At 49.4% G+C, this 69,436-nt stretch overlaps 4 protein-coding genes across 12 annotated transcripts; 3 read left to right on the forward strand and 1 right to left on the reverse strand.

Annotated features, from left to right (window-relative positions):
* The first annotated feature begins 5,190 nt into the window (after positions 1-5,190).
* Positions 5,191-16,743, forward strand: GATA1 (GATA binding protein 1). Of its 2 annotated transcripts, none has more exons than XM_032258623.1 (6): positions 5,191-5,644; positions 13,526-13,764; positions 14,281-14,658; positions 14,760-14,905; positions 15,629-15,754; positions 16,224-16,743. In XM_032258623.1, the coding sequence occupies exons 2-6, from the start codon at positions 13,545-13,547 to the stop codon at positions 16,593-16,595; spliced, it is 1,242 nt and encodes a 413-aa protein (XP_032114514.1). In that variant the 5' UTR covers positions 5,191-5,644; positions 13,526-13,544; the 3' UTR covers positions 16,596-16,743. The 2 variants fall into 2 exon arrangements, with proteins under 2 accessions (XP_032114514.1, XP_032114513.1); XM_032258622.1 differs by lacking the exon at positions 5,191-5,644 and adding an exon at positions 8,928-9,049.
* Positions 16,744-24,001: 7,258 nt separating this feature from the next.
* Positions 24,002-48,168, forward strand: HDAC6 (histone deacetylase 6). Of its 8 annotated transcripts, none has more exons than XM_032258624.1 (29): positions 24,002-24,469; positions 25,173-25,295; positions 25,381-25,509; positions 25,645-25,733; positions 28,185-28,269; positions 28,379-28,419; positions 29,118-29,214; positions 29,360-29,457; positions 30,462-30,566; positions 30,687-30,755; positions 38,182-38,308; positions 38,418-38,483; positions 38,577-38,636; positions 38,705-38,794; positions 39,133-39,239; positions 39,329-39,396; positions 39,634-39,802; positions 39,890-40,018; positions 40,216-40,384; positions 40,794-40,927; positions 41,810-41,878; positions 41,990-42,182; positions 43,603-43,752; positions 45,827-46,001; positions 46,118-46,788; positions 46,868-46,981; positions 47,118-47,264; positions 47,358-47,486; positions 47,734-48,168. In XM_032258624.1, exons 1-29 carry the CDS (start codon positions 24,374-24,376, stop codon positions 47,800-47,802), a joined length of 3,768 nt encoding a protein of 1,255 aa, XP_032114515.1. In that variant the 5' UTR covers positions 24,002-24,373; the 3' UTR covers positions 47,803-48,168. The 8 variants fall into 8 exon arrangements, with proteins under 8 accessions (XP_032114515.1, XP_032114521.1, XP_032114519.1 ...); XM_032258628.1 differs by lacking the exon at positions 24,002-24,469 and adding an exon at positions 24,482-24,571 and having other exon boundaries at positions 47,734-48,161; XM_032258626.1 differs by lacking the exon at positions 24,002-24,469 and adding an exon at positions 24,533-24,680 and having other exon boundaries at positions 47,734-48,161.
* A 3,507-nt stretch (positions 48,169-51,675) lies between these two features.
* On the forward strand, positions 51,676-53,432 carry ERAS (ES cell expressed Ras). The gene has a single exon (XM_032258633.1). It carries the CDS (start codon positions 52,514-52,516, stop codon positions 53,213-53,215), a length of 702 nt encoding a protein of 233 aa, XP_032114524.1. The 5' UTR covers positions 51,676-52,513; the 3' UTR covers positions 53,216-53,432.
* A 1,033-nt stretch (positions 53,433-54,465) lies between these two features.
* On the reverse strand, positions 54,466-58,835 carry PCSK1N (proprotein convertase subtilisin/kexin type 1 inhibitor). Its single transcript, XM_032258634.1, has 3 exons — positions 58,621-58,835; positions 55,056-55,528; positions 54,466-54,827 (listed from the first exon to the last, which is right to left on the reverse strand). The coding sequence occupies exons 1-3, from the start codon at positions 58,732-58,734 to the stop codon at positions 54,632-54,634; spliced, it is 783 nt and encodes a 260-aa protein (XP_032114525.1). The 5' UTR covers positions 58,735-58,835; the 3' UTR covers positions 54,466-54,631.
* Between the last annotated feature and the right edge of the window lie 10,601 nt (positions 58,836-69,436).

Raw genomic sequence — 69,436 nt, forward strand, 5'->3', positions numbered from 1 at the left:
AAGTAAGATTTATCCCAAGAATGCGAGGTTTGGTCAACTAATGAAAATCAATTGATATAATGCATCATATTAATATAATAAAAGACAAACACCACATGATCTTTTCCGGAGATGCTGAAAAAACATTTGACAACATTTAACACTTCATGATAAAAACACTCTACAAACTAGGAACAGAAGAGACAGGGACTTGCTCTGTTGCCCAGGCACAAACACAGCCCACTGTAGCCTCAAACTCCTGGGCTAAGCAATCCTCCCACCTCAGCTTCCCAAGTAGCTGGGACTACAGGCATGCACCACCATGCTCAGCTAATTTTTTTTTTTTTTTTTTTTTTTTTGAGACAGAGTCTTGTTCTGTCACCCAGCCGGCAGTGCAATGGCTTGATTTCGGCTCACTGTAACCTCTGCCTCCTGAGTTCTAGCAATTCTCCTGCCTCAGTAGCTGGGATTACAGGCATGCACCTGAGTAGCTGGGATTACAGGTATGTACCACCATGCCCAGCTAATTTTTGTATTTTTAGTAGAGACACGGTTTCACCATGTTGGCAATGCTGGTCTCGAACTCCTGACCTCAGGTGATCTGCCCACCTCGGCCTCCCAAAGTGCTGTGATTACAAGCATAAGTCACCATGCCTGGCCAATGCTCAGCTTATTTTTAAAAAATCTTTTTGTAAAGACAGGGTTGCACAAGCTGAACTTCTAGGTTCAAGTGATCTTCCCATTTTGGCCTCCCAAATTATGGGATTTTAAGTGAGCCACCATGTCCAGCCAGCAATTGATTTTTGACAAGTGTACCAAGACCATTTAATAGGGAAAGAATGCTTCTTTCAACAAATGGTGCTGACAGCTGAGTAACCACATGAAAAAGAATAAAGTGGGACCCCTTCCATACACCATTTACAAACAAGAACTCCAAACAGATCAAAGACCTAAATGTTAGAGCTAAAACCACAAAACTTTTAGAACAGGGGTCCCATGCAGTCCTCCTTGCAGCTAAAAAAAAAATGGGGGTCCTCAACCCCCAGGCCACAGACCAGTACCCATCTGTGGTCTGTCAGGAACTGGGCCATACAGAAGGAGGTGAGCTGTGGCTTGCTGAGCCCCACCTCCTGTCAAATCAGCTGCAGCAACAGATCCTCTTAGAAGCTCAAACCCTATTGTGAACTACACATGAGAGGGATCTAGGTTGTGCGCTCCTTATGGGACTCTAATGATAAGAGTAATGTGCTTGAATCATCCTGAAAACATCCCCCCTTCTGTGGAAAATATGTCTTTCAAGAAACTGGTCCCTGGTGCCAAAAAGGTTGGGGACTGCTGCTTTAGAAGAAAACAGGCATAAGTCTTTGTCACCTTGGATTAGGCAATGGTTTCTTAGACGTGACATCTAAAGCATAAGCAGCCAAAGAAAAACTAGATACATTGGAGTTCATCAAAACTATAAGCTTTCTGGCCAGACACAGTGGCTCACGCCTGTAATCTCAGCAGTTTACGAGGCTGAGGTGAGTGGATTGCTTGAGCTCAGGAGTTCAAGACCAGCCCTGGCAACATGGTGAAACCCCATCTCTGCAAAAAACACAAAAATTAGCCAAGCATGGTGCCACGTGCACCTGTAGTCCCAGCTACTTCAGAGACTGGGGCAGTTGGATCGCTTGGGCCTGGGAGGTTGAGGCCTCAGTGAGCCACGTTCACGCCACTGCACTCCAGCCTGGGTGACAAAGTAAAACCCTGTCAAAAAAAAAAAAAAAAAAAACCCTGGAAGCTTTCATGCTTCAAAGGACACTCTTAACAAAGTGAAAAGACAATCTACGGAAGACAGTATTTGAAAATCACATATCTGTAAAGAGTCTAGTACCCAGAAAACATAAAGAACTCTTACTACTCAACAATAAAAGGGCAAATAACCCAATTCAAAATGGGCAAAGGATTTAAATAAACATTTCTCCAAAGAAGACAAATGGGACGGGTGTGGTGGCTAACGCCGGTAATCCCTGAAATTTGAGAGGCTGAGGCGAATGGATCACTTGTGGTCAGAAGTTTGAGACCATCCTGGCCAACATGGTGAAACCCCATCTCTCCTAATAATACAAAAATTAGCTAGGCGTGGGGGCGGGCGCCTGTAATCCCTACTACTCAGGAGACTGAAGCAGGATGATTGCTTGAACCTGGGAGGCAGAGGCTGCAGTGAGCCAAGATCATGCCACTGCACTCCAGCCTGGGTGACAGAGTGAGACTGCGTGCCAAAAATAAAAATAAAAATAAAAAGGCCAGGTGCAGTGGCTCACACCTGTAATCCCAGCACTTTGGGAGGCCAAGGTGGGCGGATCACGAGGTCAGGAATTCAAGACCAGCCTGGCCAACATAGTGAAACCCTGTCTCTACTAAAAATACAAAAATTAGCTGGGTATGGTGGCGCGTTCCTATAATCACAGCTACTTGGGAGGCTGAGGCAGGAGAATTGCTTGAACCGGGACCCAGGAGGCAGAGGTTGCAGGGAGCTGAGATAGCGCCACTGCACTCCAGCCTGGGCTACAGAGCGAGACTCAGTCTCAAAAAAAAGAAGAAGAAGAAGATGATAAATGGCCGACAGGTTTATGAAAAGATGCTCAACATCAGTGGTCACACGGAAATGTAAATCAAAACCATAACGAGATACCACTTCACACCCAGTAGGATGGCTAGAATCAAAAAGAGGGACAAAAAAAGTTTTGGAGGCTGGGCATGGTGGCCTGTAATCCCAGCACTTTGCAAGGCCAAGGCAGGCAGATTGCTTGAGCCCAGTAGTTCGAGACTGTAGGCAACATAGTGAAAACCCCATCTCTACAAAAAAATACAAAAATTTAGTTGGGTGTGATGGTATGTGCTTGTAGTCCCAGCTACTCAGGAGGTTGAGGTGAATCACCGGAACCGAGGAGGTTGAGGCTGCAGTGAGCTGAGATCATGCCAGTGCACTGCAGCCTGGGCAACAAAGTGAGACCCTGAAAAAGAGAGACAGAAAGAAAGAGAGAGAGAAAGAAAGAAAGAGAGAGAGAAAGAAAAAGAAAGAAAGAGAAAAAGAAAAAGAAAGACAAGTGTTGGAAAGAATGTGTTTAAATTTGAACCCTCGTACAGCAGCTGTGGAGAACACTTGCAGTTCCTCAGAAAGTTAAACACAGAATTACCATATCACCCTGCAATTCCATTCCTAGTTGTATACCCAAGAAAATGAAAAACATATGTCCACATAAAAGCTTTCACATGAATGTTCATAGCAGCATTTTTCATGATAGCCAAGAGTCCATCAGTGGATAAATGGATAAGCATAATGTGGTATTTCTTTTTTTCCTTTTATGTTTTCAGACAGCGTCTCGCTCTGTTGCTCAGGCTGGAGTGCAGTGGTGCAATCATGGCTCACTGCAGCCTCAACTTCCTGGGCTCAAATGATCCTCCCACCTGAGCCTTCCAAGTAGCTGGGACCACAGGCGTGCACCACCACACCCGGCTAATTTTTCTTTTTTGTAGACATGTATTCTTGTTATGCTTCCCAGGCTGGTCTCAAACTCCTGGGCTCAAGCAATCCACCCACTGCAACCTCACAAAGTGCTGGGATTATAGGCCTGAGCCACTGCATTCAACCTATAATGTGGTAGGTATTTTCATACAATGGAATATTATTCAGTCATGAAAAAGGAATGAAGTACTCATACATGCTACAACATGAATGAACCTTAAAAATTTTATGTGAAGTAAAAGAAGGCAGTTACAAAAGGCCACATATTATATGACTGCATTTATATGAAATGTCCAAACAGACAAATTTATAGAGACAAAGAGATTTGTGATGGCCTGGGGATGGGGGGAGAGGGAAATGGAATGGGAGGGTGAATGTTAATAAGTACAGAGTTCCTTTTGGAGGTGATGAAAATGTTCTGGAATTGGGTAGTGAGTAGTTGCACAACTTTGTGAATATACTAATCACTTTATGGTACATTTTAAGAGTAATTTTTATAGGGCCGGGCGCGGTGGCTCAAGCCTGTAATCCCAGCACTTTGGGAGGCCGAGGCGGGTGGATCACGAGGTCAAGAGATCAAGACCATCCTGGTCAACATGGTGAAACCCCGTCTCTACTAAAAATACAAAAAATTAGCTGGGCATGGTGGCGTGTGCCTGTAATCCCAGCGACTCAGGAGGCTGAGGCAGGAGAATTGCCTGAACCCAGGAGACGGAGGTTGCGGGCAGCCGCGACCGCCCCATACCACCCCAGCCGGGGTAAAAAAAGAAAAACCCCTTACAAAAAAAAAAAAAAAAAAAAAAAAAGAGTAATTTTTATGATACGTGAATTACATCTCAATAAAAAGAAAAAAAAGAATGAACTACTGATACACATGACAACGTGGAATAATGTCACAGACATTATGCTGAGCAAAAGCAGCACATACTGTGTGATGTGCTTCCATTTCCGTGAAGTGCAAAAGCAGGCCAAAAAACCCTGCGTATCATATGGTGTTTATGGGTACCAACATATGGAGCAATGGAGTAAAAATACTCATGAGGAAGATAAACACCAAGCTCAAGGCAGTAGAAGGAGGGAGGGAAATGGAATTGGTACAAGAGTATCTGTAATATCGCATATATTTTAAAAACAATCTGAAGTCAATAAGGCAAAATATTAATGTTTGACAAAAGTAGATGCTTGTAACAGCACCCTTTATACTTTGTTTTTTTTAAAAAAATCAACCAACAGTTTGGTTCTGAGGGCAAATGCTTGACTCCTTAGCCAGGCTTTGGTTGACATTTGTCTTGGTGCTTTTGATACCGCAGTCCATCAGGCTCTGTCCCCACCCTGGTGGACTCCACAGTGCAGAATAGTCACAAACAGTCCAAGTGCCATGGGGCCTAGACCAAGCAGGGGCTTTAGAGCCCCAGAAGATGCCAGGAGGGAGTGAGCTAGTTAGGGAAGGCTTCCGAGAAGAGAGGATATTGAAGATGAGTCTCAAACTTAGGCCTGACCAAGAAGACGCAAGGCCGGGACACCCCACCCCCGCCCCCGCCCTTGTCTCCCCCAAAGCCTGATCTGGCCCCGCTGATTCCCTTATCTGCCCACTCCCAGCTGCCTCCTTGCTGGCTGAACTGTCGCCACAGACTTCTGAGCCTGCGCCCCTTCACAGGGATGGGGGAGGGAATGGGGTGAGGCCTGGTCTCATACTCATAGTCTTGGGGTTTCCAACTCTTGCTGGAAGCAAGGTTCTAGGGCACCCCACTCCTCGCCCTTGGCTTTTCTTCCTGAGCCCCTTGTGCTCTCCAAAAATGAAGAAATGGGGTGAGTCCAGCCGCCAAACCCTTGTCTTAGATCTTAGACATGTCTCCAGCCTTCCCTTCCCTGTGAGGACAGACTTCCCTACATTGCAACCGCTGCTTCTACTAATAATGATGATGACGATGATAATTCCAACCTACAGAGCACACAATTTATGGTGTACCAGCAGGCCCTGTGCTGAGTGGTTCCTATCCATGTGGGGGGCTATGACTGTACCCACTTTCCAGATTAAGAAACTGAGGCTCAGAGGGCATCTGGCCCAGGAATCATGCAGCAAATCAGTGTCAGAGAACCCAGGGCCCTGGAGGAAAATCTTCATTTCCCCACACCTATGTAGATCCAGTCTGGAAGGTTAGAGCGATTACATACACTTGCACCACAAAGAGCCGGTGAGAATGTGATAGAATTATGGATAGAGGGCACTTAGCACAGTGCCTGGGGTCACTCAGCAAATAATGCTGCTGCTATTATTAGTCTATTAACGCTAGTATTAGTATCAGAATTAGACAAGCCTGGGCAATATAGCGAGACCTCATCTCTACCAACAAAAAAAAAATTGCTGGGTGTGGTGGTATGCACCTGAAGTGCCAGCTACTCAGGAGGTTGAGGTGGGAGGATCACTTGAGCCCGAGAAATGGAGGTTGCAGTGAGCCAAGACTGTCACTACACTTCAGCCTGAGTGACATAGTGAGACATTGTCTCAAAAAAAATTCAGTATGTATTATTATCACTATTGTTGTTAGAATTAGAATAATAGTTTTAGAATTAGTATTAGCAATAATAATAATATTAGCGTCAGATTAGTATTAGCATTAGATGAGTATTACTATTACTGTGAAAATTACTATGTCCTCATAGAAGTAGAGAGTAGAATAGTGGTTACCAGCAGATGGGAGGGTAGAAGGTAGGGAGGGATGGGGAGAGGCTGTCAATGGGTACAAAGCTACAGTTGAATAGGAGGCATAAGTTCTGGTGTTCTCATGCATAGTACGATGACTAGAGTCAATGATTAATGTATATTTCAAAATGGCTAGAAGAGATGCTTTCGAATATTCTCATCACAAAGAAAAATGTTTAAAGTGATTAATATGTTAATTACCTTGATTTGATCACAATGCATACATGTATCAAAACATCATGTTTTACCCCACAAATATGTACAACTATTATGTGTCAATCATAAATTTAAAGAAATAAAATTAGTCTTAGTGCCAGTATCAATATTACAATATTGGTATTACTCTTGGTGTCAGCATATTACTAGCATTAGTAATGTAAGTAGTACTAATTACTACTAATATTGATACTCTTGTGGCCTGGTCTCATAGCCTCGGGATTTCCAGCTCTTGCTGGAGGCAGGGCTATGGGGTGCCCCATTTCTCACCCTTGGCTTCTCTTCCTGAGCCCTTTGTGCTCTTCAGAAATGAAGAAATGGGGTGAGTATCAATATTACAATTAATATTGGTATTACTCTTGGTGTCAGCAAATTATTAGCATTAGTAATGTAAGCAATAGTAGGTTTAATTAGAAAGGCTGTGTATTCTCCCTTGTATACAGTAGGTATTCAATAAATAAATAAATAAGGATACTTAATATGTATTAAGATTTCAGATTCAAGTGAGTTAAAATCACATAACATGGGTTAAAACTCATTTAGTCTCAACACAAAAATTAAAATTAAAAAACAGACCAAAAAAAACACCTCATTTAGTCTCCCCAGTCACCACATGGAGTGGCTTACTGGGGTATATTACTACCCCATTTTTATAGGTGAGGAGCTAAATTCCAGAGGGGATGGTAATTCTCCCAAAGTTACCCGATCCGTTAGTGGTTAGGGCAGTCTATGAACAAGGATGAGCTGGCTCTAGAGTCCATGTCCTGAAACCACTGCCACATAAGTCAGAGGTGTCTTTGTAGTCATTCTCCTTATTACTGATGAGGGCTCATCATGGGGTGTGGCATACAGAAGGAGCTAAATAAATAGGAATTCGTGGGCTTGCTCTCTTTCCTCCTCAAAGCTCCCATTTTGCATATGAGGACACTGAGGCTCAGAGGAGTGAGATGAGAATGGTAAGCTGCCTCCAGGTTGGGCCAGTGGGCGAGCCAACCCCACTGACCCAGGCTCCATCCTTGCCCTCTTTGTAGGTCTCAGTCTCCCCATCTGTAGACCACATGGGCAGGAGAGCTCCTTGTCCCATGGAATTCCAGAACCATGACTGGGGAGTCTTACTCTCTGCCGTGTTGGGGACCCAAGTTGTACACCTACTGTGTGCATGTGTGTCAGATGATTTCATATGGAAAAAGTGCTCAGAACAGGTTAGGTACAGGTCTGTGAGACACTGTGGTTGTAGTCATTAATATTTGGAGGAGGTGGAGCAGGGCAGGAGTATGGGGTCTGGGGTGCAGAGGCCCAGCAATATTCTAGTGGTCCCTTGCTGAGGGCTGAAGGCAGAGCCACAGGCTACATCGATCCACACCCCCTCATCCCACCTGCATGGACACCACCTGCCCAGGGTGTAATCCAGTCTGCCACCTGAAGTCTCATGAACTTCCTCTGAGTCTGTCTCTGAATATCTCTCTGTGTCTGTCTCCCTTCTCAGTTCTCCACTTGCGTCTTTGGCTTCTTTCCCTCTCAGGTTTTTTCTGTCACTTCCATACATCTCTCTCTCGTTCTCTCTTTGCCTCTCTCTATCTGTCTTTAATGGTCTCTGGTTCTCCCCGGGTGTCTTGCCCTCTTTGTCTCTCCTTTCCTTCTGTACCCTCTCTCTACTTCCTTCCACCTCTGTCTCCTTCTCTGTTTATCTCTGTCACTCTCTTTCTCCCCACTTCCATCTCTGTCCGCCTATCTCTATTTTTGTCTCTGTCTCTCTGCCTGTCTGTCTCTCCCACTCTATCCCTTTCTTTCCCCACCCTATCCCACTCCTTGAAGAATCATCCCTGGCTTCCACCTCAGTTTCCCGCCTCCAAGGCAGCATGGCGGGCAAGAAGTTGAGGCCACTGTCTCTGGGTGTTCCCACCCCCACACCCCGCACCCTTGCCCCAAGACGGCCTGTTACTGCGGCGCCAACAGCCACGGTCGCCTACATCTGATAAGACTTATCTGCTGCCCCAAGGCAGGCCGGAGCTGGCGTAAGCCCCAGTGGGGCACTGAGAGAGTGTGCCCCTTCCTCCTGCCAGCTCTGGCCTGGCCTGCAGGCTTAGGCTGGGTCAAGATATCCCACAGGCTCTAGTCCAAATCCAGCAGAACCTCTTGCAGCCTCACTCTTCTCACCTGCAAAATGGGTACAGCCACATCCCTTCTCTCCCTGCAGCCAGGAGGACTCACATACATAGGAGCCCAGCCCACACCAGCCCCGCACACAGTAAAGGCTTTATTCACTGAAAAGCCCAGTAAAGTCATGAAACCATATCAGCTATTTTCATTTATCTTGGTTTCAGTGCATTTTGCTTGTCTGAACACTACAGTCCATGAGAGCCTAGGTCGAGCTGGGTCCAAGAATCCCCAGGGTGGGCAGGGAGGGTGGAAGAGGGCCTCCAGTGCCCAAGAAGTGCCCCACAAGCAGGGGACCCACCCCCTCCCCTGGACTGCCCCACCCACTGGGGCACCAGCCACTCCCTGGGGAGGAGGGGGGAGGGAAAGGGGAGGGAGGGAGGAAGGGAGCCTCAAAGGCCAAGGCCAGCCAGGACACCCCCTGGGATCACACTGAGCTTGCCACATCCCCAAGGCGGCTGAACCCTCCGCACCAACCAGCCCAGGTCAGTCTCAGCCCCCAGAGAGCCCCCAGAAAGGCAACCCTGGGCCTGCTGCCCCTATCCTTATGGCTACCCGCCCCCCAGCTTGCTCCAGGCTCCCCAACCCACAGCTGGTCCCCAAAGTGTCAGCCAGCCCTGAATCCCTTCACAGCTCCTTAGACCCACCTGTCTTTCCAACTCCCATTTCTACCCCAAATCTACCCCCTAAATCCCACCTCTTTCTGCCCTCTCATCCATTCCTTCGAAGATATCTATATCCCCTGGATCCCTTCACTTCGCTCTCTATACCCCTAGGTCTGTCTCCCCTAAACATTAACTCTGCTTCCCAAAACATGCATTCATCCCCCCAAATCCTTTCCCTGTCCCATATCTGATTTCCATTCACCCAAACTTGTCTCTGTCTCCCTGACTTCTCCCCCAAACCTCACTTTTCTGCTCCCAAACCCCTTAACCGCTCTATAACACCCTTGTCTCTGTCCCACTCTCTCTGAGCCCCTAAACCTGTCTCTGACCCACCAAATCCTAGCTCCATCCTCTTACCCCTATCTCTGCCTCTCAAACTACTCTTTGTTCCCTGAGACTTCTCTCTGATCTCCCCAAACCATTTATCTCTCCCAACTCCCTGCCTGCTCAGTAAAATATCTTTGTCACTCCAAACACAAAGTTGACTACCCAAAATCTGTTCTGCCGCATGAACCCTCATGTCTGCCTTCCCCAAAACCCTATCTCAGCCCTAAAATATGTCTGTGTCTCCCGGAATCTCTCCAGCTCCAAGCCTTTCTCTACTCCAATTCTATCTTGGCTTCGCAAACTCCCCTTTAATCACTAGCTACATTTCTCTCTGCCCAAATAGATCTTTGACTCCTAAACTCCATCTCTGCTCCAGAAAACCCTTGAACTCCCCAGACTTTTCTATGACCCTCAGAATCTGACTTCCACACTACATCTCTAACTTCTCAACTTCATTTCTGTATCTCAAACTTCACCTCTGATTCCCCAACCTTGTCTGTTTTCACAACGTATTCCTGAGCCCAAAATGTGTCTCTGAACTTCCAAGCTCATCTCTGCTCCACAAAACCCCATATCTGCCTCCCCCAAAACTCAATGGCTACACCCCAAACCTTTCTCTGACTCAACCCTATGTCTGACCCTCAAACTCTACCTCTATCTCCCCGCAAGCCCCATATCTGCCCCCTAGACCCTATATCTGCTCCCTTTAGCCCCATGAGACCCTCCCTTGAGGGCTGGGATTGGGATGTTACCTGGGGTGAGGGGCTGGGGCCGAGGGAGAGTGGAGGGTGCTGGCTGCTGCCTGCTGCTGCCGTTGGGGCAACACTTACTCTAGTGGGGCAGCTGATAAGGAGCTTTCATATCCCCCAGCCTCGAGATAAACTTTATCTCTGTCCGGAGAGTGATAACTGGGGGTAAGGGGGCTGGGCCCCTGCCATAGGAGGAGTGGGCAGTCCTGGACTCACCAAGGTGTGAGGTGCAGGAGTAGGGGGCAGTGGGGCTGGAGGGAAATCATGGTGGGTAGGTGGGGTTGAGGGCATGAGGGAATAGTGGTGAAAGAAAGAGAGCAGGAGACGCATAGTGAGACAGGGAAGGAAGGGAGAAATAGAGGGAGAGATGAGGAGAAAGAGACAGAGAGAAAGAGCAAGAGACAAAAAGCAAGAGACAAAAGAGATATGAAGAGAAGGGAAAAACAGAGAGAAACTCAATGAGTAAGAGACAGAGACAGACAGGCAGCCGGAGAAAAAGAAGAAAAGACCCGGGAGCAGAAAAGGAGACAGAAATGCAATAAGAGAAATACCTGCAGGTAGCACTGTGAAGAGACAGAGACTAACACAGAATTAGAGACAGAGACGAAGGAGATGGAGACCAAGATGGGGAAGCAAGACACTCTCTTCAGAGAGTAACAGCAGGCACCCTGGGGCTGAGAAGGTGTTGGTGGTGGGCACACTTGTGGCCCATCTCTTTCCCACCAGAATCCCCAAGCCTGGGCCTGCCCCTTAGCCTGTCTACACCATGGGTCATGTAAGCAGGGGTGAGGGGCAGTTTACAGAGAGCCTTCTAGTCCAGCCCAGTCACTCCAGCCCACAGACACAGAAACAGGGCAGGCCAGCAGAACAGGGCCAGGGCCAGCATTCCAGGCTCCTTATCCTGATGTAGCTGGGTGTCAGGTGTATGGGACTAGTAAGAGGCACATGGACATAAGGTCAGAGGGCCCAAAGAGAGGGAAACAGAGGGAAGAGACAAACAAGCAGAAAGAGACAGAGTGGGGGAGATGCAGAGATGTTCAGAGAGATAGGAGAGGAGAAGGAGAAAGCAAGAGTAAGAGAAAGAGATAGAGAACCAGAGAGAGAAACATGGAAAGACAGAAAACAAGATGAAAAAGCATCAGACATTTACAAAAGCACAGAAAGAAGCCAGGCACAGTGGCTCACGCCTGTAATCCCAGCACTTTGGAAGGCTGAGGTAGGCAGATCACTTGAGGTCAGGAGTTCAAGACCAGCCTGGCCAACATGGTGAAACTGTGTCTACCAAAAATACAAAAATTAGCTGAGTGTGGTGATACGTGCCTGTAATCCCAGCTACTTGGGGGCTGAGGCATGAGAATCGCTCAAACCTGGTAGGCTGAGGTTGCAGTGAGCTGAGATCACACCACTGCACTCCAGCCTGGGCAACAGAGTGAGACTCTGTCTCAAAAAAAAAAAAAAAAAAAAAAATCACAGAAAGAGAGGACAAGCTATATCATAGAAACAAAGAAAGCTGGGGGGGATGTAGAGTCAGACTTGAGAGGAAACAGAGAGTCAGGGGAAAGAGCCCCAGGGTGACAGACAGGCAGAGAACTAGATGACAGAGACATACACAAGGCAAAACAGAGGCAAAGGGCCATCTCACAGGTCTCAGCTCAGCCCGAGCCCATCATCACCCCCAATACAACAGTTGGGGAAACTGAGGCCTGGGAGCTGAAAGAGCCTGAAAGCAGAACTATGGTGGGCCTCCCCAGGAGAGAGGGTACCAGTAGAAGTACCTCCCACCTGTCACCCTCTTCAGAGGAAGTCAGTGGCCTTGGGGTGATTTCAAAAGTTGGGCGGGGAAGGCAGAGATAAGCAGTGGGGGGTACTGACCCCCCCCCCCAAGAAGTAGGGAGGAACTAAGGGGGCCTTCTGTCTGCAGACCCAACGGAGGTAGAGGGAGGAGGGAGTCAAGCCCGGAAACCATGGGGTTTCTGAGAAAGTTAGAGGGCAAGATACAACAGATAGGGATGAAGTTGAGGAGCAAAAGATGGTGAACCCTAAAGTCCTTGGGAAGTGACCAAGAGGCTCAAGGGACTCTGGTCCTGTACCCCATCCCACCCTCACCCAGTGTCTTCTAGATGGGGAGACGAGAAAGGATGGGGGGACAAGGAGAATAAGAGGAAGTGGAGGAGGGGAGGAGGAGCTGGAGAAAGGGGGGGGAAAGATGAACAGAAAAGGAGGGGAGAGACAAGGAGGAAGAAAATGGAAGGGAGGAGAAAATGAGTAGTAGGAGAAAGAGGAGTGGAGAGTAGATCTAGAAAGGGGAAGAGAGGCTGCGTGCGGTGGCTCACACCTGTAATCCCAGCACTTTGGGAGGCTGAGGTGGGAGGATCACTTGAGGCCAGGAGTTCAAGACCAGTCTGGAACATAGTCACACCCCATCTCTACAAAAAAACAAAAATTGGCCAGGCATGGTGGCACACGCCTGTAGTCCCAGCTACTCAGGAGACTGAGGCAGGAGGATCACTTGCATCCAGGAGGCAGTGGTTGCAGTGAGCCAAGATTGTGCCAGCCTGGCAACAGAGGAGACCCTGCCTCAAAAAAAAAAGTGTGTGTGTTGGGGGAGAGGGAGATAAAAGGTATAAAAGGAGAATGAAGACAAAGAGAGAAGGAGGACAAGGAAGAGGAGAAACGGGAAAGGAAAAGAAGGAGGGCAAGGAGGAAAAGGAAGGAGAGGAGAAAAAGGAAACAGGAGAGGAGAATGAGAAAGGAGTGGAAAGGGAAGGAAGCGGGAAAGAGGAGGACAAAAAAGAGATGAGAAGAAGAGAGATGGGAGAAAGAGAGGAGGAAAAGGGAAGAGGGGAAGAAGACAGAATGGAGGGAAGAAGGTAGAGGTAGAGACAGATGAGAGTAGACGAAGAGAGAAAGGAGGGATGAGAGGAAAGAAATGGGGCAAGATGGGGAAAATGGAGAGGAAGATTAAAGGAGGGGCACTTAGGAAATAAAAGAATGGAGTGGAAAGGAGAGATGCAGGAAGGGGAAGACAGGAGAGGGGGGAAGAGAAGGAGGGGAAGGAGAGGGGAGGCTAAGATGAGGAGGAGGAGGGGAATGGGGAGTTGGGAAGGAGAAATATGGAGACTGAGGCAATGGAGTTGGGGGGGAAGGGGGAAGAGGAGCAGGTGAAAGGAGGTGAGGGGTGGAGGATTTCTCTGTCTGAGAACCCCTTCTGTCCTCGCAGGTTAACCCCCAGAGGCTCCATGGAGTTCCCTGGCCTGGGGTCCCTGGGGACCTCGGAGCCCCTTCCCCAGTTTGTGGATCCTGCCCTGGTGTCCTCGACGCCAGAGTCGGGGGTCTTCTTCCCCTCTGGGCCTGAGGGCTTGGATGCAGCAGCCTCCTCCACTGCCCCGAGCACAGCCACCGCTGCAGCTGCGGCTCTGGCCTACTACAGGGATGCTGAGGCCTACAGACACTCCCCAGGTAACTCCATTGGGTGGCTGTCTTGGCATTGGCTGAGTGCTGTTGGGGCTGCCATGGAGACCCTTGGCTAGGTCAGAATAGCACTGTAAGGATATCTCAGAAATGGCTGGAAGCTTCTCAAATGGACATGCTGACCACTTTCCCTAGTTAAGTGAGGACCTAGAAATTCCAATGCTTCTCAACCTGACACATTGGGGTGGCTACACTGAGAGGCAATATTGGAAGTCTGTGGTGGTTCCCCTAGTTGTCGAGTAATCTGTGGAGCTCCAAATCTCAACAGTCATCCTCAAAAGCCCACTTGGAAATGGTCAGAGGTTATTGCAGATGCCACACTGATCAGTGGGGCTCAGGATCCAGGAAGCATCCAGTGGCCAGCAGCTGTTCTGGTAGCCTATGGAAAAGGTGGGAACTTGGCCACCATGTTGTGGGTGCTGGGCACCACTGCACCCTTATGTGGGCTGACCCTAGACTGATTTTGCCTCTTCTTTCCTCTGTCCCTACCTGCTCCCCCAACAGTCTTTCAGGTGTACCCATTGCTCAACTGTATGGAGGGGATCCCAGGGGGCTCACCATATGCCGGCTGGGCCTACGGCAAGACGGGGCTCTATCCTGCCTCAACTGTGTGTCCCACCCGCGAGGAATCCCCTCCCCAGGCCTCAGAAGATCCAGATGGAAAAGGCAGCACCAGCTTCCTGGAGACGTTGAAGACAGAGCGGCTGAGTCCAGACCTCTTGACCCTGGGGCCTGCACTGCCTTCATCACTCCCTGTCCCCAGCAGTGCTTATGGGAGCCCTGACTTTTCCAGTACCTTCTTTTCTCCCACCGGGAGCCCCCTCAATTCAGCAGCCTATTCCTCTCCCAAGCTTCGTGGAACTCTGCCCCTGCCTCCCTGTGGTGAGGAACTCAAAAAAGGACAGGGAAGTTGAGGTGGGAGGGGTGGCCCAAGGTAAAGCTGAGCTGAGCCTAGCTCCCTCTTCCCCTCTTCACCCCACCAGAGGCCAGGGAGTGTGTAAACTGCGGAGCAACAGCCACTCCACTGTGGCGGAGGGACAGGACAGGCCACTACCTGTGCAACGCCTGTGGCCTCTATCACAAGATGAATGGGCAGAACAGGCCCCTCATCCGGCCCAAGAAGCGCCTGGTAAGACTGCAGACCTGCCTGACCTTATACATAGGAATGCCTGTCCTCACCTTGTATAAGAAGCCACATCTTCCCACTGTAAAGGAATGCTGTTCTCATGCTTACAGGCCACTCTGTGTGGGAACCCTTGTCCTAATACCACATGGAAACCCTTGCCTTCATCCTACACAGGAAAATCTCCTCATTCGATATGGATATGCTTACCCTCACCCTGCATAAGAGCCCCCACCCTCACCCTATACAGGAACCCAGCTCTACAGGAGCTCCTATCCTCGACCTACCCTTATAGGCTTCAAACAGAAACTTTGTCCCCACCCTGCACAGCAGTGTTTTCATCCTTGGCTTCACACTGGAGTCACACTGGAGTCACCCCGGGTCCCTTCCCCCAGATGTGCTGATAGAACTGGACTGGGGCACTGCCTGGGCATCAGCACATTTTAGCTCCCCAAGTAATTCTGGTATGCAGCCAAAGCTGAGAACCACCAGTATAGTCCCCCATAGAATACAGAACAAAAAAACCCTATCCCAGACAGGAACCCCTGTCCTGGCCCCATACAGAATCCTCAGGCATCACCCTGTAAATGCCCCTGCTCTCACCCTATATAGGAAACCCTGCCTTCAACCTGACCCTCACTTCTTGGGTCCTCCTGAGAGCCCCTGTGAGCCCCTTATGCCCACTTCCACATCCCCAGGGCAATGATTTCACATCCTCTCATCCCCTAGATTGTCAGCAAACGGGCAGGTACTCAGTGCACCAACTGCCAGACGACCACCACAACACTGTGGCGGAGAAATGCCAGCGGGGACCCCGTGTGCAATGCTTGCGGCCTCTACTACAAGCTACACCAGGTGACGCCCTGTCCCTTGGAGCCACCCCTCCACTTTCTCTGTCTTTACGCCACACTGCCCCCTACTCTGTTCCTGTTCCACCTTCTCTCTTCCCCTCACAACCTTCTTTGTTCTTTCCTCTTCCTCCCTTCCCCTTCACTCATCTCTTCTACTTTCCTTCTTCTCTGTTATTACCTCCTTCCTTCTCCATTCCCTCCTCCTCCACCCTCCTCTTTCCTCTACTCTCCCCAACCTCCAGGCGTTAGCTAATGTCCACCGCCCCCCCCCGCCCTAGACCTTAGGCACCTCCTATCGGCCTTGGAGGCTTTCCCAAGCTCAGGGCCTCACAACCTCAGGATTCCTTGAGATAATCTCTGCACCCCAAAATTATCTTACCCTAAAAGAAGTGGGGTGGAAAGGGTGGCCCTGGTTGAGACATAGAGAGGTAAAGATCTGGAGCTGGGGACATCTGCAGCCTCCCTTTTGGCAGGTGAACCGGCCACTGACCATGCGGAAGGATGGTATTCAGACTCGAAACCGCAAGGCATCTGGAAAAGGGAAAAAGAAACGGGGCTCCAGTCTGGGAAGCACAGGAGCAGCTGAAGGACCAGCTGGTGGTTTTATGGTGGTGGCTGGGGGCAGCAGTAGCGGGAATTGTGGGGAGGTGGCTTCAGGCCTGACACTCGGCCCCCCCGGTACTGCCCATCTCTACCAAGGCCTGGCCCCCGTGGTGCTGTCAGGGTCTGTTAGCCACCTCATGCCTTTCCCCGGACCCCTGCTGGGCTCACCCACGGGCCCCTTCCCCACAGGCCCAATGCCCACCACCACCAGCACTACTGTGGTGGCTCCACTCAGCTCATGAGGGCACAGAGCGTGGCCTCCAGAGCAGGGGTGGTGTCTTCCTCCTCTTGTAGCCAGCAGTCTGGACAACCCAAGTCTCTGAGCCCCAGGCATCCCCTAGGCCTGAACCTTCAAAGCTTTTGTAAAATAAAACCACCAAAGTCCTGAAACTAGAGGTGTGAGTCTATGTGTGGCTGGACAGCAGAGCCAGGTGGAGTGTGTAGCAATGCTTGTGGCTCTCTGATGACAATGCATGGCTGCAATGTGCGACCATGTGACACTGGCTGAGGCAACACGTGACACTTTGTGACCAAGGGTTATGATGTGTGATTCCAGCAGTCTGTGAAACTTCTTGTGAAGCATCCAGGTGGTTCCATATGTCATGGTGAGAGAACAGAAGGACCTGCCGACGGTGGGGGTGATGCCAGGTGACTGTATGAGCGAACTGGAAGTGTGTGTGCGCTGGAGCAGGTGATAAGGAGGTGTGCAGGGCTGTGGTAATGTGGCTGGGCATGATGCTGGGGGACCTTTGAGATAGCGTGACAGCATACACGGTGGGCACAGAATCTGACTGATATTCTTGGAATGTTGAACAAGAAGAATGTGTCAGGATGTCTTTGTGGATCTGGTAATGGCAATATTTCACTGCAAGTCCCTGTGCATGGGTATGGCTGTGCATGTGTGTGCATATCATGTGGCATGTGCCATGTCACAGCATCTCTGAGTGGTAGATGTGAGCAGCTCTGTGTACATTTGTTTGTGGAGGTCTCAACAGGCAGAGTTTCAGAGGGTGTAAGTTAGGGACTGTCTTTTGTCCAAGGGACAAAAGACACGTTCAGGAAAGGAATGCAGGGAAGGGTGGAGCTGGAATGGTAGCTGGCAAGTCAGAAGCCAGTTGTCAGAAGCTGGCTCGGGGTTGTCCATGGGTCTTCCTGTCAGCCGGGTCTTATCTTGCTCAGCCCAGCTCAGCCTGCAGCCCTGTGGGAAATAGTAGAGAATGAGAGGGGGCGATTAGAGGAACAAAGCAGCCCCTGGAGGTGATGCTTTGACCTCAGTAGGTGGGGCGCTCTACATAGTGCCAGCCCCTCCCCAACACTCCCACTCACCTGGGTGAGCTGCCCCCCCCACAGCAGTCTGTTCCTCAATTTCACAAACACACAGGAGCATACTCCAAGTCAGGGGACATCCTAAGGCAGACTGTATAAGTGGCTCTTTGGAGGCCACACAGCCAGTGGCAAGGGGCCCAGCAGGGCAGTCTGGCCTGGGGTCCGTGTGCTCAGCTGCTCCCCATAACCAGAAGCACCCTTTCCTGAGGGCTTATCACAGGCTTGGCAGCAGGCTGGGAGGCTCCAGTTGCTTTAGTTCATTAATGCCTGAAACAAATATTCTCAGGAAAATATACCCATACTCATTTCCCTAATGGAAGAGTGAGGCCCAGAACTGGTGGTAATTTACCCTGACCACCAAGTTTAAGGAGAGGATTTTGGATGGGGTGACACCCCCAGCCCAGCAAATGAGTGCTGCTCACACTCAACTGCCCTGCTTTTTATGGCTTCTCCCCTAGAGCCCTGGATAGGGGGGTTGTGGAGACCCATAGGTCCTGACCATATTATAGGTAAGCAGCTGTCCTCCCCAGAACACCAGCCCATCAGCTAGGGGGCACGCCAGCTCCACTGAGTAGCCTGCTGTAGAATCACAGGAGTCCATGCTCATTGCGGGCATTGTCCACAACAGCCCTGATCCCATCAAAGCCACTGTCTGGCCTTCCCTCAGAAACCCGGCCCTCACACCCTGCAGGAGGCCCTGTCCTCCATAAACCCCTTCAGTTCTAGGGGAACCCTTCAACTAATTATCAACAGGAAACCTATCCCGATCCTGCATAGGAACACCAGCCCTTACAGTGGATAGGAGGAACCTCTGCCTAACCCCAGCTAGGGACATCTGGACTAAGCTGTAAGGAAACCCCTGCACACCTTGGACAGGAACCCCTGTCCTGACCGTCCACACAAGCCTCAGCCTCCCTATTTGAATCCTGTCTTGACCTCAGACAGGAACACCTTTGTGCTCACACTGCTGCAGTCCTGTCCTCCAGATAGCATTTTAGAAACACCTCACTCACAATAAACTGAGTAGTGAACCATGGACCCAGCTCTGTCTCTACAGAAATACCTGTCCTCAACCTCTTCAGTAACCCTTTGTGTGGAATCTCTTGCCTTCATTGTTGACAATTACCCCTGACGTCACCCTGTACAACATTCCCTGATCTCACACCCTATCCTATAGAGTCCATAGGAACCCACAAACCAACTCTCAACATGAACCTCAGTCTTAAACTTGTATAGAAAACCACTTGACCATCTACTTTAAGCCCTGACCTCAGCCTATACCGGCACTTATGGCTTCACCTGGTACAGGATCTCCCCACTTCTCACTATATGGGTGGCATTTACTGATGCTGCATGAGGCTCCTAGTCCTTATCTTGCATTAGCTCCACTACCCTGACCCTCTACAGCAGGGGTTCCCAGCCCCCAGGCCATGGACTGGTACTGGTCCATGGCCTGTTAGGAACTGGACTGCAGAGCAGGAGGTGAGCAGCAGGCAAGCAAGCATTACCACCTAAGTTCCACCTCCTGTCAGATCAGCAGTGGCATTAGATTCTCATAGGACCATGAACCTTACTATGAACTGTGCATGCAAGGAATCTAGGTTGTGTGCTCCCTATGAGAATCTAACTACTGCCTGATGATCTGAGGTGGAACAGTTTCATCCCCAAACCATCCTCGACTATCCAAGGAAAGACTGTCTTTCACAAAACCAGTCCTTGGTGCCAAAAAGGTTGGGGACAGCTGCTCTACAGGAAGCCTGACCCTAAAACTGTACCAGAACCTCTGACCAGTATCTGCAGAAAACCTTTGTTGTGAACCTCAACAGAAATCCTTTACTTTCCTCATTTACAGGAATCTCTGATCTTTATAGGAGCTCCTAACTTTACTCTCTGGAAACATACTGCTGACCCTCAACAGGAAGCCTAATGCGATTCTCTATAACAGCCTTTGCCCTGGCCTTGTCCTAGAAGCCCCACCTGCACCCTGTACAGGAACCACTGCCTTGACCCAACAGAAGAAACATCAACCTGAAACTCTAAAGGAGCAGTGTCCTAACTCTGCACACAGGATCTTTGTCCTGACCCCACACAGGCACCTCTATGACCCCCAGCAGGAACCTGTGCCCTGAGCTGGCACAGAAAATCCTGCCCTTACACTCAACAGGAACCTCTGATTTGCCTCTTTAGAGTAATCCAAGGAATGAACCAGTATTTTAAAAAAAAAAAAAAAAAACCTCTACACTGTAGAGGAACCCCTGTTCTGAACTTGTTAAACAACCCTTAATAAGAATCACCATGATGAATACCTGCCTGGAACCTGTACAGGAACCCCTGGCCTAACCCCCAGTGGAATCACCTGATCTGTCTGTCCCTAGTAAAACAGCTCTGATCCTGGACAGAAACACCTGGCCTGAGTATGCTGTGATCCTCTGGCCTGGCCGTCTACAGAAAACCTCTCTCCCGGCCTCAAAAGTAATACCTAACCTTAATCTGTATGGGGAAAAAAATGTCTTCACAGCCTTCCCTCTCTTTACAATGTCTCCAACCCTTGTATTTCCCTGCAAACCTGTCTTATCAGGTAACAGAATCACTCTCCTGACTCCCGAAAGGAAACACTAACCTGACCAAGAGATACTCCTACCCCTACACAGTAAGAGTCCCTCTCTCAATGCTTTAAAGGAAACTTTCTATAGCAGTGCTGTTCAATAGAAATATGTGAGTCACGTAGGTAACTTTATATTTTCAATGTAGCCACATTAAAAAGAGAAAAAAATTGATAAAATTAATTTTAATAACATATCAATATATTTAACTTTACCCAATATATTCAAATATTATCATTTCAACATGTAATCAATACAAAAATTACTGAGCTATTTTAAACTTTTTATACTCAGTTTTGTAATCTGGTATATATTTCACATTTATAGCACATTATCTCAAGTTGGACTGGCCACATTTCAAGAGCCGTAGCCACATGTGGCTAGTAGCTACCATATTAGACAGCATAGCTCTCTAGAGTCTACAGAACCCTATAGCAGACAGTGCTATAAGCTCATTGAAACCTGTTCCCATTCCTCCTGAGCTCACTCTTTTCCAACCTTCCCTGCAGACAGATGTAGGCACATGACAGAGTTCTGACCAAGGGAGTATGGGCAGAAGTGACATACACCAGTTCCAGGCCTGGCCCATAAAAAATCTCTCATGCAGGCTGGGCAAGGTGGCTCACGCCTGTAATCCCAGCACTTTGAGAGGCCAAGGCAGGTGAATCATGGGGTCAGGGGTTCAAGACCAGCCTGGCCAAGATGGTGAAACCTTGTCTCTACTAAAAATACAAAAACTAGCTGGGCGTGGTGGCAGGTGCCTATAATTTCAACTATTTGGGAGGCTGAGGCAGAGAATTGTGTGAACCTGGGAGGCAGAGGTTACAAGTGAGCCAAGATCGTGTCACTGCATTACAGCCTGGATGACAGAGTGAGACTCTGTCTCAAAAAAAAAAAAAAATTCTCTCATGCAATCCTCCATTTTCTCTCTTTCCCTGTCTACCAACTGAAAGGCAACTAACTTCAAGGACCTAAAGGAAGACAGAGTCACAAAATAGGTTTGTCTGGGTCCATGAATGAACAGTAGTAAATATTCAGACTGGCTTTTGTATAAGCAAGAAATAAACATTTATTTGTTAAGCCCCCTGAAATGGGTTACAGCGACTAGGATAATTTAGCCTAATTAATAATAATCTCTCTACTTTTTTTTTTTTTTTTTTTTTTTTTTTTTTTGAGACGGAGTCACCCAGGCTGAAGTGCAGTGGCACAATCTTGGTTCACAGCAACCTCCGCCTCCCAGGTTCAAGCGATTCTCCTGCCTCAGCCTACCAAGTAGCTGAGATTATAGGTGTACACCACCACATCCGGATAATTTTTGTATTTTTAGTAAAGATGGGGCTTCACCATGTTGACCAAGCTGGTCTTGAATTCCTGACCTCAAATTATCTGCCCACCTAGGCCTCCCAAAGTGCTGAGATTACAAGCGTGAGCTACCATGCCTGGCCAGTAATTTTTTTTTTTTTTTTTTTTGAGACTTGATCTCACTCTAGCACCCCCAGGATAGAGTGCGGTAGCACAATCTTAGCTCACCCTAACTTCCGCCTCCCAGGCTCAAGCAATCCTCCCACCGCAGCCTCTCAAGTAGCTGAGACTACAGATGCATACCATCACACCCAGCTAATTTTTACGTTTTTTTTTTTTAAATAGAGATGGGGTTTTGCAATGTTGCCCAGGCTGGTCTCGAACTCCTGAGCTCAAGCAATCTGCCTTCCTCGGCCTCCCAAAGTGCTGGGATTACAGGTGTGAGCCTTTCTGCCCGGTCAATAATAATCTCTTGGCTGATATCTAGACACCTGATCTTACTGTCTATATGAACACAAGCTGTGAACCTATACAGAAACACCTGTGACCCAGCACTGGACCACCTGATCTCTTTGTAGGAACCGGTCATAATATAGGTCTAAGAAGCCCCATCCTGGCCACACATGGTGGCTCACACCTGTAATCCCAGCACTTTGGGAAGCTGAAGTGGGCAGATTGCTTGAGCCCAGGAGTTCGAGACCAGCTTGGGCAGCATGGGGAGATCCCATTTCTATAAAGAAAAAAAAAATGAGCAGGCATGGTGGCATCCAGCTACTTGGGAGGCTGAGGTGTGAAGATAGCTTGAGCCAAAGAAGTTGAAGCTGCAGTGAGCCATGCTCACACCACTGCACTCCAGCCTAGGCAACAGAGTGAGACCCTGTCTCCTGTCTCAAAAGAAAAAAAAAAAAAAAGCTCAATCCTGAACTGAACTTGTACACGAAAAGGAACTCATAGTCTGGAACTCTCTAGAAACCCCTGCTTGATTCAGTAAAGGAAAAACAATATAGAAACCATAGGAATCCCTGTTCTCATGCTGTCCAGGAACATTTGAATGACCCACCAGAGGTACACTAGAAGTGACCTAACCCTGCCCATGAATCCCTATCCTCGCACACCTCACACAAAAGTAATACCTCTCCTTGGGAAAAAAGACCCCTACCCTCAATCCTGTAAAGGAATCCCAGCCAGATAGAGGAAACCAAGGACTGACACTATACAGTAGCACAGATCAGCAAACTATGGCATTCAAGCCAAAGCCAGATTGTAGGCTGTTTTACATTTTTGAAAGGTTTTTTTTTTTTTAAAGAGATAAAGAAAAATGCCACTGAGACCATATGTGGCCTGCAAAGCGTAACATGTTTACTCTCTGTCTCTTTATAGAAAGTTTGCTGACCCCTGCTCCACAGGAACCTCTCTTCTGATCCAACAGAAAAATGGGCCTTGACCCTTTGCAAGACTCCCTACTCTATTATGTTCCAGGTATCACAACTCTAGAATTTGTGTGTGTGTATCGTTGTATGTGTTTTCTTTGGTGAGTGTAGGAGTTTAAAGGTCTTAGGTCTGCAACTCTTTTGCGCTGAGACAAAAGATATGTTCAGGTAGGAGGAGTGAAAGGGAAGAGGCGGCAGGAACTGGCATCTTTAAAAGGATCAGAGGGCACAGCTACTGGGCGGTGAGACCGTCAATCTGTCAGTCTGCGATGCTGAACCCCCGGACTGTGAACTGCTTATCTCTCCGGTTCCAGCTTATAGCCCGGTAGGAAATGGTGGAGAATGAGAGAGGGAGATTAGGAGGACAAACCGGCCTCCTGCAGAGCTGACCTTTAGACCCGGAGTGGGAGTTGCGGGGGAGGGGGTTCCCAAGGACAGCTCCCCCGACTCCCCAGGCACACAGACACTTTCTATTACTGCTTGGAAGCAGTGGTTACCCGTCGGAGGGGGCAGATAGGGAGAGCTGCTGCCCATGAGAAACTCCCCTCCTGGAGTCCATTCTGGCCCTGGGCACTATTATTATCACAACTTTCCAGATGAGGAAACGGAGCACAGAGCTGTTCAGTAACTTGCCCAAGGTCACATGGTTAAGTCCCGTAACCTCAGTTTCCTTATCTGCAAAGCAGCCTTAATAATGGGAACTACCTCATAGAATTGTGGTTTACAACGATGCCTGTCACATACTTGCTATCATTACCATTCCCTGCCCCCACTAAGACTCCTTTCACCCAGAATATTGCGGCAAAATATTAATAGCTAACATTCGGCGAGTGCTTCCTGTGTACCACCGTACTGAATACTAACTCGGAAAATCCTCACAACATTTAGCATCGTCACCACGCCTATTTTGGCCGCCACCAGCCAACGTCCAGTGGCAACCTCGCTCTCAGCCCAGCCAGAACCAGCCCGCCCGCGCTACGTCATCACGGCGCGTCGCGCGGGACGTCGCGGAGAAGAGGGAAGAAGCCCTTCCTAATTCCCACGCTTCCTTGCTTGCTCTCGCGACACCGCTGGCCCGGAGGGCTCCTAAGTGACTGGACGGGGACGGAGGGGCGGCGGCTATGGCATACAGGACGACAGCGGTGGTAATCGAGAGAGGGAAGAGCTTGCGCCGCCGCCCGGTCGCGAATCAGCGGCGCGCGCCTTTTACGTAGGCACAGTACAGTGACGTAGTACGCCGACGCACCGCACCGCCTTCTGTGAGATCGCGAGAGGTGTGGCTCGCGCGAGGGGCGCGGCCTTGAGGCACGATCCCTTCAGAAGGCGGGATCTGGGCGGGCAGTCGAGAGACCAGGCCCAATGGAAAAGAAAGGCCCGGGCGCTCGCGTCCCCACGGGTCGCCAAGAACTTGGCGGAGCGAGCCAAGGGCGGAGTTTGAGAAAGGGGTTGCGCCCAGTGAGTGGGGCGGCGAGGACTGGCCGCGTCGACAGCGGAGGCGGGAAGGGGTGGAGGCCGACTGAAGTCGCCTCAGGACTGGCTGAGGGGGCTTAGCGAAACGTTAGCGGTCCGGTCCGGGCAGGGGGTGGAGCTGGTGGAAGGAACGGGGCAGTCCCCTGAGGAGCGGGGCTGGTTGAAACGCTAGGGGCGGGATCTGGCAGAGTGGAAGGTACCGGTCCGGCCCGATAAGGGGTGGAGTTAAGTGAATCGTTAAGGGAGGAGTTGAGGCCGGGGCCGGGCCGGGGCCGGGGCGGGCTGAGTGAAAGGGTGGGTGATTATCCCGGGAGATAGGCCGAAAGGGCAGGTTCGTGAAGGAATGGGGTCTGGGCCGGGCTTAGAGGGTCTGGGAATGGGGCTTGGGAGAGTGGAAGGGGTGGTGATTGGTTGGAAAGGGCGGGCCCTAAAACGGATTGAGTGAGCCAGTGGGCTTATTGCTCAGTGAAAGGGCAACACCGGAGAAAGAATCATGTAAAAGGGGTGGAGTCTAGCGGACCGGGCGGGGCCAGGTAGAATGGCCACCTGAGTGGAGGGAGAAGGCCTGAGAGAGGCGGAGTTTGGAAGGCTGTGGAGAAAAAGATCGCGTAAGGAATGGAATTTAATAGAGGGGGCGGAGTCCTCTGGGCACACTTGCCCCTTCACACACCCACACCTCCCCCCCCAGAACCGAGACAGGGGCGAAGCCTCCTCAGCTATGACCTCAACCGGCCAGGATTCCACCACAACCAGGCAGCGAAGAAGTAGGCAGAACCCCCAGTCGTCCCCTCAGGACTCCAGTGTCACTTCGGTGAGGCCCTAGACCCGCCCTGGTGAGGGGGAGAGGGAGCAAGCTGGCCATGCCCTGGACTCTGACCCTTCTCTCTGATTCGCAGAAGCGAAACATTAAAAAGGGAGCCGTTCCCCGCTCCATCCCCAATCTAGCGGAGGTAAAGAAGAAAGGCAAAATGAAGAAGCTCGGCCAAGCAATCGAAGAAGACCTAATCGTGGGACTGCAGGGGATGGTGAGCAGGGCCTGGCTGCAGTTTAGCCTCGTATGGCAATCAAAACCCAAAGGTTCCCCACCCTGGACAGTTGAGGATGTTCCTTCTGACTCAAGGCCTACAATGGATCTGTGTCTCCTTTTTTTTCCTCTGCAGGATCTGAACCTTGAGGCTGAAGCACTGGCTGGCACTGGCTTGGTGTTGGATGAGCAGCTAAATGAATTCCATTGCCTCTGGGATGACAGGTGAGGCTGGATCTTCCAGGCTGTCTCCAAACCACAAAAATACACACACAGCCCATTAGCAAGAACAAATCCTTTCTTACCCCATCCTGGATTCTGGAAGCAGATGATTTGGGGAGGTAGGGCTCACACTTGAAAGGGTTTTTCTATGTAGCCAACAAACATTTATTGAGTGCCTACTGTGTGCCAAGAGTTAGTGATACAAATGTACTGAACAACAGACAGGGTCCCTTCTCTGGGAACTGATTGGTGAGTAGGAGGGCAGATCCTTAAACAGCCAACAGCGGTATGAGGTGTTTAATGAAGACAGATTTAAGACCAGAGGGGTTCAAGGGTGTGTAATAGAGGATCCTAGACTAATATCCAGGCTTCCCAGGAGCCTTCCTAGAGGAGAACACCTCTCATTTGCTTTACTTTTCAAAAAGAATCATCAAATCATTTTGGCTGTATGTTAAATTATATTCACCATTTGACCTCAACTCACCATCTCCACTGCCACCATCATCATCACTCACCTAGACTTGCAGAAGCCTCCTCCCAGGTCCCCTGCTTCCAGCCTTGCCTTATTGTCTGTTCACGAAGCAACATAAAAAAATATGTATGAGATGATGTTGTCTTTGTTTAAATACTTTAAGGAGGCCGGGTGTGGTGGCTCACACCTGTAATCCCAGCACTTTGCAAGGCCAAGGCAGGTGGATCGCCTGCCTTGTCAGGAGTTTAAGACCAGTCTGACCAACATGGTGAAATGCCCTGTCTACTAAAAATACAAAAATTAGCTGGGTGTAGTGGCACACACCTGTAATCCCAGCTACTAGGGAGAGTGAGGCAGGAGAATCGCTTGAACCCAGGAGTTGGAGGTCGCATGAGCAGAAATCATGCCATTGCACTCCAGCCAGGGGCAATAAGAGCAAAACTCTGTCTCAAAACAAAACAAAACAAAACTTTAAGGACAAACTGTTACCCTCAAGGTAAAGTCCATATTCTTCATCCTGGCCTCAAAGTTTCCACATGATCTAGCTCCACATCACTTTGTGACTTCATCAGCCGATCCTCCTCACCGACACTTGTCCCCTTGTTCTTCCAACATGCCAGACACCCTCTTGCCTCTAGTCTGTACCCTGGCCAACCCCTTTCCCAGAGATTCCTTTCTATCTTCTTCTCTTCCAGTTACCTTTCACATCCCAATGAGACTTTCTCAAAGAGGATTTTGCCTGGCCAAACCCTACCCCAATACCTGATCTTATTTTCCTAGCCCATGACATTGTGTGCTAATTGTCATATTTGTGTGTTTACCAATTAATATCTATATCCCTTATTCCAACCTAAGACTAACTTACTATGACAAAAGACTTCTTTTATGGAATACCTATTTACTATTTATTGAGGAGCTCGGGATACAGCAGTAGACAAAACAAACAAAAGTCCGTGTCTTCAGGGAAAAGGGGGAAGACAGACAATAAATAAACAAAAGTGGCCCCTCAAGCCTGTAATCCCAGCACTTTGGGAGGCCGAGGTGGGTGGATCACCTGAGGTCAGGAGTTCAAGACCAGCCTGACCAACATGGAGAAACCCCGTCTCTACTAAAAATACAAAATTAGTCGGGCATGGTGGCACATGCCTGTGATCCCAGCTACTTGGGAGGATGAGGCAGGAGAATCGCTTGAACCCAGGAGGTGGAGGTTATAGTGAGCCAAGATTGCGCCATTGCACTCCAGCCTGTGCAACGAGCACAAAACTCTGTCTCAAAAAAAAAAAAGTAAATGATACACTGTGTTCGAAAGAGCAGTGTTATGGAGAAGCAGTAAAGGGAGGATAGTAAGAGAAAGTATAGTGGAAGGGACTTCAATTTTAAATAGGATGGTCAGGGAAGGCCTCACTGACATTTGACCAGGGATCTGAAGAGCTGAGGGAAAAAGCCACGAAGACAGTTGGGAGAAGGGTGTTCTAGGTGGTGGGGGCAGCTAGAGTAAAGTTCTAGGGCTGGCTGAAGAGTATTTGATTCAACTGAGGACCAGGGAAGAGACCAGTGTAGGTGAAGGAAAGCAAAGGAGAGAGAGAGGGGTAGGAGACGGGGTCAGAGAAGTGACAAAGGACAGATTGTTTAGGGCCTTCTGAGCATGGGGAAGACTTTGGCTTTTATTCAGAATGGGATGGGAGCCTCAGAGAGACATGAACTTTTAAGGGTTTCAACCGGTGTCTGGCTGCCATGCACAGAAAGGACTGTTGAGGGAGTGAGGGGCAAAGCAGGGAGACCCAGGAGATGCCGCCACAGCCCAGGCAGGAGGGTATGGTAGTAGTGGTAGTGAAGAGATGGTCACACTCCTGAGCCAGTGGTAGGCAGGACTGACACCACAGTTTTAGGTTGAGCAGCTGTGGATTGGTAGATGGGGGGAGAACAGATGTGGTGCTCTTCAGGATCCCCATGCATATGTGACTATGTCTTCATCTCCCCAGCTTCCCGGAAGGCCCTGAGCGGCTCCATGCCATCAAGGAGCAACTGATCCAGGAGGGCCTCCTAGATCGATGTGTATCCTTTCAGGTAAGGCCCCCAAGCCAATACACTGGGTGGAGGGCAGGGAACTGACCTGACCTGGGCATAGCCCATGGCTTAACCCTTTATCCCCGCTTTATTCCTCATGTCTCCCCAGGCCCGGTTTGCTGAAAAGGAAGAGCTGATGTTGGTTCACAGGTGAAGGCTTGGGAACTTTGTAGGGATGGGGAGGAGCCTGCCCTGGACAAACCAGGGCAAGCTGAATACTTTGGGAAGGAATGTCATGATCTCTGCGACCAGCATTGGGCAAGTCACTGAACCTCACTGAATCTATGTCATCACCTGTGACAAGGGGACCAGTAAACATAAGTTCCTCAGGAGAGTTCGGTGTGTGTCAGGTGCTTAGAACAGGGCTTGATGTATCATCAGCTCATGGTAAACTATTACTGTTATCATGATCTGATTATGTGAACAGATGGTGGATGTGTGGACAGAGTGATCGGGGGTTCCCCCAGGGGCTGCAGGAACCCAGATTTAGACGCCTGGTGCTGTGTGGCTTGAGGAAAGCTAGCTTGGCAGAGGGGGTATCTGAGCTGAGCTTTCAGAGGATAAAAAAAGCCAGATGAAGAGGGTGGCTGAAGGAAGGGAAGAACAACAGCTGGACTAGTGTGGCCAAAGGCCTTAAAGTAGGATTTGGCATGACTAGAGCAGGGGAACAAGAGAATATTACTGGAAATGAGGCAGGCTAGGCAAGAAACAATGTGTCTTATATCCCACTATTCCTTCAGGTTGACAGTTGGGGGAGCCGATCCCTAATTTGACCAGAGGTTTGGTGTATGGACGGCTCAGCTAGGGAAGAGACAGGGCCCTGAATCTCATCCCTAATCTGTGTCTAGCCTAGAATATATTGATCTGATGGAAACAACCCAGTACATGAAGGAGGGAGAACTCCGCGTCCTAGCAGACACCTATGACTCAGTTTATCTTCATCCGGTATGGATGAGAACTGTGGGGACAGGGAATGGTGGCAATCCTGGGGTCCCCCATCCCCATGCCCACCCCACCCTGGGGGAAGCAGCTGAGTGGATAGGGCTGTTCTCTCCCTCACTCCCTCTCTGGCTCCCCACTGTCTCACCAGAACTCATACTCCTGTGCCTGCCTGGCCACTGGCTCTGTCCTCAGGCTGGTGGATGCGGTCCTAGGGGCTGAAATCCGGAATGGCATGGCCATCATTAGGTATGACTCCAGCATTTGACTTTCTACAGTCTTTTAAAGTCCTTCCTTCAAGTGTAAAATGTATTAATATGGGTAATATATTCATGTGATTCAAAAATCCAGAGGTACAAAAGATAATATAATAAAAAGTCTGTCTCCCATCCTTGTCACCCAGACACCTGCCTCCTCTTGTGGGAGGTAGTCATTGGAACCAGTGACTCATGTGTCCTCCCACAAAGTCTTATTCAAGAAATAAATACCATATTTCATTGATTATAAGGTGTACATTTTTTCATATCTGTAACATCTTGAAATCCAGATGCATCTTAAAAACAATGACATCTCAGAATTCCATTGGCAGTATTTTCTGCTTTGTTTTTGGCATGTAAAATCATGGTACATCTTATCATCATTGGCATCCCAGAATTGATGAAATGCAAAAGCCTTTCTCCTCCCTCCCCTGTTTTTAACCACAAATGGTAGTAACATGACATACTCAATGCCATCTTTTCACTTACACATCTTGGAAAACTTTCTCTAGCAGTATGTAGCTTGGAGCCTGGTAGAATGCTGTTGTGTAAATGCACTCTATGTTAATCAGCCCCCGACTGATGGGCATTTTGGTTCTCCCCAGTCGTTTGCCATTTCAAAAAAAATGCTGCAGCAAACATGCTAGTACCTTTATAAAAAATAAAATGTTATTTTATACTAACATAAAATTAAAATGTTATTTCACCTGTTTTAAAGTACAGGTTGTGGGCTAAGTTCCTGCAACAGAATGACTGGCTATGAGAATGTATGCATTGATCATTTTAATGAACATTTTCAAATCTCCTTGGGAGACAGAGCAGTAGATTGGCAGGGGGTGAGAGTTTGAAGGCCTCTGTTGCTCGATTCCTGGCAGATTTTTAGGCATCAGCATTAAAGGAATTGGTGGTCCAGGATTAGAGAGCAGGGGATAGTCTGTCTCTGCGGAGGAGGACCCCACCACACATCCCAGTCCGTGACTTTCTTGTCCTGCCCAGGCCTCCTGGACATCACGCCCAACACAGTCTTATGGATGGCTATTGCATGTTCAACCACGTGGCTGTGGCAGCCCGCTATGCTCAACAGAAACACCGCATCCGGAGGTCAGCAACAGAGGGCAGATGTGATGGGGGTGGCATGGGGTTGGGTGTCCTGGTCTGGGCTCTTCCCCTAGGTTCACCTTGATCCCCTTCTACAGAGTCCCTCCTCTCTCCTGCTCTTAGGGTCCTTATCGTGGATTGGGATGTGCACCACGGTCAAGGAACACAGTTCACCTTCGACCAGGACCCCAGGTATACCCCAAGTCCCACCTAGGTGCTAGATTTTAAGCCACCTCTCACCCTTACAGACCCAGCCAGAAAGGGTCCAGAGGGAGGGAAGGGCACTCACATTCATGGGGTCTATCCTGGGATCAGGATCTGTGCTACTCTCTGTGTCTGCTGTCTCTCCTGATTTCACTCTGAGGCAGGGACTGTTGGGTTCCCCATTTTACAGATGGGGGGACTGAGGCTTATAGGTTAAGAGGTCACACAGAGAACTGGGAGTAATGGGATTTGATCCACAAATATTTGACCCACAAATATTTGACCCACAAATATTTGAAGATCTTATTCACTGATTTATCCTTGAATTGGAATGAACCTCAAATTACTGCTTTATTTTTTCTGATTAGGGTAATACTTTAAAATGTTTGTGTATCCTGTCAGTAGATAATTAAAAATATTATCTATAAATAGCAATGTATTTGTTTAAAAAAATCAAATAATACAGAAGTATCTGAAGTAGTGAGTCTCCTCTAATTTCCATTACCTCAAAAATAATTATTGTCAGCTTAGGTTATATCCTTACAGATTTTTTCTGTAGATGTATGAATATTTATTATCACTAACAACACACTGCCTCATGGAGTAATTCTCCACATGTTCTTCAACAACTTGCTTTATTAATTTAACAGCATATCTGGGACACCTCCATGTTAGTACCTCTAAAAGCATATTGTTCTTTGTAGTATTCAATTTTATGACTATACCTCTAGTTATTTAACCCCAGGACATTTAAGATGCTTCCCAGTTTTTGCTATTACAGGCACTTCTACCGTGAATAGTAAATATATAATTCTGCACTTCTCTGAGTCTATCTGTAGGATGAATTTTTAACAGTGGATTGCTTGGGTCAGAGGGTCAGCATGCTTTGAAGTCTGGCATACAATGCCCGACTTCCCTCCAGGAGGGGACCAGCTTACCCTTTCTGCAGAAAGTTATTGAACAAGTCCTTGTCAGTAGGGGACATTACTAAATACAGGTTGAATATCCCTCATGTGAAGTGCTTGGAGCCAGAAGTATTTCAGATTTCAGAGTTTTTCAGATTTGGAAATATTTATATTATACTTAGTGATTCAGCATCCCTAATCTGAAAACCTAAAATCCAGAATACCCTAATGAGCATTTCCTTTGAGTGTCATGTAGGCCTTCAAAAAATTTAGGATTTTAGGGCTGGGCACGGTAGCTCACGCCTGTAATCCCAGCACTTTGGGAGGCTGAGGTGGGCAGATCACCTGAGGTCAGGAGTTTGAGATCAACTTGGCCAACATGGTGAAACCCTGTCTCTACAAAAATACAAAAAAAATTACACCCAGCGTGGTGGCATACACTTGTATTTCCAGCTACTGAGGAGGCTGAGGCAGGAGAATCACAAGGCAGGAGAAACGCTTGAACTGAGGAGGCAGAGGTTACAGTGAGCCAAGATCATGCCACTGCATTCCAGTCTGGGTGATAGACCGAGACTTCATCTAAAAAAAAGTTTAGTTCCTGAGCAGGATGTCTCTAAAATAAAAAATAAAAATAAAAAAAGTTTAGGACTTTAGAGCATTTCAGACTTCTAGATTAAGGATGTTCAACCTGTAGTAGTTGTTTTATCTAGGCTTCTACCCAGCCGACTACAGGGAATTCACTTTTTCCCCACAGATCCTGAGTTCCTGTGACACCTTATCCAATTTAGGTTGGCTGTTCTCTAGACATTGCTTTATTATTTTCCAGCATTCAGTGTTGCTGACAGGTGTCTGCTTTTCATTCCTTTCCAAGATTCTACCTTCCTCTCTGCATGGTTATCTTGGGTGTTTTTGTTTTTTTCTTTCTTTAGACAGAATATCACTGTGTCACACAGGCTGGAGTATAGTAGCATGATCATAGCCCACTGTAATCTCAAACTCCTGGGCTCAAGCAATCCTCCTGCCTCAGCCTCCCATGTAGCTAGGACTGCAGGCATGTGCCACCACACCTAGCTAATTTTTTAAATTATTTGTAGAGATAGGATCTCACTATGTTGCCCAGACGGGTCTCGAACTCTGGACCTCAAGTGTCCTCCCACTTCAGCCTCCCAAAGCACAGGGATTACAGGCATGAGCCTGTACCTAGCTTTGATGTTCTAAACTTTTACCCTGGCCCTTTCACTCTGATTAGTAGAAGGTAGACATTTTAACTCTGCTTAGTAGTAGGTAGACATTTTACACCTGAAGATTCAAGCTTTTTTTTTTTTTTTTTTTTTTTTGTGACAGAGTCTTACTCTGTCTCCCAGGCTGGAGTGCGGTGGTGCAATCTCAGCTCACTGCAATCTCCGACTCCTGGGTTCAAGCAATTCTCCTGCCTCAGCCTCCTGAGTAGCTGGGACTACAGGCATGTGCCACTACGCCTGGCTAATTTTTATATTTTTAGTAGAAACGGGGTTTCACCATATTGGCCAGGCTGCTCTTGAACTCCTGACCTTGTCATCTGCCCACCTCGGCCTCCCAAAATGCTGAGATTACAGGCATGAGCTACCGTGCCCAGCCAATTCATGCTTTTCTTAAAATTTTAGAAATTGTCTTCTATTAGATCCTTGATAATTTCTTTGTTTTTTCTGTCCTCTTTCTAGGACTTCTGTTAGTCAGATGTTAGACTTCCTGGGTTGATCCTCTACATCTCTCTCTCTTTTTTAAGACAAGGTCTTGCCCTGTTGCCGAGGCTGGAGTACAATGACACAAATATGACTCACTGCAGCCTCGACCTCCCGGGCTCAAGCGATCCTCTTACCTCAGCCTCCTGAGTAGCTGGGACCACAGTTGCACACCACCATACCCAGCTAATTTTTTTATCTTTTGTAAAGATGGGTTTTCACCATGTTGCCTAGGCTTCTTATTTTTTATCTCATGTTTTCTGTCTTTTCTTTTGCTGTGTCCTGGGAGATTTTGTCAACTTTATCTTTAAGCCCTTCTGTTGAATTATGTATTTAGATACTCTTTTAAACTCCAAAAGCACTTTTTTCCTCTCTGTTTCTATGCCTTCTCATTCCTGATCTTGTTTTTATAGAGTACGAGTTAGAAGTGCTGGCCAGGCACCGTGGCTCATGCCTGTAATCCCAGCACTTTGCGAGGCCGAGGTGGGCAGATCACTTGAGGTCAGAAGTTCGAGACCAGCCTGGCCAACATGGTGAAACCCCGTCTCTACTAAAATTACAAAAATTAGCTGGGCGTGGTTGTGCGCTCCTATAATCCTAGCTACTTAGGAGGTGGAGGCAGGAGAATCACTTGAACCTGGGAGACAGGTTGCAGTGAGCCAAGATCTTGCCACTGCATTCCAGCCTGGGCAATAAAGTGAGACCCTGTCTCCAAAAAAAAAAAAAAAAAAAAAAAAAAGGAAGTGCTTTAAGTTTCTTCTGTTGTCTGAATTATGTCTCTTCATTCTGAGGCTGGTTGAATTATTTTTTCTTGGTCCTTCTCTTTCGTGCTGGTGGTTTTCCTCAAATGTCTGGCCATCTTTAGTTGGCTTTTTAAACCCAAGAATGAAGGCCCATTGTAGGGGGCTGTCAGAGGACTACTCTGCTGTGGTGTTTGTGGGTCTGTTTTTCTGAAAGGCATTTCCTCACAATGGGGACAGAGAATGTCCACTGACAGGTTGCAACTTTAGCAAGTGTGGGTAAGGACCCAGGCATTAGGTAGGATCCTGCCAGATGTTAGATCAAAGGAGGCCTCTTCTTTGGGGTAACATCTCTTTTTTCCCTCACCCTTGTCAAAGGTGTGTCTGTTTTCCAGTCTAGCTTTGGGCTTTGTTGGTCATCTCTACTGTTTTACTGTGGTTTTATACTTTTAATTTTATTTTAATGTTTTAGACTTCATTAATTTTTCAGTTTTTATCTTTATTAATTTTTTTCTCCTGTGTTCTTTTTTTTTGTTCACATCCGGCTTCTGGAATTGAATGCTTCAACATTTATCAACTCATTGGCCAATCTCATTTCATCTATAGCTGTACACACTGCCCTCTTTCTGTTTTCCTTCAAGGCTAATCCCAGATACCACATAATTTTTTCTGTAAATATTCCAGAATGCATCTCTAAAACATAAGTACACTTTTTAAGAAAAGCATTACCTAAGTGAAGATTAACAAGAATATTTTTGTAATCTGCCTAGGCTCTGTCATCCAAATATCATTTATGATATTTGGATATCATCCTTTAATATCATTAATCATAGGCTGGGCGCGGTGGCTCAAGCCTGTAATCCCAGCACTTTGGGAGTCCGAGGCGGGTGGATCACGAGGTCAGGAGATCAAGACCATCCTGGTCAACATGGTGAAACCCCGTCTCTACTAAAAATACAAAAAATTAGCTGGGCATGGTGGCGCATGCCTGTAGTCCCAGCTACTCAGGAGGCTGAGGCAGGAGAATTGCCTGAACCCAGGAGGCGGAGGTTGCGGTGAGGCGAGATCGCGCCATTGCACTCCAGCCTGGGTAACGAGCGAAACTCCGTGTCAAAAAAAAAATATATATCATTAATCATTTGTTTTGTTTGAATAAATGCATAGGAGGCTATAGCTATGTGTTCTTTTGTGGGTACACTATGTTTTTTTGAGACAGAGTTTCACTCTTGTTGCCCAGGCTAGAGTGTAGTGGCACGATCTTGGCTCACCACAACCTCCACCTCCTGGGTTCAAGCGATTCTCCTGCCTCAGCCTCCCGAGTAGCTGGGATTGCAGGCATGTGCGCCATGCCTGACTAATTTTGTATTTTTAATAGAGACGGGGTTTTTCCATGTTGGTCAGGCTGGTCTTGAACTCCCAACCTCAGGCGATCCACCCGCCTCGGCTTCCCAAGGTCCTGGGATTACAGGCGTGAGCCACTGCACCTAGCCTGTGGGTACATTATTGACTACACACACAGATGTAAAACACTGTGAATATATTCAGTACATTGTTCCTTATGAACAAAAATGTGTGAACAAAAAAAAACACGTCCATGTCCTTGGGTCTCCCAGCTCCACATCTCTGTCTCTGAACTCCAGCAACAGGGAGACAAACTAGGCAGTCCTTAAAATGCTGTTGTGAAGACAAGGAAAACAGATGATCTAAAACTAAATAGTTTAAAGAAACAAGTGACTGGTACATTGATGATTCAGTGAATTGGTTCTTCAGAAGGGGTTTCGTGTGCATTGATCTGGATCTGTACTGGATTTCTCTAGGAGGGAAATCTCAGGTTATCTTTGGTGCCCTCTTCTCAGCATGAGACAGAGCACCCTGGGGCCCCTGGAATCTCAAATTCTACTTTCTAGAAATTCACTGAAGTCTCTTATTCTGACATCCTTTTTTCCACTCTTTTTGGGTTGCTGTTTACAATATCTTTACTGTACTTTGATGGGGGTGGTAGGAGGGTGAGGAGGTAAACCCGTACTATCAATCCACCATTTAATTTGAAAGTGTGTGAACTTATTTTAAAATTCCCTTCTGTTTCTTTATAAACTTAGCTTCCTTGAGTGCTAGTTCTGCTCTTTGTTGACTTTGATGGCTCTCTTTTAGAGTCAGCTTTCTTCAGATCTTTTCTTTATTCCTGTCTTCCCCTGATGATAATTTTTTTTTTTTTTTCTTTTTTTTTTTGAGACAGAGTCACACTCTGTCACCCAGGCTGGAGTGCAATGGCCCCATCTTGGCTCACTGCAACCTCTGCCTCCCAAGTTCAAGCGATTTTCCTGCCCCTGCCTCCCGAGGAGCTGGGATGACTGGTGCACACCACTATGCCCGGAAAATTTTTTGCTATTTTTATTAGAGATAGGGTTTCACCATGTTGGCCAGACTGATCTCGAACTCCTGACCTCAAGTGATCTACCCACCTTGGCCTCCCAAAGTGCTGGGATTACAGGCGTGAGCCACTGCACCTGGCCCCCTGTTCATAATTTTTATGTCCTACTGTGCTTCTCTTTCTCATGATTAACTTACTAAAAGTTTAAAATCAAGATTTATCTATCACTGTCAGAAATACAACAATTGGCCGGGCGCGGTGGCTCAAGCCTGTAATCCCAGCACTTTGGGAGGCCGAGGCGGGTGGATCACGAGGTCAAGAGATCAAGACCATCCTGGTCAACATGGTGAAACCCCGTCTCTACTAAAAAATACAAAAAACATTAGCTGGGCATGGTGGCGCGTGCCTGTAATCCCAGCTACTCAGGAGGTTGAGGCAGGAGAATTGCCTGAACCCAGGAGGCGGAGGTTGCGGTGAGCTGAGATCGCGCCATTGCACTCCAGCCTGGGTAACATGAGTGAAACTCCGTCTCAAAAAAAAAAAAAAAAGAAATACAACAATCATCCTCCACCCACTCAAGACCAGAGCTTTTGCATTTTTTTATTCCCCAATTCTAAGATTTTTTCCCTCAATTTTAAGAATCTTTTTATATCACTTGCATTAAATTTTATAACTACATTATCAACACATTAAAACGTGATTCTTAAGTTTGTCTAGATTCATTGCATACCACTATTTCTTGGATTTCCTTAAAAAAGCTGCCTCAGATCCTGTCCAGAACAAGGCAGGGGGTAAATGACCAGATAGAAGGATAGATGGATGATAGATTATTTGTTTTGCTTTCCACTGTCAGAATTAAGCCCTCCCATGGCCCCTTGCTGGGCTTTCTGTCAAAGCATGTGCACTGCATCTTTTCAGTATCTGTTTTGCTTGTTGATCTCACCCCTCTTAAGTGCTTGCTGTCTCACCTGTAAAATAAGTAGTAGAGGTGGCCTGTAAGGCACTGGGGAGACGGAACTGCCCTCTCACTGGCCTCATGGCAGCCCCAGCCAGTACCCCCTCTCCAGTTCCACCCACAGAAGCAAGTCTCACTCCTACCCCCCAGGTCTTTCCACTTCCTTCTAGAGAATCACCCAGCTCCCGCAGCCTGGCTTGAGGTTCTTTTCAGCCTTAGCTGGCTCCCCCCTGCTAAGAGCCCCATGCTCCATTTGAGCCTCCAGTGTCACAGGGTTTGACCTGCTGTTACTGCCTTGGTCATAGGGGCAGGTGGTGGGCGAACATGATCTAGAGTACCCCACAGAGTCAGGAGCCCCCAGGATCTGGGATAGACCCTAGAGCTGAGCCTGAAATTGGGTGGGCACTGAGGGGGCAGTGATATTTGCTGAGGGAAAGGTTCTGGTGAGAGACTAAGTAAATAAGTGAATGAGGTAATAGATAAATAAGGGGAAGAATGAGTAAATGGTAAGATGGGTAAATTGGTGACTGAATATAAGGGTAAATTGATGGAAGAATGGATTCATGTATTACATATGAATGGGGAAATTAATGAATGAGAGAATGAATGAGTGGTTGATTGGGGAAATGAGTGGTAGAGGAAACTAGCAACTGTTGGGTTGAGAGTGTCTATGGGGATTGACTTTTCTCCAACTCTCTTACCTCTTTTTCTTCTGCCCCCAGTGTCCTCTATTTCTCCATCCACCGCTACGAGCAGGGTAGGTTCTGGCCCCACCTGAAGGCCTCTAACTGGTCCACCACAGGTTTTGGCCAAGGCCAAGGATATACCATCAATGTGCCTTGGAACCAGGTCAGTATCCACTTACCCTCTGCCCCCAAAGTAAGGCCCAGCCCTACCCTTCTGCCTTCGGCTCAGGGTAGGTGGCTGAACATCCCCCGTCACACTCCTGTGTCTGCAGGTGGGGATGCGGGATGCTGACTACATTGCTGCTTTCCTGCACGTCCTGCTGCCAGTCGCCCTTGAGGTCCTGGGGGTCTGGGGTGTGTTGAGGGGAGGAGAAGCCTTGAAAGTTGGGCCATGAGGGCAGGTAGCCTCATGGAGTACATTCCCTCCTCAGTTCCAGCCTCAGCTGGTCCTGGTGGCTGCTGGATTTGATGCCCTGCAAGGGGACCCCAAGGTAAGGCAGGCTCCCTGGGGCAGCAGGTGGGCTGCATGGAGCCAGGCTGACCCTCCATGTCCCCCCAGGGTGAGATGGCCGCCACTCCAGCAGGGTTCGCCCAGCTAACCCACCTGCTCATGGGTCAGGCAGGAGGCAAGCTGATCCTGTCTCTGGAGGTGAGTGACTCACCTTTGTCCCTCAGCCTGTGGATCCTGGAGGGCTTAAGAACGAAGCTTTCAAGTCCAACAGGAGTTCCTGGCCCAGCATTTCACTTACTAGCTGGACAACCTTGCATAAGTCACTTCACTTCTTTGTGTCTCAGCTTTCCTTCTGTAAAACGAGCATAATAATGGTAATCATCTCATATCATTGTCCAGTGAATTCAATGAGGCCCCCTTCTAAGTTCCTTGTTGCTTGACATTTGGTATGCACTCTATTATTATCATTATTATTATTATTCCCTGGTCATTTCTGGTCCTTTACTGACCCCCCCCTTCACAACTCCTTCCCCCAGGGTGGCTACAACCTCCGTGCCCTGGCTGAAGGCGTCAGTGCTTCACTTCACACCCTTCTGGGAGATCCTTGCCCCATGCTGGAGTCTCCTGGTGCCCCCTGCCGGAGGTGAGCCCAGGTGGAGGAGGGGAAAGCGGGAGCCTCACTGCCCGCCCACGTTCCTTTGTATCATATTTTCTTTCTGTCCTGCCTTGCAGTGCCCAGGCTTCAGTTTCCTGTGCTCTGGAAGCCCTTGAGCCCTTCTGGGAGGTTCTTGTGAGATCAAGTAGGAAGTGGGGAGTGGGCTTGGTGGGGGTGGGCATGGGATGAGCCCTGGGGGAGACTGTCTTCAGACTTCCTCTGACTTTCCTAGGCCACCTTGGTGGGAGAGAGTCAGGCCGTCTGTCTCCCTGGGCCCTGGTTTCAGACCTCCCACCCTTTTTCTGTTTGGGTCACCTGAGTTCCAGAGTATGACGGGGATTCAGATTGAGAGGGTAGGATGAATGTGGCCTCCTCCTTGTAGCTGATACTGTGGAAGGGGACAATGTGGAGGAGGACAATGTAGAGGAGAGCGAAGATGAAGGACCCTGGGAACCCCCAGTGCTTCCAATCCTGACATGGCCGGTGCTACAGTTTCGCACAGGGCTGGTCTATGACCAAAGTATGATGAATCACTGCAACTTGTGGGACAGGTAGGCAGTTGGAGGTCTGGATGAGTAGGTGTTGGGGGTTCCTCCCTCTCAGGCACTAAGCCCCACCTCTGGTTCCCCCACCGCTAGCCACCACCCTGAGGTACCCCAGCGCATTTTGCGGATCATGTGCCGTCTGGAGGAGCTGGGACTTGCCGGGCGCTGCCTCACCCTGCCACCGCGCCCTGCCACAGAGGCTGAGCTGTTCACCTGCCACAGGTCAGACCCCAGTGCCTAGGGTGGGTGGGATCCCAGGACTGTGGAGGAAGTCTCAGGGATTGGAGCTTGGGGTTCCCCCCCACCAGGGAGCTGCTGCGGGACTTGAGAGGAGCTGAAGTTCCTGTCTTGGGGGTGGGGTTCAGGAAGGGGACGGATCCTCTTCACCATCCTGCTGGTGCTCCTCTCTGTGCCTCCAGTGCTGAGTATGTAGCTCGTCTCCGGGCCACAGAGAAGATGAAAACCCGGGAGCTTCACCGGGAGAGTTCCAACTTTGACTCCATCTACATCTGCCCCAGCACATTTGCCTGTGCACAGCTTGCCACTGGCGCTGCCTGCCGCCTGGTGGAGGCTGTGCTCTCAGGAGAGGTGCGTTCTCTGTGGGCTGGGGAGAGGAGGACCTGAGGGATAATAGAAGAAAAAGGGTCACCTGCTGTTTCTGAAGGCTCTGAGAGAGTCAAGCAGGGCCTGAGGAAAGGGGCCGTGGGGAAGGGCACGAGAAGGGGCAGGCCTAGAGGCTGGGGGCATAATGGAGGGAACTGGAGAAAGGGAAGGGAAGGGTGGCCAAGTACGGTGGCTCACGCCTATAATCCTAGCAATTTGAGAAGCCAAAGTGAGCTCAAGAGGTCAAGGCTGCAGTGAGCCATGACTGTGCCACTGCACTCAAGCCTAGGCGACAGACTGAGACCCTGTGTCAAAAAAAAAAGGGAGGGGAAGAAAGGAAGGAGGACAAGCTTGAGGGCAGGCGGTCCAGTCTTAGCACCCTGCTGCTCCCTAGGTTCTGAATGGTGCTGCTGTGGTGCGTCCCCCAGGACACCATGCGGAGCAGGACGCAGCTTGCGGTTTTTGCTTTTTCAACTCAGTGGCTGTGGCTGCTCGCCATGCCCAGGCTATCAGTGGGCATGCCCTGCGGTAAGGACTCCCTGGGGACCCCCAAATCCTGATCCTTGTGAAGACCTGGAAGCTCCCCCCAGCCCATTGCTTACTCATCATACCCCATGGTCCAGCTCCTAGGACTTCCCCAGAAAAAGTAAGGGTGCCACCCTTACTCAGAGAAGGACCGAGGATGGAGCCTCTCAGTGTTTATTTAGATAGGGCCCCCAGATCGTGTCACCTGGGCGCTTATAAAACAGGATCCAAGTCTGGGCACAGTGGCTCACGCCTGTAATCCCAGCACTTTGGGAGGCCGAGGCGGGTGGATCACCTGAGGTCTGGAATTCAAGACCAGCCTGACCAACATGGAGAAACCCCATCTCTACTAAAAATACAAAAATTAGCTAGGCGTGGTGGTACATGCCTATAATCCCAGCTACTCAGGAGGCTGAAGTAGGAGAATCGCTTGAACCCAGGAGGCAGAGGTTGCGATTGAGCTGAGATCATGCCATTGCACTCCAGCCTGGGCAATAAGAGCGAAACTACGTCTCAAACAAACACGAGGATCCAGGGTCCCACCCCAGCATTTCTGGCCTATAGAAGGTGTCTCGACAGAACCCAGGTCCAAGCTCCCGATGCATACTCCAGAAGACCCAGGACTCAGCCCCCAGCATTAGCTGCCTGAGGCCCAGGTCCAATTCCCTAGCAATGACCCAAAAAAGCCCAAGGTCCAGCCCCAAGCACTTGCTCATGTCTACGAGGCAGCCCTTGGGACCCCAGGATCATACTTTTCCCCTTAACTGACAGGACCCAGGGTCCTGTCACTCAGCACTAAATATCTCTGCAGACCCCAGGGGTCTAGCCCAGCCCTCTTCCAGGGGGTGAGTATCCTAGGTTACTGAGCTTCTGCCTCCTACCCAGGATCCTGATCGTGGATTGGGATGTCCACCATGGTAATGGAACTCAGCACATGTTTGAGGATGACCCCAGGTAAGATGCTGCAGTCAGGGGCTGTGATGTGGTCAGGGAGATGGGTGAGCACCTCAGGAGTACTGGAGCCCCTAACCAGCTATGGCCCCCTTCCCACCCCCTCCCCTGCAGTGTACTATATGTGTCCCTGCACCGCTACGATCATGGCACCTTCTTCCCCATGGGAGATGAGGGTGCCAGCAGCCAGACTGGCCGGGCTGCGGGCACAGGCTTCACCGTCAACGTGGCATGGAATGGGCCCCGCATAGGTGATGCTGACTACCTAGCTGCCTGGCATCGCCTGGTGCTTCCTATTGCCTACGAGGTAAAGCTTAGGATAGATCTCAGGATGTATGTGACACGCCTGTGCAGGTGGCAGCCTGGGCCTGCCTCCTTGGCATGTGTGCATCTGACTGCCAGGTGGCTGATCATATGAGACAGCCCGAGGGTGACTAATGAGGCTACTGGGGCAGTTGGTGACTGTGATCACCTTGTGTGTTTGTCTGACTGCACAGGTGGCTGTACATGACTGCCTTCTCTGTGTGACACTGTGTGAGTGACTGTCTTGCCTGTGTGTGAAGGCCTTCTGGCTACGCAGCAGTGGCCCGTGTCCTGGCTGGATCTGTGTTGTATATGTGTGCTATCACAAGTGCTTTAGTATGTGTGTGCAATTCTGTGCAGGTGGGTATTTCTCACCACCTTTTCTCTGTGCAATGGGTGTGATATTGTATGTCACTAAATGCAGCCATCTCTGTGACAGCCTGTATGGGACCCTCTGGATGTGGAGGGCTGTGTGTGATAGCAGTCACTGTCTGTCTGCCTGCCCTGGCTGTTTGTATGTGTCTCTGACTGGGAGGTAGCTGCCTTCCCTCTGTCTGAGCTGGGGGAGTCAGTGGCTTGTGTATGGCTGACTCTGGGAGGGAGGGGGAAGAGGTGTGAGCACCGCTCTGTCACCCTGGGTGCCAGTGTGCATCTTTGGATCTGCACGTGCATCTGACTATGCATGGGTGGCCAGGACAGCCTTCTGTGTGTACAACTGTATGTGTAAGCGACCAGCTCTTGTGGACACACCAGAGTGCATGTGGCTGTTGTGGCTGTGTAGTGATGGCATGTGTATGATTGTGACTGTGCAGGGTGGCTGTGGGTTATTGTCCTCTTTAAGAAACTATGTATGTATGTGTGTGCATGACTAGTGCAGATATGTAGTACTGGTCTGTATGGGACTGTGTGTGGCAGTACATGTGGCTTTGTGTGACCATCTTGTGTGTGTGTGGTGCTTGCATTGCCATCTTCTGTTATGGAAGTGTGCGAGCACCTCTCTTTGGCACTATGTATATAAAACCCTGTATCTTGTGTATGTGTGTCCCATGTTTGACCCTGGTGTGTGTATATGAGGACATGTCTCTGTCTCTCCGTTTCTCATGTCAGTCTATTGACATATGAGTCTGGTCTCATCATGACTCTGTCTCATGTCCCCATCTGTCCATTTTTGCCATCTCCATGTCTCTAAATCTGCATCTGTTTCTTCTATCTCTGAGTCTGTATTTCTTTTCTTCCTCTCTTCATTTTCAGTCTCTGCTTTTGCATCTCCCAGTCTCCAGGCTCTGTGTCTCCATTTCTCTGACTTGCATCTCCATGTCTTCTTCATTTGTCCTTTTCTCCATGTGTCTGAGTCACCATCACTTACTGCCTACCAAAAGCCCTTACCCTCATGCTTATACGTCTCTCTTCTCTCCCTGCCTCAGTTCAACCCAGAACTGGTGCTGGTCTCAGCTGGCTTTGACGCTGCACGGGGGGACCCGCTGGGGGGCTGCCAGGTATCACCTGAGGGTTATGCCCACCTCACCCACCTGCTGATGGGCCTTGCCAGTGGCCGCATTATCCTTATCCTAGAGGTAACTCTCTCTTGGTACCTTTTCCCACAGTGGGAGGGTAGTTTGGGAATCTTGGCACTATCATTCAGGATAGTTTCCTGAAATCTCCTTTAAGTGTCCCCGCCTGGGATCGTTGGCACATACTGGGTAGTAATAATAACAGCAACATTAACAGCTTTGAGTGCTCACTATGTGCAAAGCACTCTTCTGAGCACTTCATGTGTCTTATTCATTTAGTTACTTGGCAAAGCAGCCTTATGAGGTAGGGTTAGCTTACCTCATTATTTTCCCCTCTCAAGATCAGGGAAACTGAGGCACAAAGAGATGTGATGACTAGATGACTGAAAGAAATGTGCCTGAGATGGCACATTTACTGATGGCAGAACCAGGACTTGAACGCATGCAATGTGGCTCCAGTGTTTGTGTTTTTTACTATTACCTGAACTGCCTCTAACAAGTTCCTGGGACAAAGAAAATTCACTGGCCTTTGTTAAGTGACTCAGTATCCCCATGCCCCGTGCCTCAGTTTCCTCATCTTTATGAGGCTGGCTAATCATGGAGGAATGCCTGGCAAATGGTAAATGCTGGATCTGGTAGATCTGTTTTTTTTCTTTTTTTTTTTTAATTGAGACAGAGTCTTGCTCTGTCACCCAGGCTGGAGTGCAATGGCACAATCTCAACTCACTGCAGCCTCCACCTCCCAGGTTCAAATGATCCTCCCACCTCAGCCTCCTGAGTAGCTGGGATTACAGGTACCCACCACCACGCCTGGCTAATTTTTGTATTTTTAGTAGAGATGGGGTTTCACAATGTTGGCCAGGCTGGTCTTGAGCTCCTGGCCTCAAGAAATCCACCCACCTCAGCCTCACAGAGTGCTGGAATTACAAGTGTGAGCCACCACACCCGGCCCCTGGTTACTATTATGCATTGTTCAGATACTAACCCGCTCAGCAACCTTCTGTGCCGTTATTTTCACTACTTTACAGATGAGGAAAATAAGTCACAGAGAAATTAAGTGGCTTGCAAAAAGCCCCACTTACCGTGTGCCCAGTACTGTTTGTGACAGGGCATGGTGGGAGTTAAAAACACAGATGACTCCATCAGAGAGCCAAAGTTCTAACCCCAGTGCTGCCTTTTCAGCTGTTAGGACCTCGGACAAGTCATCTAACCACTCCGAGCCTCAGTTTTTTGTTTTTGTTTTTGTTTTTTTGAGATGGAGTCTCGCTCTGTCACCCAAGCTGCAGTGTAATAGTGCGATCTCAGCTCACTGTAACCTCCACCTCCCTGGTTCAAGCAATTCCCCTACCTCAGCCTCCGGAGTAGCTGGGATTACAGGTGCACACCACCACACCTGGCTAAGTTTTTTGTATTTTCAGTAGAGACGGGGTTTCACCATGTTGGCCAGGCTGGTCTCGAACTCCTGACCTCAGGCAATCTGCCCTCCTCAGCCTCCCAAAGTGCTGAGATTACAGGCATAAGCCACTGCGCCCAACCTTTTGCCTCAGTTTGTCTGTAAAAAGAATAGCAACTGGGATTCCTGTAGAGTGTGAAGAAAGTCAGAACAGGAGTCCATATGGAGAGAGAGTCAGTTGTTCCTATACTAGATCAGGGCAGGGGCTTTTGTATGGGTTCACAGCAGGCATCTCATGCAGGTCAGATCAGTGATTACTGTATGATGTGAGGCCAGGGGTTCCTGGACAGTGTGAAGACGGATTTCTGTATGGCATGAAGGCAAGTTCTGGTGTAGATTGAGCGCCTGTGGTTGTGAGGATTGAGTTAATATGCATGAAGTACTTAAAATCGGGTCTGGCACAGAGCAAACACTTAATAAATAATGTCAGCTATTACTAATGGTTTTATCAGTATTGTTATCTTGCACTTTACATCACAATTTACTCCCCACAACAACCACCTTACACAACGGGTGCCGCCCATGTTACAGGTGTGGGTTCTGCTCACTTGTTCCCAGTACTCCCCCCTCCCTCTCCAGACTTGTAGGGCTCAGTTGGGAGGATTGGGGAGGCAGGACATGTTGCTTTCCAGATTCCTCAATGAACCCCCACCATGCCTTTCCCTTCTCTTGTCCTTAACAAAGGGTGGCTATAACCTGACATCCATCTCAGAGTCCATGGCTGCCTGCATTCGCTCCCTCCTTGGAGACCCGCCACCCCTGCTGACCCTGCCACGGCCCCCACTATCAGGGGCCCTGGCTTCAATTACTGAGACCATCCAAGTCCATCGCAGATACTGGCGCAGCTTACGGGTCATGAGTGAGTGGAATTGGGGACCATGGGGGGAACTCAGGGAAGGAGGGGGCTGGGGAGCAGGGATTAGAGGCAGGAAGGGGGACAGCACCCACACTCAAGGATCTCCTCCCTGGTTCCAGAGGTAGAAGACAAAGAGGGACCCTCCAGTTCTAAGCTGATCACCAAGAAGGCACCCCAACCAGCCAAACCTACGTTAGCTGAGCGGATGCTCACACGAGAAAAGAAGGTTCTGGAAGCAAGCATGGGGAAGGTCATCTCGGTGTCTGGGAAAGAGTCCACTCCAGACCAGATTAAGTCAGAGACAGCTGTGGTGGCAGTCACTCAGGACCAGTCCTCAGAAGCAGCCACGGGGGGAGCCACACTGGCCCAGACCATCTCCAAGGCAGCCATTGGGGGAGCCATGCTGGGCCAGACCACCTCAGAGGAGGCTGTCGGGGGAGCCACTCCGGACCAGACCACCTCAGAGGAAACTGTGGGAGGAGCCACTCTGGACCAGACCACCTCAGAGGATGCTGTTAGGGGAACCACTCTGGGCCAGACTACCTCAGAGGCTGTAGGAGGAGCTACACTGGCCCAGACCACCTCAGAGACAGCCATGGAGGGAGCCACACTGGACAAGACTACGTCAGAGGAAGCTCTAGGGGGCACCAAGCTGATCCAAACTCCTCTAACCTTGAGCACAGACCACCAGACGCCCCCAACCTCACCTGTGCGGGGAACTACATCCCAGATATCTCCCAGTACACTGATTGGGAGTCTCAGGACCTTGGAGCTAGGCAGCGAATCTCAGGTAAGGCCCACCACACCCAGGCAGGGGCAAGAAGGGGCAAGAATCTGACTTCTCTGATACATCTCTTCTGCATGTCCAGGGGGCCCCAGAATCTCAAGCACCAGGAGAGGAGAACCTACTAGGAGAGGCAGCTGGAGGTCAGGACATGGCTGATTCGATGCTGATGCAGGGATCTAAGGGCCTCACTGATCAGGTGAGCTCAGGAAGAGGCTGGAACTTTGGCTTCCTTCTTTTGTCCATTTGTGTCTCCAGGAAGGAGCATGTGATGTATAAACATATAATGGGGAGATGGGGTCCTCAGCTCACTCAGTTTTGCCCACCAACTCCAGGCCATATTTTATGCTGTGACACCACTGCCCTGGTGTCCCCATTTGGTGGCAGTATGTCCCATACCTGCAGCAGGCCTGGATGTGACCCAACCTTGTGGGGACTGTGGAACAATCCAAGAGAATTGGGTGTGTCTCTCTTGTTATCAGGTACGGAGCAGAGGAAGGGGATGGGGTGGAGGTTGGCCTGGGAGCAAACTGCAGGGGGTTGCTGACCCCCATGTGATACACCCCCAAACTCAGGTCTACTGTGGTCGTTACATCAATGCCCACATGCTCCGACACCATGGAAACTCTGGACACCCGCTGGTCCTCAGCTATGTCGACCTGTCGACCTGGTGTTACTACTGTCAGGCCTATGTCCACCACCAGGTGAGCCCTGGGTAGACCCTTCAACACGTGCACACTCACCCCACTCACACACACTCCTTCTGTGATTTCGTAAAGGGAGACCACAGGCCCCTCTGCATGGCTGCCTCGTGATTATTTTGCGTGAGGCAGGGGCTGTGGGATAGTCCAGAAGACCGAGTGGTTGAGGGCTGGAGTCGGGGCAGCCTTGCAGCTGAGGTAGAGGGGTCCTTACTCTCTCTCACCTGCCCTATTTTTGTCTCCTCCTCAGGCTCTCCTAGATGTGAAGAACATCGCCCACCAGAACAAGTTTGGGGAGGATATGCCCCACCCATACTAAGCCCCAGAATACGCTCCCTCTTCACCTTCTGAGGCCCACGATAGACCAGCTGTAGCTCATTCCAGCCTGTACCTTGGATGAGGGGTAGCCTCCCACTGCATCCCTTCTTGAATATCCTTTGCATCTCCCCAAGAGTGCTTATTTAAGTGTTAATACGTTTAAGAGAACTGCGATGATAAATTGTGGATCTCCCCCTGCCCATTGCCTGCTTGAGGGGCACCACTACTCCAGCTCAGAAGGAAAGGGGGACAGCTCAGTGGCCCCAAGAGGGAGCTGATATCACAAGGATAACATTGGCGGGAGGGGAGTTAACTGGCAGGCATGGCAAGGTTGCATATATAATAAAGTACAAGCTGTTACAAAACCTGGAGAAAGCCTTTTGACTTTGAGCAGGTGGAGAACCCTACATCCCTGGCCAGCAGAGCCGATGAGTAATGAAGATATGAGGGAGTGGGTCTCCATTAGGTCAATCCCCTACCCAGCCATTGCCCCCAAAAACTAACTGAAAATCGAGCAGCCATCTTGACTGGCTCCACCAGTGATGAAATGGTAGAATCCATGAGAAAATGGGTGCTTGCCTTAGAAATAGGGGCCTTACAGCCAGTCCCAGCCACACCCACACCCTAGGCTGAGAAGGCAAGAAAACTAATAGGAAGGATCCTCACCAGGCCTGTTTTCCCATTTGTATCATTTGCCTGACTGGGGATGGGGGGAGGTCCAGGTTTAACTTGAATGTGGTGGTCATGGTAGCTTCTTGGCAGAAGAGGTGCCTGCCATTGACCAGAGGTGGGAAATTGGAGGACAGTCTAGGAGTTGGATTTCTCCCATGTGGTGAGAATTGCTTTGGCAGCTCAAGAGAGTGGGGGCTGAGGTTTCCAGGACTTTTCTTCATGGCCACTTTATGATCCCAAGCTGACCACCACAGCCCCACCCAGTCAAGAAGAGGAGGGATGGGAAAGGGCTGGGGCTGCCCTGTATTAAGAGCCCTCTAGATGCCCCACCCACAACCTCTGCTGCCCTCTCATTGGTCAGGACTGTGCAGGTGGTTGCCATAGCTGCAAGGGAGCCTCGGAAATGTGTAGCTTGACAGCAGCCTCCGATCAGGGGCTCTCTTCCCTGACGGAATGACCCTTCCTCTCTGTCAGTGTCCTCTTTTCTCCCAAGCCACCAAAAAACAGCTGAGGCGGCACAGCCTCAAGAGCTTCGCCATCCTGGTCAAAATCTCACCCCCACCCCCACCTCCCAACACACACACACACACACACACACACACACACACACACGACAGGAGGCGCTGCAGGGGACTCAGGGAGGTCTGGCCGCCATTTGCGCACCCCTAGAGGCCGCTGTGGCACCCACATGTCTGCACGCAAGCCACCTTTGGGGCACGACCCCGTGCTCCCCCAGGGGGCAGAGTCGCGGCGTTGCGGGGGGCCGGCCTGAGGAGCCGAGGGAGGGCGGCTGCACAAGGCCACTCCCCTACCCGCCGCCTGGGGGCCCCCGGAGAGCAGCATCGCCCCCCGCCAGGCCTGTCAGAGCGTCCCAGCGCACCATCCTCCTCACGGACACAGGTGAGCGGGGCGCCCGTGCCCTGGCCCTGCCAGGTCTGGGAGTCTCCCCATGCCGGCTTTGGGGGACACTCCCCCAAGCGCCAAGCCTTCAGGCGAGCGGCTCCTCACGCATGTCGGCCCTGGGCTGGAAGCGGGGCCGTCTCACCCGAGTCGGGATGGGTCTCGACAGGGCGCCTAGGCTACGCTACTCACACCGAGCCCGAAGTGGAGTCCTGGTTTCAGGGACTCCTCTGCACTCTGAGTTTTGCACCTCACCCGGCCTCGTCCGGGAAAGCGCGACTGGTGAGGCCAACCTGACCCCGGGTCCCGACCCCTCAGCGCGCCGGCCTGGGTGAGCTGGGCAAACCCCCATAACCTGGTCCCGGGGGCTCCGAGCACGCGGCCACTGGGACCTTCCAGAGGCTCCATGCCACTTGAAAGGACCGAGAGGAGCCGAGACCCCCGGCCGGTCCCCTCGGCACGCGCCTCTGCGCCTCGCGGCTGTGGGGACCAGGGCCGTGGTCTCCCCAAGCGTCGCGGGGACTGGGCCATTGTGACCCCGACCCGCCGGGAACCTGGGGTGGAAGCTGCGCTTGGCCGCTTGGTCCAGTCCCGGGCTCCCCCTCCTCACCGTTGGTAACCCCAGACTCCAGCCGCTCGGACCCCGACTTAGGAGGCAGCCTCAAACCCGCCTCTGCCTCCTGACCCATCCCTAAAGATGGCCAGGCACTGGCCAGGCGCGTTGGCTCACGCCTGTAATCCCAGCACTTTGAGGGCTGAGGTGGGCATATCACCAGCCTGACCAACATGGTAAAGCCCATCTCTATTAAAAATACAAAAATTATCCAGGCATGGTGGTGCGCGCCTGTAGTCCCAGCTACTCGGGAGGCTGAGGCAGGAGAATCGCTTGAACCCGGGAGGCAGAGGTTGCTGTAAGCCGAGATCGCGCCACCGCACTCCAGCCTGGGCGACAGAGCGAGCGAGGCTCCGTCTCAAAAAAAAAAAAAAAAAAAAAAAAAAAAAGATGGCCGACACTCCTACAGGACCCCCAGGAGCACAACTCTCCCTCCACGTGCGCCGCCGCCGCCTCGCCCCTCCCCCAGTCCTCCAGGTCTTCTTCCTGTCCCCAACCGTTGGGGACCCCCAAAGCTCCGTCCTCCGCTTCCTGCTCTCCTCATCCCATCCCCACCCCTCCTTCTGGGCCAGCGCCGCCAGTGACCATTCCCAGGAATACCTTAGAGCTTGAGGACGCCTCAGCCGCATCCCTATTTGGGTCCTTACCCCCACCCGACCTCCGGATCTCCAACTCCACCAAACCTCGAAACCACCATCTGCCCCCAAACTGCCGCTGCTCTAGGCTTTCGGAGGGGAGACGTGGCAACAGCCATTAGGATGCACTAAGCGGAGCACTTCCTGAGCCCTAGGACACCGAGGTGCATTCACTGAGTCAATGGGGTTGTGCTACTGATAACTAACACTAATTGACCACCTACTGTGTGCCCATCCTCTTCAAACATGCAACTTCCTTGTTCCTTACCTTGTTATTGTCTCTTTCTCTCTGCCAGAATGTAATCCTCACAAGGGCAGGGTCTTGAGTCTGTTTTGTTTACTGCCATAGCACAATGCCTGGCACAAAAGAAAATTCTTGAATTAATGAATGAAGATTAAATTATAATTTAAGGGCCGGGTGCAGTGGCTCACGCCTATAATCCCAACACTTTGGGAGGCCGAGGCGGGTGGATCAAGAGGTCAAGAGATCGAGACCATCCTGGTCAACATGGTGAAACCCCGTCTCTACTAAAAATACAAAAATTAGCTGGGCATGGTGGCACGCCCTGTAGTCCCAGCTACTCGGGATGCTGAGGCAGGAGAATTGCTTGAACCCAGGAGGTGGAGGTTGCGGTGAGCCGAGATCGCGCCATCGCACTCCAGCCTGGGTAACAAAAGTGAAACTCCGTCTCAAAAAAAAAAAAAAGTATAATTTAAAAGCCTGGCATGAACTGAGCACCTTCTGCATGCTTATCACCCACTACTAACATACAGTTCACTTTTTTTTTTCTTTCTTTCCTTTTTTTGAGACGGAGTTTCACTCTTGTCACCCAGGCTGGAGTGAAGTGGTGTGATCTCAGCTCACTGCAACCTTTGCCTCCTGGGTTCAAGTGTCTCTCCTGCCTCAGCCTCCTGAGTAGCTGGGATTACAGGTGCCCACCACCACATCCGGCCAATTTTTGTATTTTTAGTAGAGATGGCGGTTTCGCCATGTTGGGCAGGCTGGTCTCGAACTCCTGACCTCAGGTGATCTGCCCACCTCGGCCTCCCAAAGTTCTGGGATTACAGGGGTGAGCCACCGTGCCCGGCCCACTTTTTTATCTAGTTTGTTATCTCACACCCCGACCAGAATATAACCTTCATGGGGGCTACAGTTTGTTGTTTATTGCCCACCTCCGTGTCCTGGCCACATAGTAGGTTCGCAATAAATATATGTTGAATAATTAATAAATAAAGACTACATTCTAATGATAATGGCTAATGGACCACATGATTTACATACTTATTTGGTTTATTGTATTATCTGCCTCTGCCTTTTAGAACATAAACCTTCTAGGGGTGGCAATGTTGAGTCCCTACTCTCTGGCAGGCACCATGTTGGGCTGGGATTCAAAGGTGACCAAAACTGGCAAAATCCTGCCCTCCCTCTGCCATGGGGAGGAACTGTTAATGGCCATGGGGATTCTCTTTGGGGTGAGGAAACCGTTCTAAAATTTAGTTATGTTGATAGTTGTACAACTTAGTGAATGTGCTAAAACCCGTTAAATTGGACATTTTAGCTGGCTGAACTTGATGGGATGTAAATTACATCTCAATAAAGCTGTTTGAGTAATCCAGCCTTCACAATTGTCTGTTTGAGTGAGGAGGGAAGGAGAGACGGGGAGGTGGGGTGGAGGGGAAGAGAAAACAGCATAAATCATGCATATATAGCATGCAAATTGGAAGGTGATCAGCACACAATAGGCACTCAATAAATGTTGAAATAATGACACCTCACTGTCTCCTTGCCCTCAGATGGTCTCCCCTAAGATTTCCTCGATTGTCTTGCTTCTTCTCTTCCCACTTGCAGAAACTGCTGCCCACACCTCTACCCTGAGCTGCCTGCTGGGAGCATGGAGCTGCCAACAAAGTCTGGCACTTTCGACCTGGGCCTGGCCACATGGAGCCCTACCCTCCAGGGGGAAAACCACTGGGGTCAGGCACGCTGCAGGGACGTTGGCAGGCAGCTGCCTGAGTACAAGGCAGTGGTGGTGGGCGCAAGTGGCGTGGGCAAGAGTGCGCTGACCATCCAGCTGAACCACCAGTGCTTCGTGGAGGACCACGATCCCACCATCCAGGATTCCTACTGGAAGGAGTTGGCCCTGGACAGCGGGGACTGCATTCTGAACGTGCTGGACACAGCAGGGCAGACCGTCCATAGAGCCCTGCGTGACCAGTGCCTGGCTGTCGGTGATGGTGTGCTGGGCGTCTTTGCTCTTGATGACCCCTCGTCTCTGATCCAGCTACAGCAGATATGGGCTGCCTGGGGCCCTCACCCTGCCCAGCCCCTTGTCCTCGTAGGCAACAAGTGTGACCTTGTGACCACCGCTGGAGATGCTCATGCTGCTGCCGCAGCCCTCGCACACAGCTGGGGTGCCCACTTTGTGGAGACCTCAGCCAAAACACGGCAAGGTGTGGAGGAGGCCTTTTCACTGCTGGTCCATGAGATCCAGAGAGTCAAGGAGGCCATGGCGAAAGAGGCCAGGGCAAGGTCCTGTGTGGAGAAGACCCGGCACCAGAAGGCCACCTGCCACTGTGGCTGCACTGTGGCCTGAAGGTCTTGGCCAAGAAATGTAGACCCTCCCCAGGCCAGGGTGATTGTTCGCTTGACTTGAGACTCCTGAAGCTACTAGCTTTGAGGGACACATTCCATATACTAGGGAAAGATGGACACCTCTCTTGTTTTCACTTGGTGAGGGGCTTTTTGGTAACACAGGAGTACCTAGTGTTGCTTTTGTTATGTCAAGTTGAGAGATTTTGTGCAAAATTAAATAAATGGTGTTTTGGGTTTCAAAGCTGCCTCCGTTCCAAGTGTTACGTGGGTGGGAGTGAGACTGGGTAGAATGTTGCTTGAGTTGTGAGAATTCTTTCATTCAAGAAATTCAGGGGGAGCCCACTGTGTGATACTTTGGATACAAAGGAGGTAGAGGCAAACAAGACACTTAAAAACCTGACCTTATAGATATGATATCGTGCTAGACAGTGATAGAGGCTATGTATTAAAGGCAGGTGAAGGAATAGGGTGACAGGTCAAGTAAAGCCTTCTTGAGAGTAGATGACATCTGGACAAAAACTTGGAGATAACCATGGGCAGAGGGACTGGCCAGTGCAAAGCCCATGGCCATAAATCAGCTGCCACCATAGCAACCCTCAGTATCTCCAGGGCCTCGGCAAGAGTACAGGTAGGCCTCTATACTATATGACTAAATATGTGAACATTTAGACATTACTAGTCAAGTTTTACAAAGTAAATGAAATACACCCTACCCTCCCACTTTGGCAAATACACTGTTAGTGACCTGGATGCTCAGGCTCCAATTTCTCAGCCTTCTCAGAGTTCCCCACCAGAATGTGCCTGTCTGCCAGAGTGTGCCTATATGGGGACCTCCCGATCCCCCAGTGCTCAGCCCCCTCCCTTTCTCTCCCCCTCATCAGAAGGTGCTCATGTGTGCCTGCGACATCTCAGCCAGCACCTCAAGCTCTACTCATGTGACACAAGCCACCCCTTGGCCCTCAGGAGGATGGACCCTTGGAAGATGATGGTGCAGGCCCTGAAAGCGGTTTCAAAGCCTGGGATCCCCATACCCAAGTGAGGTCTAAAAGGGGGACACAAGATCTGCGTGGGCACTGCCGTTATCCATGTGGATGCCTTCCCCTCCACCCCTAGGAGAGGCATAGACTGAGCAGGTGATGGTTCTTAAGTGCAGGACCCAGGGTAGGGGCTCCTCTCCCCTAGTCAAAGGGCCACCACCACTTCGGAAACCACTGGCCCCTAGAAACTGCCACTAACACAGACAAGCACAGAGCTGCTTCAGATCATGTTTATTGTGGGGCCAGTGGGTAGGGATCCTCGGATGGGAGGGCTGGCTGGCCGGGGAAAGTTGCTCTGAACGTGCTGGCGGGGAGCAGTGCAGGTGGTGGGATGGCGGGGGCACTCCTAGGTCCCACGGTGGACGGGATCCGGGCTATGCTCACGGTGGCAAGAGGCGGCGTGCAGGCATCTGGGGCGCCGGGGTCTCTAGGCGTTTCACGCGCAGCAGCGCCCCCAGAACGCCCTCAGGGGGCACCTCGGAGCCCACATCCTGGTCAGCAGCGCGGCGGAAGCGGCGCGGGGTTGCCACCCCCTCGGAATCCGCGCTACCTGCAAGAATCCGTCCCAGCAAGTACCTGCAGGGCCGAGCGCAATGCAGTGAGGCTGTGTCCGCTGTGGGGCGTTACCCGTCCCCTCCCCCGGAGCCAGGCATCCTTGCCCCTACTCCATGGAGCCAGGACCTCACTCCTAGGGCCCCAGGACTTAGGGGTTCGCACTCCACGAGGGATGCAGGAGTCCCAGTTCCTCGCCCTCGTCCTCCTCGGACGCAGGCGCCCGATCCCTTCCCAACCCCTGCCGGGCACCTCAGCAGCTCAGGGTCCACGTCGGGTGTCTCGTCGCCGGCGTCCTCGGCATCCTGGCCCGCGGGGCCGTCGTCGTAGACCGGCGGCCGGGATCGGAGCGCCGCGGCGGGGACGGGCGCGGGGACAAGCTGGGCTGCGAGGGCCGCAGGGTCAAGGCGGGCGCGGAGCAGGGCGCGGGCGAGCTGCGCTGCCGGCGCGTCGGGGTCGTCGTCCAGGCCCAGAGTCGGGTCAGAGTTGCGGGGGGCGCCCCAGACGCGCAGCATCTGCGCCAGGACGCGCGCCTGCTGATCCTCAGCCTCCTGCGCCTCCGCCCGCGCCCGCTCTTGCCGTTCGGCCTCCAGCAGATGCGCCAGCGCCCTCGCCAGCTCCTGCACCGCCCCAGCCGCCTCGCCTCGGGGCACTGACCGCCGGAAGCGGCGGGGAGTGCCAGTCTCAGCCAGGGGCGGCGACGCTGCGCTTAAGCCGCGGGGCTCCTGCGGGGAAAATGAGGTGGGGGAAAAGAGGTTGTCAGTGTCTGTCGAGCCAGGGACTCCCAGCCCGGGAATCTCCGTGGACCTCAAACATCCCAGATGCCACCAAAAGCGGACACCCCTAAGGCCACTAGAAACCCCCAAATATCTCCAGACACACTTAAGACCACCAAAGATCCCCAGACACCTCCCCATCCTCACACCACAGCGTGCCAGTGATCCCTTGGTGACGCTCATAATTCCTCCCTCCCCATCCTCACTCCTGGAGACCGGGTTTCTTCACATGAAGTGGTGATGGTAGATATGACAGTTACAGATTTTTCCATATTAATATTGTGGACAATAGGAACTATATAAATAAACTTATTCATATATCATTTAGCATGTGTACAAGTTCATCTGTAGAATAAATTATCCAATGACAAATTTTCAGTTCAAGCAGTTTTGAAACCATTTCCACAAGTTTAAAGAACTAAAAGAGGGTACCAATATTCTAAGCAAGGAATAAAAGATAAAAATGACCATGTATGCCCTAAGTGCATGCAAAAAAGAACAAAGAAAAAGAAAAAAAAATGACCATGAAGGTTCGGAAAAGAAACATACAGGCCACATAGAAATATGTTTAAAAGGAGCGATGCCGGCAACACAAATAGTCAATAAAAGAGTAGTTCAGAGAAGATACAGAGAATTCCTAAAAAGTGGTAAGAGAAAAACAAACTCATACAGAAATAGAAAAAATACATGATCACCTATTTCACAAAAATGATTACTAAACATATGAAAAATTGTGCCAGGTGTAGTGGTTCATGCCTGTCATCCCAGCACTTTGGGAGGCCAAGGCAGGAAGATCACTTGAGGCCAAGAGTTTGAGACCAGCCTAGTCAACATAGCAAGACCTATCTCTACAAATAATAAAACAAAATAGTCCCAGCTACTTGGGAAGATGAGGTGGGAGGATCCCCTGACTCCAGGAACTCAAGGTCACAGTGAGCTCAGATCACACCACTGTACTCCAGCCTGCATGACAGAGGAAGACCCTGTCTCTATGAAACAGAAAATTAAATTAAAAACCTCATTAGTAATCAGGGGAAAGCAAATTAAAATGCCAGTGAGATACTATGCATAATATAATCAAAAGATTGACCCAAGTCAGAAAGTATGATAATATAAAGTGTTGATATGAATGCAGAAAAATGGGAACTCTCATACTATGCTGTTGAGAATTAAACTGGAAAAGTAATTTTGAAGAGCGGCTTAACAACCTCTAAAAAAATGCATACATCTTATGACCCACTCCTGGGATGTTACACCCCAGAGTAGCTTTGGCACATATACTACTGGTCACAAGTTCATGAAAGATGGCGGCAGCACTGTTCATAATAGCTTAAGGGGGGGGAGGAGAAAAGCCTGGAAACAACCCAATGTCCACTGACAAACTGAGAATGCATTTATAAATCATAAATCATGACGTCCTCATAGGATATGATATCATGCAGCAATAAAAATAAATGAATTATAGCCACATGCATAGACTTGGATGAACCTCCGGACCAAAGTAGAGTCAAAAAAAAAAAAAAAAAGCCAAGAATTTTTTTTTCCAGAATTTCACTACAGACTGCCTGAGACTACCAGACACCCTGAGGACTTCCTAGTGACCCCTAGTGACTGCAAGGAACCAGTCACCCAGTATGATTCCATTTTGATGTTCAAAAGCAGGAAAAACTAAACAATGGATTGTTTTGAGAGCTACACATATGTGATAAGCTACAAACAAAAGTAAGGGATTAATGAACAGAAGATACAGAATAAGGACTATGGGGGCGTAGGGGCTGCCATGGGGAGGGGCACACAAGGGCTTCTAACTCTTAGGCTCTATTTATTCAGCTTAGTGATTGTACACGGGGGAGTTATTTTGTCATCATTTATATTGTACATTTATATTAAACACATTCTTACACGGATATAAGGTAGCTATTTTTGTAAATTCCCATGTTTGACACAGACAGTATTGAAGAACTAGAGGAGGATGCCTCTGCAAGTGCCCTTGCTTGGCGCCCCCCACTCCTCAGTCACCCTGGAGTATCACACTCACCAGCAATCACAGCCTCACACACACTCATGAAGACTGACAGACCTGGAGATGTCACAAATGCAACCCAACACTGCCACAGCCACATGCAAGGACCTGCACACATTCACATCCGTAGCTGCTCCAGCAGTTACACTCGCCAAGCCACCCAGGTGCAAGGACATGCACCATCCTTAAAGACACAATGCAGCAGAGAGACATCATGGCTCCTCTCCTCACGATGACACAGCTCCACAAAGAAAAGGAGAAATAGCCTCAGGGACATCCATAGGAAATCCCAGGCACTTGGTCCAACAAAACCCCTAGGGGAATGTGGACCTGGAGATGCGAAGACCACTCCCTCTCAAGCAAAATCGAAATCACACACAGACACACACACACACACACACACACACACACACAGAAAGAGAGAGACAGAGAGAGAGAGAGGGAAGAGGGAGAGACACGCCCATAGGACATGCCACCACACATATAAAGATTCACAAATATACACACAGTGTCACTGAGAAAACAATCGGCCCCACAAAAGAATCGCGCCAAGAAGTATCCCGGTATCACACACACTACATACCCAGACACACGGTGGCACCTTTGTAGGACACTTGGAAGCGCTCAAACCAAAGAACACACACTTTCAAGGACACGACACCTCCACACCGCTGTCCTCACATCACACGCAAACACATCGATGCGCGCGCGCCCTTTCTTAAAGCGCCCTAGTGCCGCGGACTGCTCCACAGGCACCGGGCGCGGAGAGGTGGGCAGGGCCCGGCTACCGGCGGCGCCAGGGACACCACCACCCGCACAGGCAGAAACCGAGCCGGTTCTCAGGTATGCTGTCGTGGCCTGGGCGCCGACCAGCGGCCGGAGCCCAGGCCATCCTCGCCCATCCCTCCGCAAGTTCTGGGAACCAGCTCCAGTGAGGGTGAGGTAGCGCAGCCCCAACCCAACCCTAGCTGGTGGCATCCTCCCCCAACCCCCACCCCGCACCGGACTGGGGTCGCACCTTTACCGGCCGCGCGCAGAGCGCAGGGGGCGGCCGAAACAGGCCCAGCAGCAGCAGTACCAAAAGGCCGACGCCCCCGGCCCGCGGCCCCCGGAGCAGCGGCGACCCCGCCATGCTGCCCCAGCAAGCCGGGCTCCGGACGGGCGGACTGGCTGGCAAGTGCGCAGTGCCAGGGCAAGCTGGCTAGGCAGCGGCGCTCTGCGGCTGCGCACGCCCGAAACCGGGCCCCCCTGCCTCGCCAACCCCCACCCGACGCACGCGCATCCTCCGGGAGCTGCCAGCCCCTCCGGCCCTCCGTCGCCTTGGAGATGCCCAAAGGGCAAGGTGGAGAGCTGGCGGTTGCCATGGCAGTCGGAGGGCAGTTGCTAGGGCAACAGACCTCACTGTTACCTTAGCAGACAGGAAAAATTGACTCAGCGGCGCAATGGGGGTCTGGTCCTCATCTCTCTTCCTTGGGGAGGAGATGGACTTTTGTTTGTTCATTAAATAAACCGGGCCGGGCCCTCGCCAGGGAGATGGGTTCAATCTAGGTGATGTGAACATGGACAGCTCAGTTCATCATTCTAAGGCTCAGGGTCTCAGTGAATTAAAGGGGTTACTACTGACAGCCTCCCTCAAAGTGACCTTGGAGGTTTCAGAATGACATTCAGTAGGAGCTCAGTAAATGCTCTTTTCCATCCTCTCCTTGTCTCTTTGCTTTTTTTTTTTTCCTGACAGGGTCTAGCCGTGTCCTCTGGGCTGGAGGGCAGTGGCCGGAACTCTCTGCTCACTGCAACTTCCACCTCCCGGGTTCAAGCAATTCTCACACCTCTGCCTGCTGAGTAGCTGAGACTACAGGTGCCCACCACCATGCGCCTGACTAATTTTTGTATTTTTGTAGAGATGGAGTTTCACCATGTTGGCCAGGTTGGTCTCCAACTTCTGAGATCAAGCAATCGGCCCTCCGGCCTCGGTCTCCCAAAGTACTGGGATCACCTGCGGTGAGCCACCGAACCCTGCACAGTGCTTTTCTTTTTTCTTTTTCTTTTTTTTTTTTTTTTTGTGACGGAGTCTCACTCTGTTGCCCAGGCTGGATGGTAGTGGTGCGATTTTGGCTCACTGCAACCTCAATTATCCTTGCTTCAGCCTCCCAAGTAGCTGGGATTACAGGCGCCCAGCACTGTGCCCGGCTAATTTTTGTACTTCTTAAAAGAGAAGGAGTTACGCCATGTTGGCCAGGCTGATCTTGAACTCCTGACCTCAGGTGATCTGCCCGCCTCCGCTTTCCAAAGTGCTGGGATTCCAGGGGTGAACCACCGCACCTGGCCCCAGCCCAATACTTTCGCCTCTCCATGGCTCTCTGTGTTTCTCTTTCTGTCCTTAGCTGTCCACAGCTCTCTCTGTGTCTTCCTCTCCCCATGTGTCTCTCCTTGTCTATGATTTTCTCTCCCTTCATCTCTACAACTCCTGTCCTGTCTCTGTCTTTATTTTACCGTCTATATCTACTTCTTTTCCATAGATAGATACATACATAGATACATATATACATAGACTTTACCCATATATTTTTCCAGGAATAAGTTCCAGCCACTAAAATAACACATTGAAGGAAACAAGATTTTGATTAAAATGTATGTATTTGGGAGGGAATGCTAACAAATGGTTATCTCTGGGCAGGTAACTAATGATTTGTTATTTTCTTCTTTACACGTTTCTCTGTTGTCTGGAAAAAAAAAAAAAAAACATTACAAAAAACCATTAAAAAAGGCTGGGCTCGGTGGCTCATGCCTGTTATCCCAGCACTGTGGGAGGCCGAGGCGGGTGGATACCTGAGGTCAGGAGTTTGAGACCAGCCTGGCCAACATGGTGAAATGCTGTTTCTACTAAAAATGCAAAAATTAGCCAGGCGTGATGGTGAACGCCTGTAATCCCAGCTACTCGGGAGGCTGAGGCAGGAGAATCGCCTGAACCTGGGAGGCTGAAGTTGCAGTGAACCAAGATGCACCACTACACTCCAGCCTGAGTGAAAAGAGCGACACTCCATCTGAAAAAAAAGTTACAATAAGTATGTATCACTGTTATAATCAAGTAAAAAGAGTACAGATATATTATCCTTTTGGAATTAAAACAAAATATGAAAACATGCATAAATTTAAATGGATGGAAAGAAAGAGCCATTCATGGTGCTGTGGATGTATCTATCTAACCTATTGACTCTAACTATTAGCTTTACAAATAACTTTATGATGAAAATCTTTGTATACATCCCTTTGTGGACCTGAAGATCATACGAACAGGAATGGTGTCATCAAAACACACTCAAGATGGCCCCCATGATCCCTGCCACCTGGTGTTCACATCCTTGCATATCCCCGTCCTTGAGTTTGTGTATGACCAAGAGTGACTGACTGTATGCCATTACATGTATGTAATTATATTAAAAATAAGCTTGAGGCTAGGCATGGTGGCTCATGCCTGTAATTCCAGCACTTTGGGAGACCAAGGCGGGCGGATCACATGAGGCCGGAAGTTGGAGACCAGCCCGGCCAACATCATGAAACCACATCTCTAGTAAAAATACAAAAATTAGACGGTTGTGGTGGCAGACACCTCTAATCCCAGCTACTCAGAAGGCTGAGACATGAGAATTGCTTGAACCCAGGAGGCAGATGTTGTAGTGAGCCAAGATTTTGCCACTGCACTCCAGCCTGAGCTAGAGAGTGAGACCCTGTCTCAAAAAATACATAAATAGGGCCTGGCGCGGTGGCTCACGCCTGCAATCACAGCACTTTGGGAGGCCAAGGTCGGCGAATCACGAGGTCAGGAGTTTGAGACCAGCCTGGCCAACATAGCAAAACCCCATCTCTACTACAAATACGAAAATTAGCTGGGCGTGGTGGTGCGTGCCTGTAATCCCAGCTACTCAGGAGGCTGAGGCAGGAGAATTGCTTGAACTTGGGAGGCGGAGGTTGCAGTGAGACAGGATCGCACACTGCACTCCAGCCTGGACCACAGAGTGAGACTTTGTCTCAAAAAATAAATAAATAAATAAATAAGGTTGAAACAACTATGTTGTGAGAAGATTCTCACTACCTTGTTGGCTTATTCAAGCAAGTGGCCACATTGGGGAAACTTAAACTCTAGGAAATGAGGATGACTTCCAGTTGACATCCAACAAGAAACTGGAGCCCTCAGTCTTATAACTGCAAGAAACAGAATACTGCCAAGAACTCTAGTGAGTTTAAAATTGGATCCTTCCCCGAGGAAGCCTCAAATGAGACAGCAGCCCTAGTGGACACCTTGATTTTCAACTTCTGTGACTATAAGCAGAAAATCCAGCTAACTAAGCCACACCCTAATATCTGACTCACAGAAACCATGAGATTTTTGCATGTATATCATTAAAAAGCTGGGAACTTAGTGGTAATATTCTTATACCGCAATAAAAAACTAGTCTAAATAGGATAAATAAGATCTCTATGGAGAAAAAGGTTAAAACTCCCTTAAAAGGTATAAAAGAGACCGGGTGCGGTGGCTCACGCCTGCAATACCAGCACTTTGGGAGGCCAAGGCAAGCAGATCACCTGAGGTCAGGAGTTCAAGACCCGCCTGGCCAACATGGTGAAACCCCATCTCTACTAAAAATACAAAAATTAGCCAGCCATGGTGGTGTGCACCTGTAATCCCAGCTATTCAGGAGGCTGAGACAGGAGAATTGCTTGAACCCAGGAGGCAGAGGTTGCAGTGAGCCGAGATTGAGCCACTACACTCCAACCTGGGTGACAGAGCAAGACTCCATCTCAAAAAAAAGATCATCTGAATAAATGAAGACACAATTCAGGTTCTTGGATGAGGTGATTTCATTTTATAAAGATGGCAAGTCTCTCCAAACTAATGTATAATTTCTTTTTTTTTTTTTTGGAGACGGAGTTTCGCTCTTGTTACCCAGGCTGGAGTGCAATGGTGCGATCTCAGCTCACCGAAACCTCCGCCTCCTGGGTTCAGGCAATTCTCCTGCCTCAGCCTCCTGAGTAGCTGGGATTACAGGCACGCGCCACCATGCCCAGCTAATTTTTTGTATTTTTAGTAGAGACGGGGTTTCACCATGTTGACCAGGATGGTCTCGATCTCTTGACCTCGTGATCCACCCGCCTCGGCCTCCCAAAGTGCTGGGATTACAGGCTTGATCCACCGCGCCCGGCCCAATTTCTATGTAATTTCAATTAAAATTCCAGCGGAATATTTTAAAGAAAATCAATTAAATGTACTTTTTATTTGCTTATTTTGTTTTTTCTTTAATCCTGCTCCTTCTGTAATAAAATGTATTGTTTTGTTTGTGTAGGGTTTTTTTGTTTTTTTTTTTTGTTTTTTTTTTTTTCAGATGGAGTCTCGCTGTGTCACCCAGGCTGGAGTGCAGTGGCGTGATCTCAGCTCATTGCAAACTCCACCTCCCAGTTTCAAGCAATTCCTTTGCCTCAGCCTCCCAAGTAGCTGGGATTACAGGCGTTCACCACCACGCCTAGCTAATTTTTGTATTTTTATTAGAGATGGGGTTTCTCCATGTTGGCCAGGCTGGCCTAAAACTCCTGACCTCATGTGATACACCCACCTCAGCCTCCCAAAGTGCTGGGATTACAGGCACGAGCCACCACACCTGGCCATATTTTTAAACGTATATAAGAATTCATGCAAAAATGTGTACACAAATGTTCAGAGCAGCATTATTTATGACAGCAAAAAGTGGAAACAACCCAAATGTTCATCAATAAATGAACAGATAAGTAAAATGAGGTTTCTCCATAGGGTTGAATATTATTCAGCCATAAAAAGGAATGAAGTGGTGCTGGGCTCACTCCTGTAATCCCAGAACTTTGGGAGCTGAGGTGGGCGGATTACTTGAGGCCAGAAGTTCAAGACCAGTTGGCGAAACCTCATCTCTACTAACAATATAAAGATTAGCGGGTGTGGTTGTGCATACCTGTAATCCCAGCTACTTGGGAGGCTAAGGCAGGAGAATCGCTTGAACCTGGGAGGTGTGGATTTCAGTGAGCAGAGAGAGATGTGCCACTGCACTCCAGCCTGGGCTCTGTCTCCAAAAAAAAAAAAAAAAAAAAAAAAAAACAATGGAATGAAGTGCTGATACATGTTACAACGTGGATTAATTATGTGCAAGGAAGATGATGTATTGATGAGACTGTGCACATCACAATTTACAGCTTCTGTTTAATGGAAGACCCCATATGAAAGTAAATGATATTTGCTCTGTCTGAAGTAACAAGAGGTTAAACAAACAGAATAGACAAGACTTTGAGAAATCAAAAAGAAAAAGACAGGAGCCCCAAGGACAAATTGATGAAAGATAAAACAGGCGGGGCATGGTGCCTGTAATGCTAGCACTCTGGGAGGCAGAGGAGAGCAGATCACTTGAGGTCAGAAGTTCAAGACCAGCCTGGAGAACATGGTGAATCCCCGTCTCTACTAAAAATACAAAAATTAGCGAGGCATGGTGGTGCACGCCTGTAATCCTAACTATTCAGGTGGCTGAGACAGGAGAATCACTTGAACCCAGGAGGTAGAGGTTGCAGTGAGCCAAGATTGTGCCATTGCACTCCAGCCTGAGCAACAGAGCCAGACTCCATCTCGAAAAAATAAAAATAGGCCGGGTGCGGTGGCTTACGCCTATAATCCTAGCACTTTGGGAGGCCAAGGTGGGTGAATCACCTGAGGTCAGGAGTTCAAGACCAGCCTGGCCATCATGGTGAAACCCCATCTTAAAAATAAATAAATAAATAAATAAAAATAAAAATAAAAATAAATTTCTATCTGTAGCCTGGGCCTCCATGAATTCAAAATCCAACTGCCTCTTCAACATTCCACTTCGATGTTTAGTAAGCAAAGCAATGTTGACCTTTCCAAAACTGAGTTATTGATTTACCACCTCCAACCACCTCCATCCCTGATTCCTCCCTCCACCAAAAACCCCTCCCTCAGTCTGCCCATCTTAGTCAGCGCTCTGTCACTCACTTAGCTTCTCCTGTCAAAAACCACACAGAACCCAGGCATGGTGGAGCACACCTGTGTTCCCAACTTCTTGGGAGGCTGAGGTGGGAGAATCGCTGGAGGCCCAGACTTTTGAGGCTGAAGTGAGTTATGATTTCGCCACTGCACTCCAGCCTAGGTAACAGTGTGAGACCCTGACTCTGAAAAACAAACAAAAAACAAAAAAATGGCCAGCCATGGGGACGCACATGTGTAATCCCAGAACTTTGGGAGGCCAAGGCGAGAGGAGCCCAGGAGTTCAAGACCAGCCTGGGAACATAGTAAGACCCCTCTCTACATACATACATACATACGTACATACATACATACATAAATGCCAGACATGGTGGCACAACTTGTAGTCCCAGGTACTTGGGAGGCTGAGGCGGGAGGATCGCTTGGACCCAGGAGGTCAAGGCTACAGTGAGCTGAGATGTTGCCACTGCACTCCAGAGTAACAGAGGGAGACCCTGTCTCAAAAGATAAAAAACCGTCCAGGCGAGTTAGCTCACACCTGTAATCCCAGCACTTTGGGAGGCTGAGGTGGGTGGATCACCTGAGGTCAGGAGTTCAAGACCAGCCTCACCAACATGGAGAAACCCTGTCTCTATATTAAAAACACAAAAATTAGCAGGGGTGGTGGCGCATGCCTGTAATCCCAGCTACTTGGGAGGCTGAGGCAGGAGAATCACTTGAACCCGGAGGCAGAGGTTGCAGTGAGCTGAGATCATGCCACTGCACTCCAGCCTGGACAACACGAGTGAAACTCCGTCTCAAATAAAGAAAGAAAAAACCACCTAAGTGAACTTCCTCAGTCTTGCCTTTGTGTCCCTAGGAATTGCTTTGTTGTTGTTTCTTCTGACCAGAATCAGGAGGATTTTTTGTTGTTTTGTTTTTTCGTTTTTTTTCCTAGCCTATAATCAGTAGTGATTGGCCTTTGGCCAAAATATGAAGACATGAAGTTACACAAGCACCCGAGTTCTGGAACCTTGTAATTTACATGTAATCTTCTCAGTCTGAGGCAGTGCCTCTTCCAGAACAGCACCTGCATCTAATGGCAACGCATAAGTTCATCTTTCTAAATGGCACAATTTCACCAGGGGAATTTGTGAATTGAAGCAACCACTTTGGGAAACTTTTGACAAACAAGATTGTTCATTTGAAAGGTGCCTTAGAGCAAAATGGGAAGAAATCCACACGAAGAGAGTGTTTGTCTTATCTGCCTCAAAGAGAGAACTCATTTTGTTTAACATAGGAGAGATCCTCCTTGTCATTTGTGTATTTGGGGATGCAGCAGTGCTGACTTTTTAATAGTATGCCTTGATAACATTGCCAAAGGCTTGAATTGTTTAAACTAGCTGTGTTGGCCAGCATGGTGGCACACGCTGTAATCTCAGCACATTGGGAGGCCGAGGTTGGCGGATCACTTGAGCTCAGGAGGTTGAGGCTGCACTGAGCTGTAATAGCACCACTGCAGTCTAGCCTGGATTGCAGAGTGAGATCTTGTCTCAAAAATATCATAATAAGCTGGGCACTGTGGCTCACGCCTATAATCGCAGGTCTTAGGGAGGCAGAGGCAGAGGATAGCTTGAGCCCGGGAGTTTGAGACCTGCCTGGGCGATATAGCAAGACCCCATCCTCCACAAAAAGGAAAAAAACGACAACAAAAAATCATAATAAATAAAATAAAATAGACCAGATGATAAAATACACTCTTTTGTGTATGTTTATGTCAAAGTAGGTTTTCCTGCAACCAGAATTTCTCCTCTGTCTTTTCAGAGGGAACCTAACAAGCCTTTAATAATAATAATTCTTTTTTTTTTTTTTTGAGGCAGAGTCTCCCTCTGTTGCCCAGGCTGGTGGGATTTCGGGTCACTGCAACCTCTGCCTCCCAGGTTCAAGAGATTCTCCAGCCTCAGCCTCCTGAGTAGCTCAGATTTCTGGCACCTGTCCCAACGCCCAGCTAATTTTTATATTTTTAGTAGAGAGGGGGTTTCACCATGTTGACCAGGCTGGTCTCAAACTCCTGACCTCAAGTGATCCACCCAGCTCAGCCTCCCAAAGTGCTGGGATTACAGACATGAGCCACCGCGCCCGGCCTAATAATGATAATTTTGTGTCCATGTGAAGCCAGCTCCTTCTCCCTCTTTTATTTCTAATTGTCTCCATCTCTTTTTTGCTCTCTTAGGAAACTTTAAATATTATCTGGTTAAAAAAAAAAAAAAACACTTTGGGCAGGGTGCACTGGCTCACACCTGGAATCCTACTACTTTAGGAGGCTGAGGCAGGAGAATCTTTTGAACCTCGGAGGTCAAGGCTGCAGTAAGCTATGACTGCATCACTGCACTTCAGTCTGGGCGACAGAGCAAGATCTTGTCTCAAAAACAAACAAAAAACATTTCAGTCATATCTAGTCCAGAAAAACATCAACGACATCTAAGACAAAGAAAGAGGCCTGGTGCAGTGGCTCATACCTGTAATCCCAGCACTTTGGGAGGTTGAGGATTGCTTGAGCCCAGGAGTTCAAGACCAGCCTAGGCAACATGGCAAAACCCGGTCTGTACAAAAAAATTTAAAAATCAGCTAGGTGTGCTGGTGTGCACCTGTAGTCCCAGCTACTCAGGACGTTGAGGTGGGAGGATCACTTGAGCCCCGGGAGGTGGAGGTTGCAGTGAGCCAAGATGGTGCCACTGCGCTCCAGTCTGGGTGATAGAATGACACTGTCTCAAAAAAAAAAAATTGTGAATCCTTGGAATTGTATTTATATGAAATCCTTCATTACGAGCGTTATGAGATAAAAGAGGAAAGTCCTTAATACTAAGACAAAAAGAAGACCTTTGATGTGAATTAATTTTTTTAATTAAAAAAACTGTGTGTGTGTGTGTGTGTGTTTTGTTCTAAAAAAAATTTTTTTTTAAAATTATTGGAGAGGAGAGGGTCTCACTCTGCCACCCAAGCTGGAGTGCAGTGGCACGATCTCAGCTCACTGCAACCTCCACCTCCCCGGCTCAAGCAATCCTCCCACCTCAGCCTCACAAGTAGCTGTGATTACAGGTACACAACACCACACCCGGCTTTTCGTATTTCTTGTAGAGACAGTTTCTGCCACATTGGCCAGGCTGCTTTTGAACTGCTGAGCTCAAGTGATCCACTCACCTCAGCCTCCCAAAGTGCTGGGATTTCTGGCCATGTCCGGCCAGAAAAATATATATTTTAAATGAGTTGGCCAGGCGTGGTGGCTCATGCCTGTAATCCCAGCACTTTGGGAGGCCAAATCGAGCAGATCACTGAAGGTCAGAAGTTCAAGACCAGCCTGACCAATATGGCGAAACCCCATCTCTACTAAAAATATGAAACTTAGGCTGGGCGCAGTGGCTCATGCCTGTAATCCCAGCACTTTGGGAGGCAGAGGTAGGAGGATCACCTGAGGTCAGGAGTTTGAGACCAGCTTGGCCAACATGGTGAGACCCTGTCTCTACTAAAAACACAAAAATTAGCCTGGCATGATGGCAGGCGCCTATAATCCCAGCTACTCAGGAGGCTGAGGCAGGAGAATCTCTTGAGCCTGGGAGGCTGAGGTTGCAGTGAGCTGAGATCACGCCATTGCACTCCTGCCTGAGCGAAAGAGTGAAAGTCCATTAAAAAAAAAAAAACCACAAAAAAACACTACAATTAGCTGGGTGTGGTTGCATGCGCCTGTAATCCCAGCTACTCCAGAGGCTAAAGCAGAAGAATTGCTTGAACCCAGGAGGCAGAGGTTGCAGTCAGCGGAGATCTTGCTACTGCACTCCAGCCTGGGTGGCAGGGTGAGACTCCATCTCAACCAACCAATCAATCAATCAATCAATCAATAGTTTATCATTATGAAATTCTTAAAATGTAAGAGTATAATGTGCTAGTTAAAATTGTAACTGTTCAGATGCAGATCCTTAACTAATTCAAGACTTTAGATAAGTGATTAAGAAAACAATCCAGCCAGGCATGGTGGCTCACACCTGTAATTCCAGCACTTTGGGAGGCCGAGGTGAGTGGATCACCTGAAGTCAGGGGTTCAAGACCAGCCTGGCCAACATGGTGAAACCCCGTCTCTACTAAAAATAATATTAAAATTAGCCAGGCGTGGTGGCAGGCGCCTATAATCCCAGCTACTCAGGAGGTCGAGGCAGGAGAATCGCTTGAACCTGGGAAGCAGAGGTTGCAGTGAGCTGAGATCATGGCATTGCACTTCAGCCTCGGCAACAAGAGTGAGACTCTGTCTCAAAAAAAAAAAAAAAAAAAATCCTTGTGTGCCTAGACAATTTCTAAGAAACAAATACAAAACACTAGCTGCTAAACATAGTTGTTTCTTTGTTTTGTTTTGTTTATTTTGTTTTTTTTGAGATGAAGTCTTGCTCTGTTACCCAAGCTAGAGTGCAGTGGCACGATCTTGGCTCACTGCAACCTCCGCCTCCCGGGTTCAAGCAATTCTCCTGCCTCAGTCTGCAGAGTAGCTGGGAATACAGGTGTGCACCTCCATACCCAGCTAATTTTTGTATTTTTAGTAGACAAGGGGTTTCAACCTGTTGGCCAGGATGGTCTTGATCTCCTGACCACATGATCCACCCACTTCAGCCTCCCAAAGTGCTGGGATTACAGGTGTGAGCCACCACACCTGGCCAACATAGTTTTATCTTAATTTCTCAGAATGCTTATAAATTAACAAAATATGCAGACGCATTTGCATGCTATATATGTTATTTTTGTTATTTAAAATTGTAAAAAAAATATGCAATGAGTATTTGTGAAAAAAAAAAAAAAA

The sequence above is a fragment of the Sapajus apella genome, unplaced genomic scaffold (assembly GCF_009761245.1).
Source record: "Sapajus apella isolate SASKATOON/1434 unplaced genomic scaffold, GSC_monkey_1.0 scaffold103, whole genome shotgun sequence".
Classification (NCBI taxonomy): Eukaryota; Metazoa; Chordata; class Mammalia; order Primates; family Cebidae; genus Sapajus; species Sapajus apella.

Bases quoted from the DNA above. Each gene is read 5' to 3' on its own strand.
- GATA1 (XM_032258623.1), top strand. From the start codon at position 13,545: ATGGAGTTCCCTGGCCTGGGGTCCCTGGGGACCTCGGAGCCCCTTCCC. The intron at 13,765-14,280 runs GTAACTCCATTG...CTCCCCCAACAG, and splicing joins GGCCTACAGACACTCCCCAG to TCTTTCAGGTGTACCCATTG. The intron at 15,755-16,223 runs GTGACGCCCTGT...CCCTTTTGGCAG, and splicing joins TCTACTACAAGCTACACCAG to GTGAACCGGCCACTGACCAT.
- ERAS (XM_032258633.1), top strand. From the start codon at position 52,514: ATGGAGCTGCCAACAAAGTCTGGCACTTTCGACCTGGGCCTGGCCACA.
- HDAC6 (XM_032258624.1), top strand. From the start codon at position 24,374: ATGGAAAAGAAAGGCCCGGGCGCTCGCGTCCCCACGGGTCGCCAAGAA. The intron at 46,982-47,117 runs GTGAGCTCAGGA...CACCAACTCCAG, and splicing joins CTAAGGGCCTCACTGATCAG to GCCATATTTTATGCTGTGAC. The intron at 47,265-47,357 runs GTACGGAGCAGA...CCCCAAACTCAG, and splicing joins TGTGTCTCTCTTGTTATCAG to GTCTACTGTGGTCGTTACAT.
- PCSK1N (XM_032258634.1), bottom strand. From the start codon at position 58,734: ATGGCGGGGTCGCCGCTGCTCCGGGGGCCGCGGGCCGGGGGCGTCGGC. The intron at 55,529-58,620 runs GTGCGACCCCAG...TTTTCCCCGCAG, and splicing joins TCTGCGCGCGGCCGGTAAAG to GAGCCCCGCGGCTTAAGCGC. The intron at 54,828-55,055 runs GTGCCCGGCAGG...TCGGCCCTGCAG, and splicing joins GTGGACCCTGAGCTGCTGAG to GTACTTGCTGGGACGGATTC.